Raw genomic sequence first — 71,111 nt, forward strand, 5'->3', positions numbered from 1 at the left:
TGTATCAAAATACAACTAGAAAGTTCTGGAAAGAAGTACCAATCAAGTTAATGTATGGTATTAGTTTTCCTATCTGAGAGGGAAGAGTCTGGGCAATAAAGCGAAGGCTGCTCATTCGGAATGCAGTAGGAAACACTAGAGAGAACAACTCGGAGCCGCTTTCCTAATTGTCATCTTTGAGCTTCTCGAGTCCATCCCCTCCACACACCCTCCCTGTGTCCCGGCCCTGAATACTGTCTGTTCACTCTTTCTAAGCATCAGAGCTCAGGGGAGATGATTCTTTGAACTGCTTCTTCTGGAAGTCATGGTTCACTCTTTAGTGAGCATGTATTACTTTATCTGTCTAGCAGTCTCCCTCTCCACCTTTCTCTGGGAACTGTCCCCCTTCAAATTCAACTACTGTATTTTTCCATGTGTAAGAGGCCCCTATGTATAAGATACCCCCATTTTCCAATTCAAAATTAAGAAATCAATATCCTAATATATAAAAAGCTAGGTGCCGTCATGACCTAAACAACTGGATGACCAAACAGCAGGCTGGTGGAAGGAGGGGGCTGTGGGGACAGGCCATCGGGCACAGGACCAGGAGAATCAAGGCAGGGAGGTGCCAATGGCATGGCTGAGGGCCCTGTGTGCCCTGCCCCAGTCCTGGAGCACAGGGGGTGTCGGGGCGTGCCCATACCCCAGCTGGGAAGGGTCCCCTTTGTGCTTCCACCTCCTTGGGAAATTTTGCTTTTCCAGCTCTGTCCTCTTGGCAGAGCTGTAGGGGCGCCCTGAAAAGTGTGCCCCAGCTATGCGGGGAAGGGGTTGCTCAAGTTCAGCAAGAGTTTGCAATTTGCTGAAGGTATGTTGAACAGTTTTCTCTTACCCCATTTGTGGGAGTGTAATCTGATTTAAAACCAATGGACTGAACAAACAGAAGCACTTTCTAGAAAGTCAATTTGGAAATATGGATAAAAATTCAAGTGAATTAGCTTTGGGCCAGGAGTTCCATGTCTGTGAATGTGTTCAAAGTAAACAGTCAAATAAGCGATTATATTTACTGTGTTGTTGATGCCAGGGGAAACCTGAAACAACCTGCCCCACAAGAAAGGGTTAGTGAAGTAAAACATAGTAATGTCAAACAGTCAGGGACAACACTGTAACCATTAAATATTATGTCTGAACATCCAATTCGTTGACATGAAAAGAAGGCCATGTCAAATATTAAGTGGAGGGCAGGGGAAGCTCAGAAGAAGGCATTTATATGTATGCATATTTTATATGTCAGGGTAATAATCGTTTTGAAAACAGTGATTCTTTCTGAGCTCTGCAATTGTGTTAGCAAGTTGTGTTTCAGGTGTGACAGGTGTCCTTTGGTGTCCCCCACACACAGACAGCCTTGCCTGTGGAACAGCCTGATTCTTTGCTGCACCTACCCTTCTCTGCTGTGGCAACAGCCCAATTAGACATTCCCTTTTATAGGGCTGGTTTCCTTTTCCCTTTTGCCCAAACCACACCTTTCCAACAAAAAAATATTAACCAAGAAATCTTAACAACAACTTATACCCTTTTACACAAATGTTGTTGCTTTCAAGCCTATTAGATTGTATTTCAGAACTTTTATTTTTCTGCAACTTGACCATTTTTTATTTTCTTAAAATATTCTGGAGTATTTTAAATACATATAGAAAAGTAGAGAATAATATGACAAATACTTATCTATACTAATAAAAGGGTAGTATGTTAATAAGACCATATATCATCTAGACATCCTTCTGGATATCCTTCTGGAAAAAGCCACGGTGGCAGGGGCCAAGGCAGAGGTGGTTAGGAGTGACTAGGCCAAGCGGGGAGGGCAGTTAGGGGCTACCAGGCAGGCAGATAAGTGAGTGGTTAGAAGCCCGGATTATGAGAGGGATCCCAGAATGGAGAGGGTGTAGGCTGGGCTGAGGGACCCTGCCTCCCCCCACCCTCATGAATGAATTTTGTCCACCAGGCCTCTAGTTTTAAACATAAAGCAGAACACATTTTTATTTAGTAATTACCGCAGGTAATGTTTACATACTAGTACTATGATATGCAGCATATCACTTTATTCAGCTTCTGTTGCTTCACTGCTCTCTTCTTCATCACTATTAGTTCCAGACATATCAAGTTCTTCAACTTCTATTGTATCACTGCTGTCTTCTGAGTCACTGTCTATATATGTGAGATCATCCTCATAAACTGGTGGTATTTTCTGAGCTAACTTTGTTCATGTTCTCATGGCCAACCCTTCTTTCCTCGTGAAATTGAAGCACCATTTTGCCTTTCCTGTAAAATCAATAATGTTCATTTTGCTTGCAAACATTCTTGCCTGACATTGAATAAGCTTGGTTGACACACATCAACCACTCTGGCACTGCTCCATAACCCAAGACTTAAGCCTCTGCTCCAAGTTTGCCCATTTTGCTGGTTTTCCTCTTAAAGCCTTCTTCTTTTTTGGCATTTTAAGGAGTTGTTATTCCTGTTTTCTCCACTGTCTGATCATTCACTCAGTGGGAGGAGGTCCAAATTGTCTCTCTGTAGCTCTATTTCTATGCTTTTTTGCAGAGCTGATTACATTCAGTTTGAATTTTGCAGAGTAAGACAATCACTTACCAGTATTTATCTTTTAATTTTTTGACTTCTTTATGGGCTCAGAACACTCTGGTCCCTGTTGCATCTGTGCACTCTCCACCTCCACCTCCAACTAGGGCATCAGCTGACGTCAGTAACAATAAGGCCCGTGATTGGAGGAAGCCTGTTTAACAAGGTATGGGCAGCTACACACTAGTACAGCTCCCTCCTCTGCTGACATCTGGTATAAGATGCCCCTTGATTTTTAGTCTAACGATTTTAGAAAAAATTAGCATCTTACACATGGGAAAATATGGTATATAGGTTCCCATGAGAGCTGCCACTTTCTTAAAAGACTTCTCTCCCATGGGGCCGAGAACTAATTCCAGCATGTAATAATTACCAAAAGGTTGGTGAAGCTTGGGGGAGCTCAGCAGGATTGAGTCACATGTAGTTTACTTGTTGGAAACAGCTTAAAGGCACTTCCCCCAAACCTGAATGGGATTGTTAACTGCCAGACAGCTCAGGGCATTTTACTGCCTCCTGTTGGCCAAACACCCGAATGTCTGTAGGCTATTCCCCAAACTGATAATGCTTCTGTACCCTTTGATACCTTACCCTTCGAAGTGAATATTTCCACCTTGCCTTGGGACAAATTGTGTTTAATAAAAGCACAGGTCCTAGGTCAAGGAAGAGAGTCTTCTAGCTCCTTCAGCTGTAAGTTCCTCTAACCCCCAATGCCTCTCAAAAATATATTTTGTCCATGGACTCCTTCTTAATCATCTCCGTGCAGCCCTTTCTCCAGAATGCTGAACCCTTTGTAAGGCTGGGGGAAAGAACCCCGGCATCATTGTGGTTCAGTTGTCCAAGGGTGGCCTCCCGGGTCCAGGCTGGTTCAACAAAGGTTTTCCAGCTGCACCTTCTGCTGAGCTGTGACTGGCACTGTCAGTGGCTGAGCTTTTAGCCCTGTGGGAGAACCATCTGCCCGAGGGAGTGAACCTGACTCTCAAGGAGGAGCCACAGAGCCCCAGGGGTGGAAAGAGACCTTTGACTGATGGTCAGAGTTCCTGGCTTTTCCTGAGACCTGGGTTCTTGGCAGGAGACTGAATTACAAGGAGGTCTGGCTGCTGTGGCTATAGCTCAATGGCAAAAGTCCCCTCAGCTCCCAGTGCTTTGAGGAAGGAAGATGTCTCCATTCATCCTGAGCAGGCCCTGACTTGCTGACACACTGCCAGACCTGCCTTTGGAAAATATTACCTACAAAAGCACTGGCTCCATGCTTCCTTGGACAGGGGTCAAATCTCACACACACTGTCACTGTTCTGTGCAGACATTACCTTGAATGTTTTGCAATACCCTGGTTATCAACCTCCTGAGGCTTAGATTGTCTTTAGTTTTATTTATTTTCTGTTAATAATTTAACATTAGATATTTAAATATTTAACATGATATTTAATATTATAACAAATATATAATATTCAACATTTATATTATTAGTGTGTCCTAACATTTAAAATGTAGTTTTACTTATTTAAAACTCTCAATCTGTAAAGGCCGGTTGTGCTGTGTGTGGCTGTGCTGTAGGGTGGAGACAGGTCAGGGTCCATGCCCCGCGGGCTGGCCTTGCTGCCGGCTTTCCTGGGGAAGGAACTGTGTCTGCTCCAGTAGCCCCAGGTCTTGGTGACAGCTTTCTTCACCCTTTGTGAGACCCTCTCCCAAGTGCAATGTCTCCACTTGTCTCCAAACACCACCCCTGAAGAAAGAGCAGAGCCCTAAAGGATGGATTCTACACACTCAAATATCGCTTGAAAGTTGAGAGAAGTGAGATTTTCCCCCCCTTCTGGAAAATGCCAAAGTTCTGCAAATTATGGCTTTGAAACAGAGTTATTTTCTACCGCATAACAGAGGTGAGGCTTCTCCTAGTGAAAGGTGTAGTAGTCTGAATAGCTAGTGCTCTCTCAGTGAGTGGAAACGCAAGTACGCAAATATGTCCAGCGAGGGCCCTGGGCCCCAGGGATCCTGACAGGCTTCAACAGCCCTTCCCTCTACAGCCAGGACCAATATCAACCTCTTCACACTTCCCACCCTTCTGAGTACAGCAACTGGGTTTCTGCTTCTCATCATCTCTCACGGAAGTGAACTCAGAAGAGTGAGGCTCTCTCCAGTTTGGGCACATTCCACGTTGTCTGGGCTTGTTGGTTTTAGTGTTCTCTGTTTTCAGAGCTGTTTACGTGCATAAACAAATCCAAGCTGATGGGTAGGCATACGTCCAGAGACAAATGGTTCCTCCAGACCTCCTTCTCTCCAGCCTCTACCCACACAGAGCTCTGCCCTCACTCCTCCAGCCCCAGAGAACATGGCCCCCTCAGTCTTGGTCAGCAGCTTCTCCACTGAATGAAGCAGCCATTGCAAGGAAGATGTTGCATTTTGGAACATCCACACACTCTCACATGACAACACACATGTAGTGTGTCCTGACATAAAGCTTCTCACAATCCACTAACCCAATTTCATGGCCTACTAATGGGTCACAACCCACAATTTGAAAAACATGGTATTGGCCCTATCAGCATTATCAGATAAAATCGAACCTGAGCCATTCCTTCAAATCACAGCTCTAAAATGTCCTGGTCTCTACATACAAAATGTCTCTAACCCTGGCAGTCAGACTTCGCTCAATCTTGCCAAGAAGTTTACTCCTTTTTTGTTACTTGTAAATCTGCCGCTAATTAGCATATATATGGCTTCTTTGAAAGCCCTGGGCTCCGAGCTACCCACATGGCATCACCTGCTGTGGTCTGCCCTTTCTCTCACAGCTGCTTTCCTTTCTCTAGTCACCACCTCCCACTCAGGACACACCTCCACATGCTCTGACACCTGCACAGGATGGCTGCAAGTCACTCAGTCCCCATTTAAAATCTAAATTCCTAAAATTTTATATTTGGGTACAGAATTCTGCTTTTGCCACAATTAAACTTTAATACACATATGTCATTTTTTCACACCACTATAGAATTTACTGAAATTATATGTAGAACTTTAAAAAGTAATAATATCTAGGTCTCTGTTTTGTTCTTAAATGACTGACAAAGACTGTGATGATGACTTTAAAGATGGATGTTGTTGTTTTTTTAAATCTTCACTGAAGGGCCGAGACCGGTTTGGCTCAATGGATAGAGCGTCGGCTTGGGGACTGGGGGGTCCCGGGTTCGATTCCGGTCAAGGGCATGTACCTTGGTTGCGGGCATATCTCCGGTGGGGGGTGTGCAAGAGGCAGCTGATCGATGACTCTTTCTCATCGATGTTTCTGGCTCTCTGTCTCTCTCCCTCTCTGTACAAAATCAATAAAATATATTTTTAAAAAATAAATCTTCACTGAAGGATATTTTTTTCCATTGATTTTTGAGAGTGAGTGGAGGGGTGGGAGGAGGAGGGAGAGAAACATCAATTGGTTGCCTCCCGTTTGCACCCCAACTGAGGCCAGGGATGAATCCTACCCTTTGGTCCACAGGCCAATGCTCTAACCACTGAGCAAAACTGACCAGGATGGGTGTTCTATTTTAAAATTTTATTTTTATTAAATTTATTGGGGTGAGGTTGGTTAATAAGATTATATAGGTTTCAAGTGTACATTTCTATGATACATTATCTGCATATTGCTTGTGTGGCTACCACCTAAAGTCAAATCATCCTCCATCACCATATATTTGATCCCTCTTTACCCTTTACTATTCCTAATCCCCTTCCCTTTGGTAACCACCATACTATTTGTCTGATCTATGAGTTTTTTATTTGTTTTTCTTGTTCGTTCATTTGTTGCTTTCATTTTTTTTATATCTCACATATGAGTGAACTTCTATGGTTCTTAAATTTTTCTGTCTGATATTTTGCTTAGCATGTTTTCCCAAGGTTCATCCATGTTTTTGAAGATGACAGTATTTCACTTTTCTTATGGCTGAGTAATATTCCTTTTTATATATGTAGCACATTTCTTTATTCAATCACCTATTGAGGGACACTTCCATTGTTTCCATGTCTTGGCCACTATCAATAATGCTTCAATGAACATAGGAGTGCATATATCTTTGTGAATAAATGTTTTCAATTTTTTTTTCTTGTAGATACTCAGAAGACAGTTTGCTAGGTCATATGATAACTCTACTCTTGATTTTCTGAAGAACTTCTCTGTAATGTTTTCCATGAAGGGGGTGGGTGGTATTTGTTCCTACTACATTCAGTGATTTAGCCAAGACTTAAAATGGAATTTCAAAGTTGTATATGAACTTAAAGACTACATGTATTGTATTTATATTTTAAGATTCAGTTGAATTTCTACTACATTATAGTCCATAGTTCTGTATTATAATTTCTGTTAGAAGTATCCTCTATGATTCTCTACAACAGTTTAAAAAACACACACACTAGAACCAACATTTTATTAACTACCATAAGTGTTTTGATACATGAACAGTAGGAGAGTAGTATAAAAACATGCTCTGATTCTACAAGGACCCATTTTTTCTCCTGCAATAATGGCATGTCCCACGGTAACACCTGGAACATGCTGCTAGTCCATGTCAGCTCAGACAGCATGATGTGTGTGTGTGTGTGTGTGTGAATTATTACATCTGGGTGGTTTAACAATAAACTACACAATACAGGAAAATTGTTTCTTAGAGTATTGTCCTGATACACCAAGTTTGATCTCTGGTACGGGCACATACAAGAATCAACCAATGAATGCCTAATTAAATCAGACAACAAATCAATGTTTCTCTTTCTCGCTCTCTCTTCCCTTCCTCTCTCTCTATAAAAATAAGTGTAAAAAAGATAAAACTATTGATTCTTGCCATAATTTTAAGAGTTTAATGTATGCAGCAAGCTCAAGTGGATAATAAAATTGATATTATTCAGGTTGACATGTAATTCCCTTAAATATCCCAAAGAGTTACTTAGAAATAGCAGGTTTAGTCTTTTACTACATAGATGTCAGTTGGGATTACAAAACAGAGTAATAAAAAGAATGAAAAATATTGATCTTCCATCATTTTAAGAATTTCTAAAATTGTATTTTAATTTAATTTTATTTTAATGTAAGGAAATCTGCCAGATCCAAGTAAGGTCAGGATTTCATGCATGAAGAAATTCACACAAGTGTTGGAAGACAATGAGAAAATAAGAAGAGAAGTACAGTTAGTCCTTGCCCTTGTTCAGCAAGTGAGTGAATCAATAGCTGGAGCAACAGATGCTGAAGGGGCGAGTGCTCAGCTGGCACAGCCAATGAGGCAGGTTTTGATATGTTCCTCAGTGTCTAATGAGATCACTGTTCAACATGCATAATTTAATTTAATTTTTTTCTGGAGATTTGCTTCTTAAGCTTATAAAACCTAAAGCAAAACATTCTCAATCACTTTGGATAATTTAGAAATTGCACATTCTAATATGAAAGCTAAATATTTCCAGTTTTAAAAGAATATTATAGCATATTAGTTGTATTAAAATAGTGGGTTATGATTTGAAGGTTTAATGAGTAAGCAAATAAGATACTAGCTCTGTCCCAGAGACAAATTCTTCCTAAAACTTCATTTTACCTTTGATTTTGTTAATATACTACTGCCTTATAGTGATTACAAAAATATCAATTAAGTGTTGACAACTTAGAAAATAAGAAAATAAAGAGCAAAGCATTCACAAGGCTATCATGCATTCACATCTTTTCTTTTATTTCCTTTTAATTTTTAAAGCACATTTTATGTAGTTGAGATCAGACTAAATATAGGATTTTATATCTTGACTATTTTTTCTTACTAAATTATAAACATTTTCCTCAGTGTTTTTTAAGACTTTTTTAAGTGTCAGAAAACAGATCTGTTTTGTTTTTTTTGCTCTAATTGAGTAGACATATGCTTTTGGGCAAGTTAATTTGCCTTCACTCCTCATCTGTAATAGATTAAGATAATAATAGTACTCATTTCACAGAGGACTAAAATCATGTCCATAAATGTTTTAGTTCCATGTCTGATTCATAGTAAGAGTAATAACCATTTTTTGAAATGGTGATTGGTTCACTTTTAGAGTGTCATAGTGTTTCCAACTATTTCCCTTTGCAGGATATTAAGATATTTGAAATTTTATTCTTATTATCACTACTTAAGATAAGTATTTCTAAGGTCTTTTATTAATATTTTTAATATACTAGAAGGGCATTACTGGGTCAAAGAGAACATTTCCAAAATTCCTAGATAGTCAAATTTCTTCACAGAATGAAGTTTGAGTTCAAGGTGTGCTGCTTCATAATAGGAAGTCAGCACAATCCACTCTTAGAAAATCACCTAAAATATTGTCAGAGGGTCTTACCACACTGGGAAGTCCCCCTTCAGGATGGCATTGGGGGTCAAACAGCCCTTCCCGCTGGACACTGCAGCCACCTGGTGCTGGGCTGTCCCTCATGCTCCCAACAGTGTGACACAGAACTTGCTCAGGAAGCCTCGGCGGGGGAGAAGCAGCCAGGGACTTGTTCCCCTGAGACCAGAACAACGCCCATCCGCCCTCCAGTGGTCAAACCCCACTCACAGTGGTGGTGTCTACACGTGACAGCACAGAGCCTTGCCTGTAAGCTGGAGTGACCTGAATTTGTAGGAAGGATGTTGCTTGTTTCCTGGGGCCGGGGGTTGGGGGTGAGGGTGAGGTATCACACACTGTCAGCTGGAAAAAACAAACAAACAGAAATCCTCTCTCTAGTCTGGGCCAGATGTCCCGTCCCAAGTTAAGGTGGCAACAGGTGGCCCTCCCTGCAGAGACCCTGGGGGCACCTTCCTGCCTCTTCCAGCTCCCAGAGCTCCAGGTGTCCCTGGGCTATGACTGCCTCACTTTAAGCTCTACCTTAATCTTCTCGTCCCACCCATCCCATTTGTCTTCCCAGTGTCTCTTACAACACTCTCATTGGGTTCAGGGCCACCAGATAATGGAGGATGGGCTCAGGTTGAGGCCTAATTGTGTCTGCAGAGGCCCCGTCTCCACGTGAAGTCACGTTCTGAGGATCTGTGGGCTGTCCCAGTACAGGTGCCCCTCCTGGCCCTCCCGGAGGAGGTGGCCTTGGCCTGGCAGCCATGGCTATTCACCTGGAGAACCTCCAAGCCCCTGGTTGCTCTTCCCCCACCAGGCGCCCTGAGCAGGTTCTGTGCCCCCTGCTGGGAGCCTGAGGGACAGCCCAGCACCAGGAGGCTCCGGTACCTCAGGTGGCAGGGACATGAGAGGGGCCCCACCCAGCTCCCTGCCAGAGCGCCACTGAAACAAAGCCACCGAGAGCCAGTGTTAATATTTACCAAGACTGATTTTAAGTTGATTGCCATTAAAATTAATTTATCTTAAACTTCCTAAAGAATGCTAAAGAATTTTTTAAAAGCTATGTAAATGCATAAACTTTTCAGCATTACTAAACTGTAAGAGTAAAAACATTGTACCAAGCCCATTTTGAATTTTCTTTCTCTCTTGAATAACACAGACATTTAGAGAACTGAGTGTCTTTTAAAATATGGCTTCCAAACTGAGTGAGCCCAGCATTCTTTTATTTCGAACACCTGTTGGACAGTCTGCTCCCCAAGCTCCAGGTCCACCGGCATCATAGCCAGGGGACTCTGGGGGAGTATCTGCTACTGAGGAGCAGCTGAGCTCCCTGCTGGGACCAGATTCCTGGTCCATCCCCGAGGGATGCTGAGGCCCACAGGCTGGACCATGTGGCCCAGCACAGAGTCACCTCCTGTGCAGGATCTGCAATTTGGTTAAGCTGGAGAGGGCTTCATCCTGGGAGCCTGCCCTCCTCCGGCACCTTCGCGATGATGGGGGGCGAGGGGGGACGGCACACTCTGGGAGGGGTCCTGGGCTCCTGGGATGGCTCAGCCTGGCCGCTGTCACGAAGGGCGTTTAGGAGCGGCAAGTTCTGGGTCAGAATCTCAGAGAAGGGCTCCTGGGCGGGAGGCACTCGGCCATGCTGTCCTGGAGCTTCTGTAGAACAGTCACTGTAGGGCTCATGATGGAGGAGGCAGAGGGGTGCCCGAGCCCTTGGCAGTGGAGACCAAGGCAGGGTTCTCGGGACACCTTGCTGGGAGTTGCGGGCCTGCTCCTGAAGGACACACCTAGGTTTGCCCACGGAGCGTTCACCCTGCAAAACATCTCACCTGGAGCGAAGCCTGCCTTTCCTGTAATCCCCACGCTGAGTGGAAACAGGTCTGTCTGAGGCCAAAGTCCCTGTGCCCTGGATGGTGCCAGGCAGTGTCTCATCCCTCTGCTGAGAGCTGCTGGCTCAGAGCCCCCACAGGGAGGTGAGCCCGGGGCAGCCAGGCCGTCAGAGCAGCCGGATCCCACTAGGGCTCTGGGGTGAGCCTGCGCTGTCCTCGGTGTTAGTGACAGCAGTCAAGCCCTGCAGGCTCCCTGTCACTACCTCGGTCACTCTGGAAGGCACACCAGCAGGTGGGCAAGGCCCTGCTCCCTGCAGCCCCAGCAGCCCAGCCTCCTTTCCTCCACTGGTCTCTCCGCTCAGGCACAGCAACTCAGTCAGTATCAGTGACACCTGGCCTCGCAAAAGGAACGGGAAGTCTCCCTTCCTGCTCTGTGTCCTGAAAGAGTTTGTGCATAGTTGCTATTATTTGAAGAATTGGTAAATTCAGCAGAGCCTGCGATTTCCTTTATTATTTTTTTTATTATTTTTATTATTTTATTTATTTATTTATTCAGTTGTGGTAATTTGTATAAATTGGACTTGTAACTACTTTTAGAAGTGAGAAAGCATTTTCAGCACTGGAGGGCAGTATGAAGTGTAGAAATATTTAAGTGACCTAACCCCTGTTGTTCTGTTAGGAAGACATCTGAGCGGATTTGTTCTTCATTCTCTGGAGTCAAGAGGACTTGTCCTCCAGGGGGTGGGAGGGTTAGGGAACTGGGGCTCTTAAAGCTTTGCCCAAGTACAGGTGAGCCTGCCCTCATTACTATCCTCAAGCGGCGGGTGGGCATAATGAAGACAATCCACAGAGGCACTGAACGTGACTAGGGGACGACTGTCTGGCAGAGGGGCAGCAACATGGTCAGGGGCCAGGGTTCCTGGGACAGGAGGGTGACCATGGGCTTTATTTTTCCTTCCTTTCCCACCCACGTGGTTCTCTTTCAGCAGCATCCCTGGGGACACTGTACGTGCTTAAAACCAGGCAAACGGCCAAAGCCTGTTTGGCTCAGTGGTAGAGCATCAGTCTACAGACTGAAAGGTCTCAGGTTCGATTCCGGTCAAGGGCATGTACATTGGTTGCGGGCACATCCCCGGTAGGGGGTGTGCAAGAGGTAGCTGGTCGATGTTTCTCTCTCATCGACGTTTCTAGCTCTCTATCTCTCTTCCTTCCTCTCTGTAAAAAATCAATAATATACATATATATATATACACACATACATATACATACATATATATATATATATATATATATATATATATATATATAAAAACAAAACAACAACAACAACAAAAAACAGGCAAACACGCAGTTTGAATATTGTCCTAACCTCAGTTTCTGGGGGCCTTAGACCCTATGTGTGTTCCCAAGTGACTGAAGTTAGGACAATATTCCAGCGGCTTAGACCCTGCATTTACCTCCCAGCCCTGTCGCTGAGGCTCACGCACGCTGCTCTGAGTTATCCTTTGTAACACATGTGTCAAACACAAGGCCCGCGGGCCAAATTCGTCCCGCCAGGCCTTGCAATGTGGCCCGCACCGCGCTGTCATCACTGCACTCTGCTGCGTTTCCATCACAATGACAGTTTATGACTGTTCAGTAAACCATTCGGCCCCCGATTTAGGCTGGATTTTAGATTTTGGCCCCTTCTCTGATTGAGTTCGACACCCCTACTTTGTAAAGAGGAGCCTTAGGGGGCGCGATAAATGGCCAACGGCTACTCTCCAGCCGTGGCTCGGTGGCTCAGTTGGTTGGAGCATCATCCCTTGCACCAAAAGGTTGTGGGTTCAATTCCCAGTCAGGACACATACCCAGGTTTTGTGGGTTCGATCCCAGGTCAAGGCACGTGTGGAAAACAACCAATCTCTCTCTCCCTCTCTCTCAAAATCAATAAAATCTTTTTTTTTTAAAGGACTACACCCTGGGCAGAGGCGGGAGCCTGTCCTCTGCTCTGAGGGGTGTGGGGGGTGGAGGAAAGTGTAGGAAAGGCACCCCTAGGGAAGGACCTGGTTCCGCACGGATGGAGCAAAGCCTTGGAGCTGCACCACCAAAAGGTGGAGCCTGTTCTTGGCCTTCCTCCTGCAGAAGATGGGCAGCCGGCATCTGTGGTATCCTAGAGCCCCGAGCTTACTGCACAAGGAGAATCCCTGGGAAGGGAGCAGGGGTGAGGTCACCTGGGCAGAGGGTGACGGGGGTGACCAGGAAAGCATCCTGCTGGGCCCAGGGGGAAGCTGGTGGGGGACTAAGAGCATTACACGGTATCCTGGTTTTCCCAAAGCTCCCATTATCCTGCCTCATCTCCTCACTCACCTCTACTCACTCAACCCTCCTCACTCATCCCTCCTCACTCACCTCTCCTCACTCAACCCTCCTCACTCACCTCTCCTCACTCACCTCTCCTCACTCATCCCTCCTCACTCACCTCTCCTCCCTCATCCCTCCTCACTCATCCCTCCTCACTCACCTCTCCTCACTCACCTTTCCTCACTCATCCCTCCTCACTCACCTCTCCTCACTCACCCCTCCTCACTCACCTCTCCTCACTCATCCCTCCTCACTCACCTCTCCTCACTCACCTTTCCTCACTCATCCCTCCTCACTCACCTCTCCTCACTCACCCCTCCTCACTCACCTCTCCTTACTCATCCCTCCTCATTCTCCTCTCCTCACTCACCTCTCCTCACTCATGCCTCCTCACTCACTCACTCCTCATTCACCTGTCCTCACTGACCCCTCCTCACTCACTTCTCACTCATCCCTCCTCACTCACCCCTCCTCACTCACCCCTCCTCACCTCTCCTCACTCATCCCTCCTCATTCCTCCTCACTCATCCCTCCTCACTCACCTCTCCTCACTCACCTCTCCTCACTCATCCCTCCTCACTCACCCCTCCTCACTCACCCCTCCTCACCTCTCCTCACTCATCCCTCCTCACTCTGCTGCTTGGAGGGGAAGCCCTGTGGACAGCGGGGCCCTAAGAGCTGGGTGCCTATCTATGGGGTCACCCTGGGCCCACTTTACAGATTGCCAGACCCCAGGCTGAGCGGCTGCACTGCTTCTTGGCTGCAAAGTGGGACATGGAAGCGGGAGGTTCAGGCTGAGGAGCTGCTGTGCGGCACCGTCTCTCCTTGCACCTGGCCTTGCACCTTCAGGTGGTGGCCCGGCTGTCTTACAATTCACACGGCGGGCACTTCCCAATGGGCTTTATTCCTAACAGTTTCTTTGTTCATACTTGCTCCCTCACTGTCCATCTTCCCCACAGCAGCCAGGGGGATGGGTTTACAACACAAACTGGGCGGGGTCCTTCCCCTCCTCAGGGCTTCTCTTTGCTGAGAACAAATTCCAAACTCCTCGCAGAGACCCACAGGACCACACCCCAACCGGCCTCTGCCGACCCTCCCAGACTCACCGGCACCTTTTCCCGCGTTCTGCTGCACACTGAGCGAGGCGTGTTCCCCTGCCCTGGTTCCTCTCCGTCTCAGCCCTGTCCTCAGCTGGTCCCTCTGTCTGTCCCAGCTTCCCCAGGGCTTGGAGGCTCAGATGCCACTTCCTCAGTGGCCTTCCTCTGACCTTCCTGCACTTTCCCAGGCTTTTCTGTCTCCGATTTATTGTGGGCACTGTCCCGGGATTCAAAAGGCGACTGTAGGTCTGCTTGACAGCTGGACTCGGGCTCTGACTGGCAGGCCCCGTGATAGACAGGCTTAGTGACAACCCACGATAGGCCATTCTGAAATCCACTCCCATTTCCCCATTAGAAATCCCCGCAGCCTGGGGGAAGAGAAACGCCATCCGTAGGTCGGGGGACCAACCCTCCCCGTGTGCCTGGGACTGAGGGGTCTCACTGATGTGAGACCTTTATAACTAAAACCGGGAAAGACCCAGGAAAACTGAGACAAGTTGGTTACCCTATGACCCCAGATATCTTGAGAAGATGCATCAGTTGGCCTGAAATCAACTAAATTACTTTTGCCCAGGTTTGTTTTGTTTTAGCTTTGCTCAGGTCATATGAGTAGATACCAAAGAAGAACAAATACTTTTTTGCAGTACCTTGTATAAATGCATATAGGAGGATTTTATAGGAAAACACCTTGCAATAAACACACACACACACACACACACATACACACACACACACACACACGCTAGGTTCTAGGACCTAGAAGCAAATGTGCCATCCATCCTCAACACTTAATGTGGCTTGGTCCCCAGCCCTTTGCACAGTGTCTGTCATCTGAGCTTGATAAATATTTGATAAACTCTTGAACCAAGTTTAACTGAGTACATTATTGGATCACATCCAAAACCTCAGGGCCAGCCAATCTGGAGAAACTGAGCTGTTCCAGAAATTCCTCACAGCAGGAAACAGAGAAAGACTTTATAATCTAAATATAGCTGGTTACCATTCTTTCCACGTCCAAATTGATCCTTCAATGTTGAATCAACAGGAAGTTAATACTGATGCAGTGTAAATACTTAACACATTGTAAATTAATGTAACTGCTACAAGGACTTAAGTATTCTACGGCCACAATAGAGAAGTGGCCTGCCACCTGGTGGTAACTGTTAGCATTGCTCCCTGGTAAACCATAATTCCTGAGTTGAATGAATTTATTGGGCCATAGAATCATAAAGCTAAGAGCTGGAAGAGTCTCATGCTATAATTATATTTCCAACCACTAGTATAGAGAAAACTGACAAAGAAATTTTTAAATAATTTGTGAAATATTTTATAAGAGAAATCTCATAATGGGGTAAGGAAAATCTGTGGAATGCTTACTTGAATTAGGTATTCTATATAGATTATTTCAACCCTGTAATATGGATGGTTAATTTGTATATTACTCTTTTATTAGGTATTATACCATCCATATTACAGGATTGAAATAATCTACATATTCTCTTGGGGTGTGAGGCGGCCTGTTGATTCAACACTGAAGGATCAATTTAGACACAGATAATAAAATAGATATCAGAGAGGTTATGACTTTTCTCTGACATTAAATAAGAAAATAAAAAGGTCTAATGCAATTCTTTCTGGCTCCAAAGCATAAATTCAGGCTGTTCTACTACATTTTGCCCAACATTTAAAAAAACACTTTAAAATTTTAACTTTATTGCACTATAGTTTACATATAATATAACTGTATGCGTTTAAACATTTTAACAGGAAATTATAGATATTTTACCTCTTTCCCAACTATGCTACAACTAGAGGCCTGGTGCACCTCAGCCCAGCCTGCACTCTCTCCAATCAAGGAATGGAGGGCAAGGGATGTCCGGATTCCTGGTCCATCCCCGAGGGATGTCCGACTGTCCTCTTACAATCCAGGACTGCTGGCTCCCAACTGCTCGCCTGCCTGCCTTCCTGATCACCCCTAACCACTTCTGCCTGCCAACCTGATCAATCCCTAACTACTCCCCTGCCAGCCTGATTGATGCCTAACTGCTCTCCTGCCAGCCTGTTTGCCCCCAACTTCCCTTCTCTGCTGGCCTGGTCACCCCTACGTGCCCTCCCTGCAGGGTTGATCACCTCCAACTGCCCTCCCTTTCAGACTTGGTCCCTCTAAACTGCCCTCCCTTGCAGGCCTATTCTCCACAACTGCCCTCCCCTGCTGGACATCTTGTGGTGGCCATCTTGTGTCTACATGGGGGTAGCTATCTTTGATCACATGGGGGCAGCTATTGTATATTGGAGTGATGGTCAATCTGCATATTACTCTTTTATTAGATAGACTAGAGGCCTGTTGCATGGGTGGGGGATGTCTTGTTTGCCCTGAAGGGTGTCCCGGATCAGGGTGGGGATTCCTTTGGGGTGGGGGTGGCTGAGCAAGGGGCCTGTGGTGGTTTGCAGGCCAGACACACCCCCTGGTGACCCAAGAGGAGGCCCTGGTATCTGGAATTTATTTACCTTCTACAATTGAAACTTTGTAGCCTGGAGCAGAGCCAAGCCTCCTGCTTGCTCCATGGCAGCAGCCATTTCTGTTGGAATTTATATATCTTCCATAATTGAAACTTTGTAGCCTGGAGTGGAGGCCTGGGCTGGCCAGGGTGTGCAGAAAGCTTTGCTTTCTCTGTTGCCAGAGGCAACCCTAGCCTTCCACTCTTTCCTGCTCCATGGCTGCTGCCATTTCTGTTTGGATTTGTTTACCTTCTATAATTGAAACTTTGTAGTTTTGAGTGGAGGCTTAGGCCGGCAAGGGTAGGCGGAAAGCTTGGCTTCCTCCATTGCCTGGAAAATCCAAGCCTCCCTCCTGCTCTCTGTGGCTGTAGCCAACTTGGTTGGGTTTATTTGCATACTCGCTCTGATTGGCTGGTGGGCATGGCTTGTGTGTGTAGCAGAGTGATGGTTAATTTGTATATTACTCTTTTATTAGGTAGGATATAAAAACCAGGGAATTAATATTGGTACAGTATAGACACTTATACATTGTAAATTCATGTAACCACTACTACAATCAAGAGGCATTGAAGTGGTCCATCACAACAAAGATCTCACTGCTCTGTGTTGGTCTCAGCTTAAGGCCAGTGATGTTGTGAGCTGGAAATGCCTGAGGCACTCCCTGGGGCCTGTACTACTAGTGTGAACCCCAGACATTTCTCTTCTCAGAACCAGTGTTGTGGCTGAACTGGCCCCATGGTTATTATCCTATACTAGAGGCCTGGTGCACAAAATTCATGCACTCATGCACAGGTGAGGGGTTGTCTCCTCAGCCCAGCCTGCACCCTTTCCAATCTGGAACCCCTCATATGATCAGACCTAAACCGGCAGTCAGACATCCCTCTCATAATCCAGGATCACTGGCTCCTAACTATTCACCTGCCTATCTTCCTGATCATCCCTAACTGCCTCTCCTGATGGCCTGGTCACCCCCAACTGCCTCCCCCCTCAGCCTGGTTGCCCCCCCAACTGCCCTTCCCCACCAGTCTGATTGCCCCTAACTCCCCTTTCCACTAGCCTGGTTGCTCCTCGCTGTACCTACCTCCGCACTTCCTCCCCTCCCCCCCTGTGCCAGCCTGGTCACCCATAACTGCCCCCCCTGCCAGCCTGGTCACCCCATACAGCCTGCTGTTCAGTCATTTGGTCATCCTGTATTAACCCCCTTGCAGGCCTGGTCCCCCCAAACAGCCCTTCCCTGCAGGCTTGGTTGCTCCCAACTGTCCTCCCCTGAAGGCCTGGTCATCCCCAACTGCCCTCCCCTTCTGGCCTTGTCCCTCCCAACTACCCTCCCCTGCAGGCCTGATCATCCACAACTGCCCTCCCCTGCAGGCCATCTTGTGTCCGCCATCTTGTGTCCACATGGGTGGCCATCTTGTGTGTTGGAGTAATGGTCAACTTGCATATTATCTCTTTATTGCATAGGATTTGTTTAGGATAATTACTTAGAATTTTTAAGACAGAAAACATATGGCTCACAAAGACACCTCTGTGATGGCTTTGAGTACAGCTTCATGCCAGGCCAGGTCAGGGAGGGGCCTCTGGCTGGACCAAATATCTCCCCCTGAGAAGACCCTTCCTCTGGCTCTGGGGTGCTCTGGAGCCCTAGAGTTGGACCTGGAGCAGGAGAGAGAAACAGATTCATGCACACACCTGCTTTCCCAGGCCTTTCCAAAGACAGAAAAGATGCCACTGCCTTTAAGAGAATTCTGACCTGAGAATCTCCCCTCCCCATATCACCTTCCCAGCTTGCAGGCCCCTCACCTTCTGACATGGCCTTGTAGATTCTCCAGCTCAATCCAAACAAGGTGGGTGCAGGCCACACAATGAGAGGCTAGGAAGTGGACCTGCACTGAGGCCTGCTTCAGCTGGAACCAGGGGAAGTGGAGAGCCTGGCCAAAACCCCACACCTGGTCGGGCCAGGTTCCCATCATAGAAGCAATGGCCCCGGTTAGAGGTAGGTTGCCTTCCTATGGCACCCTGGTTTGGCACTGAGCCTCTGTGCCTGCCCTGACCATCTGGGGGAGCCCCATGCCATCCCTGACCTTTGTGTGGCTGTGCTGAGATTAGCAGGCCTGGCAGTTTAGCTTTCACATGGAGTCTATGTGAGTCTCTTCTTCCTAATGACATTTGTCCTGAAGGTTCTGTCCCCTGCCCAGCCCAACCAACCATGCACCTGGCATCTACACTGAGGATTGAGACAGATTTGGGAGCAGGTTGCTCACTACATGACCTGTGCTGAGCCTGGTGGCTGGTCAGGAGAGATGACTGTAAATAGGGGCAGGCAGAGCAGGATGGGATCGGGGTGGGTTTGGGACTCTGGGGGACTCCTCATCTCCTCTCTGCTTCAGTTCTATGAGGCTGGGAGCACCATCCACAGTCCTCTCTGACTCCTCCCAGAATAGAAGCCACTGGGGCTCAGGCCTCCCTTGGGAATGAAAAGTATCTGCCAGGCCCTCTTCACCCACAGCCTCCATCCTGTAGACACAGAGACCCTTCTTCTGGACCCAAAGACCACACTCACTTTTTGATTTGGTCCTGTGATGTGTCTCTCTGGTCATTATAAGGAGGTAGCCTCCTGAAGTGGAAAACATCAGCTCTGATGGATAAGGGACAGGACCTGTTAAAGATGGACAGTGTGACTCTGACTCACTGAGTAGAACTGAGGCCCAAGGATTGTGTCTGCTTCATTGGCCAAGTTATGCTAAGTGTCTTCAAAAGTGATGACTTATAGTAGGTGCTTAATACAGTTGTCGAATAAATGAACACCAACCAAAACTGTTCCAGATAGCTGAGTGGGCCTAGGAGCCCTTTATCCCCAGGAATCCCTAATCTGCCAATACCAAAGACAATAACCAGGATCAGCAAAGCTGATTCTCAAACCTGTTGGCTGGTTGTTTTCCATTTGCTTTTGCAAACTCAGAAATGCCACAGGCCAATAAAAATATAAAAACTTTTTTTTTTAAAGTGAAAGATGAAACCCCACCAATGACACAGGCCACTGATGGGTGAGTTTTCCTGGGGGTAGAGAGAAATAATTGCCATAAATTACCACTGCACATCCAGTAACTCTTTCTGCAGAGCCAGGCAGCATTTAAGCACTTGCCCTGGCTTGTCCCCACAGTCTCTACCACCCCACTTTTCAGAGGGCAAACTGAGGCTCAGAGAGAAAGCACACAGCTAGCAGTGGGCAGAGTTACCCTTTGTGCAGAGGAAGGGGGCACGTGCTCACCTCGTAAACAGCTGGTCCAGGAACTGTTGAGCTCTAGAGAAGGCTGGGTGACTGGGCATAAAGGTGGTGATGTGGGAGATGTTTCCAGCCAGGAAAGCTGGTACCAACGATGCTGCCACTCTCCACAGTGTGCCTGCCTGAAGGGCTCGCATCCTGCGGGCCTCGTGTAGGTTAAGTGTTAACTCAGCTGCACACTGGGTGGCACGAGGTGAGATCCTATCAGTGGCATCCCCGTGAACCACCTGGAGGACTGATCTGGAGCTCAGCCAGAGACTCCTAGCCCCTCAGGGGTGTGTGCAAGAGGAGGGACAGGAGGATCCACGCTGAACAAAGTTCTGGGTTTTAAAGGTGTGCCTTAAATTTGGTAGGTGAGAGGATGTGTATACAATTATTAACCTTGTAGGTATGTTTCTTTAGCTGAGGAACAACAGTATTAATAGGCTGTATAAAGAGCATTGTCCCCATTAGTCCTCAAGAAACATCCCCATTATAGAGATGAGAACACAGAGGCTTAGGGATATCACATGGCTGCTCAAGGTCCTGCAGGTCAGAACTGAGAGCTATCCTAAGCTAGGGCTGCATGACATCCCCTCTTAGCTACTTAACACTTCTCTGTTACTGGCATGGATGGATAGGATCTATGAACCTTGTTCCTACACAGTTTTGGGAACAGTGGACAGGATAGACAGGGGCTATGAAAACCAGTGACTTCCAATTGACACTTAAGGTTTCTTCCTTTTACATTAAAAGGTGTTTTGAGACCCTCATGCTGGGGATTCCAGATGCAGACAGGAACAAGTGTCTGGAGACTCCAGACTGAAGAAAGACTATTATCAGGCAGGTGTCTGAGCAGATGACTCATGAAGGAACCAGTCCATGTGGCTGATGAAAAGCTGACAGGTGAGTCAAAGTACCCATGAGGCAATTGACAATCAAAGAACACTGTGATTGCCTCGGACAACCTGGCATTGGATTGGTCAAACTTGAAATGAGTGAGAGATCCCTGGGCCAGATTGGGTGTGAGGCAGCAGCCATCATCACAAAACTGATGTTAGCAATATCACTGCTACAGCCTTTTCAATTTGGAATTTGGCTGCAGCTGTTATAATTTGACATGTGTGTCCTCCCACCAGTGGGCGTATGTCTCCTGCTGGGAGTCATATATACATTGTTGTCTAAATTGTATCATCCAAATGCCATGACTTTAAAACCCTACAACTTTAGAATGTGCCTGTTTATTTAAAACCCTACAACTTTAGAATGTGCCTGATTATTTAAGCAACTCATTATGGTTAAAGGAATTCAGTGGAGTGGGTTCAATATGACCAGTGTCCTTAGACGAAGAGGAGAGGGCACATGGAAGCATAGAGGGAACTCGATATGACACAGAGATAGAAGACGTCCATCTACAAGCCAACAAGAAACCCCTCAGAAGAACCAACCCTGCTGAAACCCACCTCTCTAACTTGTAGCCTCCAGAATTGTGAGAAAATAAAATAAACCTGCTGCTTACAACAGCCAGTATGTAACAATCAATGATGTTATAGCAGCATAAGGAAACTTATACAGTCCTTTCAGATACACTTAAGTGTTCCTGGCAACCCTGCTGATGTGGTACCTGAATGGAGTTACGGCAATGTCCAGCTGCATGGAAAGGCTGCATCCGTGGTAGACAACCTCCATTGGTGGAGATGGTCTGCAAGGAAGTAGAGCTGACTGCTCCACAGGATACCTGGAGCAGGTAGTTTAGAGAACATAAATAGGAAAATGTAAATGTACTCGTGTCCTACTGTGAAATGAAAGATGTATTTTTTATTTCTAATATTCCTACAAATGTGCGGAGTGTCTTTCTAGCCTCCCATATAGCTGGCAGGAGAAAGGGCAGTCCAGATTCCTTTGTGCATGGGACTGTGGGACACTAGTGGAAACACCCTGAGAGGACCCTGGAGCAGTCCCAAGATTTGAGTCTGGGTTCTTGGCCTGCCCTGGTCATCTTGGGGTTCTGGGTGTGAGTCAGCTCTCACCTCAGCCTGATGCACCTGCACCCTGACCTGGCAGATGGTGTAGTGGGGTCCGTGAACCAGCTCCTCAAAGATGTCCTCATTGGAGCTCTGCAAAGACAGAGCTGGGGACTGAGCCAATAGGCATTGGGAACCTTCTATCCAATCTATGGTCCTGTGTTATGGCAGACCTAGCAGACTGAGACAGAACCTAGCAGACTGAGACAGGACCTAGCAGACTGTGTTAGGAACATCCCCACAGAATTGAATCATGCCAAGGTCCTACAGCCCTGAAAGGCTGAATCACTGAGGAAAACTACCTCCTTTACAGGATGATATGGAGATGAGTAAGGCCACAGCTGCTGCCCTGGTCAGCCTGCAATGGTTTGTCATGCTCTGTGAGATGACAAGTTGCAGAGAAATGTGGCCAATATCTTAATCCTTGCAGAGATATGCAAGGACTGGGCAGGTAGTTAAACAATAAAAACTAGCTAAATATAAAGACAGTTGAAAAACATGTTTTCTCTACTATTCTAACAAATATTGTATATGAAGACTGTATACCTACCCTACCAGGAACCCGGACGGGAGTATTGGAGGTACAGCTGTCTTTGGAAGTGGGCCCCAGATTTGAGTCTGGGTTCTGGTCCCAACCCAGTCATCTCAGGTCATGGGGGTGGGACAGTTCTCACCTCAGACCTGCACTGGAAGCTGTTCCTGGCCTGGTGCTCTAGTCCCTTATTCCAGTTGATAGTGTAAGTAAACCCATCAGCCAGCTCCTCAATGACATCCTCCTCGGAGCTCTACAAAGACAGAGCCCGGTGCCGGGCCAGGAGGCATCGTGGCCAGCCTGGGCATTGCCAGCTGGGGGAAATGCCCACCACAAATTCCACTCCCCAGATCAGGCACAGAGGGGCATCTGCAAAGACCTCCAACCACAGAAAGCACGAGATGACACCTTGAAGGCTCAAGGTTAGCAAGTGTGTAGAGGAGCTTGGTCCCCAGCACTCATGTTTCCATCCCGCCAGTCATGTCCTGGGGTATGAACATCACAGACTCACCAGACCAACAACCAGCTCCTGCCCAGGATGAGTGCCCCTCACCCTCCACTTTCCATCACCAGCCCCAACACACACACACACACACACACACACACACACACACACACACACGATAAGGGGTAAAAGGTGTTTGGGGCTGGCCAAATGGGGACCCAGTTGGGGTATGGCCTGGATGGGCCTGCTCTGGGCTGCCCTCAGTTACCTGAGGCTGCCTCTTGTCAGAGGGCAAGAGGCATCCATGGTGGCGATTGCGCCAAAGTAGACACCTACAGCAACAGAAACATCTCTCACTCTGGGCTTTCTTCTGCCCAGAGCCTTGGAAAGTTGGGAAGCAACAGAGAAACATCCTACTCTCCTGACTGTCTCCAGTCCAGTGAGCTAGAATGTGGGTCCCTGGTTACCAGATTTCTCATCTCTGTTGGGCAGTCTGTCACCAAGGAAGTGAGGTTACCTCTAAGATTCCATGACTTGGGCCCCTTCCTCCAATCAAAGCCCCCAAAACCCCCTCTGGTTGTTAATCATTCACCCTCCTCACCCATGCCATCTCCATACCTGTACACCGATACCTAACAGCCCTCCACCAGCTCTCTGGGAATGTCCCAGGTCTGCAGCTTGGAGGAGAAAGCTGAGTCCACACTTCCTTTTTCTTATCATTTCTGTGCCCTGGAAAGCCTTTGTGCCTCTCTGGGCCTCTCCAGTTTCCCAAACTGCACAATGAGAGTGATGCTAGACACCATTTCCTAAGGACCTCATCAGGTGTGGTCTCTGTGTGTCTCCATCAGGAATCACCTGATGAGTACTAGCTAGGTATTCTGACTGATAGACTTTACCATCCCTTAGAGCAATGATTCTCAACCTTCCTAATGCCGAGACCCTTTATTATAGTTCCTCATGTTATGGTGACCCCCAACCATAAAACCTATGGGTTGTGAACCACTGCTGTAGAGCCTAAGACCATTAAAAAACACAGATATTTACACTACAATTCAGAACAGTATCAAAATTACAGTTATGAAGTAGCAACAAAAATAATTTTATGGTTGGGGGGTCACCACAACATAAGGAACTGTATTAAAGGGTCTCTGCATTAGAAAGGTTGAGAACCACTGCCTTAGAGGGAAGTCTATGAAAGTCTTTCATTTTGGACAGTTCCGTGGAGCTCCTCTCTGTCTGCTAGTTTGGATGCTGCCCAATTTGAACCAGATTTTGCTCAAATAAGCTCCTAACATTTGTAATCTTGCCCAGTGTGTCTCAACAGGAGGAGATGGTGATGTCAGTGTCAGATGAAAGGAGAAGGGCTCGGCTGATGAACTGCCTGTGGGCACTGTAATAAAGACCCTCTTTGAGGGTCGCTGGTTATGTTCCTATAAAATGGGCACAGTGCTTGCCTTCACCCTGCTGGTGAACTACTGTCATAATAGTCTTGTAGCTCTGGGAGTCAGCTGAAAAGGAAATAAAAGATGGTGTTAATAAGTTTTTATCTTTATTTTAAAAATTTAAAAAAACTTTATTTTTCCTCCCTTTTTCAGACAGAATGGCCAAGTGCTGGGAATGGGAAGTAGTTCTACAAAAGTGGACATGCAGTGAGTGGGCATGTTCTTGAGCTGTCTCTGGGGTGTTTGTGTGGTGGGTGGGTGTGGAGAGGTAAAAAGGTGGGGGGCAGAGGTTTTGCAAGTGCTGGATTGGTCTCCAGCCACAAGGAGCTGGGAAGAGGACTGCTTGCCTGAGGTCATTGGAGTGTTTCTGTTCTTCCCTTAGAGAGGGACCCTTCTATCTCTTCAGCCACCTTTAGGGGTTGCCCTAGTTTTGTTTACTCTGCTCAACTGGAGGGAGGAGCTAACTTAGGTGAGGTTTCTACAGAATTTTAATCCTCGTGTGTGTGTGTGTGTGTGTGTGTGTGTGTGTGTGTGTGTGTGTGTCTAGGACCCTGAGGCGCAAGCTTTCTGACCCTCAGGCAAACAAATTCAGGTCAGTGCAGGCTTGACCTGAAGTGAATTTGAGGTCCCTGTACTTGCTGCCTGGTTCCTGCCGGAGCTGGCTTTTCTAATTAGGGTGTCTCTGTGCTTAGGAAGGCGCAGGAATTCCCAGCCCCTGTGGCTACTCCACAGGCTTTACTGCCTGCTTTTGTTTGTAAGAACAAAGCCCAGAGGAGAGGTTTGCTAGAGTGCTGGCCTCTTCTAGTTCCAGGGCAAAGTGCTCAGGAGACAAAGTCCAGCACCACCCAGTCTTTAAGGAGTGGCCGTGGTGCTGGTGTGTTGGCTTCTGGAAGCTCCTCATGGGCCGAACAGGGGCTGTAACTGTACATCCTTGGGCCTTAGCACTGAGTGAGGGGAGAATTTTAAGTTCAAGAATTAGCTGTGGGTTTTGTAATAGTGACATCTCAACCTCACAAGATTCAACCCAGTGATGAAAAAAACTTAAATTTATCCCAGCAGGTGAGGCACCGTGGTGGAGTATTGACCTGTGAACCAGGAAATCATGGTTCAATTCCTGGTCTGGGCACATCCCCAGGTTGCAGGCTCAATCCCCAGTTGAGGGATGCAGGAGGCAGCTGGTCAATGATTCTCATCATTGATGTTTCTCTCTCTCCCTTTCTCTCTGGAATCAATATGTATATATACATATATACATATATACATATATACATATAGAATCAATATGTATACACACATATATATGTGTATGTATATGTATATATATGTATATATAAAGTCATATATATTATATTATATAATATATATTATATATTATATATTATATATTATATATTATTATATATTATATATTATATATTATATATTATATGTTATATGTTATTATATATTATATATTATATATTATATATTATATATTATATATTATATATTATATATTATATATTATATTATATATTATATATTATATATATATATAACTTAAAGTTCAACAAGACAGTGTTTTTTTGTTTTGTTTTGTTTTGTTTGTTTTGTTTGTTTTGTTTTGTGTGTATGTGTATTTTAATATTTTTAAAAATCAAGTTTTCCTGAAAGGTGCAATCCCCAAATGCATGAATAAACCCACTCTAACAACCCGCTGGGGTCTGCAAATGATTGTATTTTTTGTATTAAATGTGAAAATTGACTTCTAGCTTTTCCCTGTAAAAGGCAGTATAGAGAAGTATTTAAGACTGAAGCTAGACCGCCAGGGGTCATATTCCAGTTTGCCCCTTGTTAGCTGTGTAACTACCCACATACTCTACCTCTCTGCTTTAGTTTCCTCTTCTGTAAAATGGAGGTAATAATTGTACCTTTTCCTTTGGGTTATAACTGACCTTCAGGATTAAAAGAGTTCACAGGCACACACAGTTCCTTGACTATTGCCAGGCACATAATAGCAGACACTGGCGTTGCTCTTCCATAGTTAGTACTTACTACTGCCTTAGGCTTTCTACTGTCCTGTCTTGTGATATGTGAGGTATGTTCACCAACTTTGTCAAAAAGGGGGGTATGGTATGAAAGGCAGACTTTACTTTTCTGTTGGATTTGAGCAAACGTGTCCAAGACAAGAAAAGTGAAGTGAGAGAGTGAAGACCCACCGCCATGGTTTCTCTCTCCACAGCTGAACGAGTGAAGCAGGAGAACCTGAACCTCATCTGTGTTCCCACGTCCTTCCAGGTGGGCCTGCTTTCCATTCTGCTGAATCTTCTGGGTCCCTGAGCACAGGGCGGTGTGGCTGTGGGGTGTGCACCAGGCTGTTCCCTGTGAGAGGGCCGGGAGCAGTAGGGTGTATTTACTGAGGTTTGCTCCTTGGAAGTGGGCTTTCAGATGCATTCATTCACTCACTCTGATTGTCAGTGTGTCTGGCCGTAGGCATGTTGGAGTCTGTAGACATGACCTCTTGGTCTCTATCCTTAGGAACATTATTTCCATTTACAGATGAAAAAAGTGAGGCAAAGGGTGTTAAGTGGTATTAGCAATGTAACTGCAGTATTTGCAGTTTATGACTCTAATGCTCTTCGCTGGTGGAGGAAAGCTGTGGAGCCAGTTAAATGCAGGAAAGGTCAGGTGAGAGTAGGCTTCGGAAGGGAAGGAGGGGTGGTGCCCAGGTAGAGCCGTCCCTGCCCCGCACCTGGCTCCTGTGGGGAGGGTCTGTGTCTCATCTCTCATTGGGTTTACCAGGTGACACTGCACTGAGGTAGAGGTTGCAGTCGCCGGTGGTTGGTGCTTCTGTGACTTTGTGGTCTTAGTTTTGGACAGCGGGTCTTAGGAAGGAGCTTCTCCCAATCCTGGAGGCTCAGCACCACAGCCTGTGGGTAGCCTGTGGGTAAGGCCCTGATTAAGGAGCGGAGGAGGGACTCCAGGTGGGCGGGACAGGAAGTTAGATAGCATCTGCCAGAGCTTCCTTGGAGTGAAAGCTCTGAGGATGCTCATCAAGGTGGGTGGGGCCCCAAGGGACTGAAGACAGTACCATAATTCCTGCTAGAAAACAAGTGGTTTCACATCTTATCTTTGCCTTGGAAATCCTGCTTTTACAACCAGTGGTTGAATGGATTTTCTTGGCGTTTTAAAAAGCTAAGTGTCTAATTTTCCCAAGTGACTTGACTGTCTAGTATTTTTCTTTCATATTTAACAAATTACTTATATTATTTATTGACTAAAGGAACAGAATGTGTTTTTTTTTTTAAATATATTTTATTGATTTCAGAGAGGAAAGGAGAGGGAGAGATAGAAACATCAATGATGAGAGAGAATTATTGATTGACTGCCTCCTGCACGCCCTCTACTGGGGATTGAGCCAGCAACCCAGGCATGTGCCCTTTGCAGGAATTGAACCCAGGATCCTTCAGTCTGCAGACCGACGCTCTATCCATTGAGCCAAATCAGCTAGGGCCAGAATGCTGTTTTAAAGTTCTGGGGAACCCCAGAATGTGGCCCCCAGTAGCTCCCTTGCAGCCAGCCTCAGAGCCTGTCCGAAGAATCACTCTTCCATCCCCAGGCAGTCGTCCTTCTCCCCCCCCACCACCACCACCACCACCAGGGTGCAACCCTAGTCCCTTCTGTCTCCAGGTGGCTCCGAGGTGGGAATCCAATGGGGGTGTTTCCTTGCTTTACCAAGATAGCCCCCAAAGATAGCTTTGTTGAGACTCTGTCTTAGTTTTGAGGCATTTAAAATTTTTTGTTGCCAGCCCTTGGGTGGGTTTGGGGGAAGACAGCCATTATCCCATTGTGTTAGTAAGACTTCCAGGTCCACGGCTGCCCTTTTCCATATTTGGAGGCTGCCTGTGCTTGTCATAAGATTGGTTGCCTCATTTCTACCACTCACTGGCAGCTGTCTGATGTATATTGATTGCAAAAACATATTGGTGCTACTTCATCTTAGTTTACATTAGCTTATTTTATTTGTAGGGACATGGTTTTATTTTGTGTGCATATGTCTGAATATACAGGAACATACTTTAGATCTTATTGAATCATATAAACGGTTTATTTTCTGAGTCTGAAAGTGAATTGATTTTGTTTTAAAAAAAAAAAAAGGAATTCTAAGAAAAACTGGAAATCTTTAGAATGTAGTAAAACACATCAACATCAAGTAGTCATTCCTGTTTTAGGAAATTGTGTTCTGACTGGGGCTGTGCCCTGAATGCTCTCCATGCCCAGAGTTTGGACAATGTTACTGGAAAGCATGAGATATTGCTCTGTGATGTGGCTGTGATGCCCTCTCCTCTGTTTATCTTTCAGCTGTGCTCATTCCCCGGACTTAGCAGTACACCTTTTCTCAGGAGTGCAAAGGTCATCCTTGCAAGCCGTAATCAAGCTCCAAGGAGATACAGTTTTTCTCATTCTCCAAATATAATTGAAATGCTCTTTTCTTGCACCAGACAGTTGTCTCTGAACTTTTATTGACCATTTATGGACAGAAGTGATTACTAATATAAGGTTTGGAGTATATGTATTGTTTTGTTTGTTTGTTTGTTTGTTTGTTTAATGTTGCTAAAAGTCTTAGAAAAGATTTGGTATTTTGCTTCAACTTCCTTTTAGTGTACTTGGTTATTAATACTTATAAAAATATATGGAGATAGGTATTCAGGCCACCTCTGTTTCAGTAAAGATCATTAATGAATGGTATTAAAGTGACCATAAAAAATATGTTTTTGGCATTTGTTATTTCTTCCTTAACTTAGGAATAATCTCTCTGATTTGAGTGTTTGATGCTATTGGGAGAAACAACTCATTTCTGTAGATTAAGAAATTTGGGATATTGGATGGTATAACTTTTGTTTTGTTTTGTTTTGTTTTGTTTTGTCTTGTTTTTGTTAATCCTCACCCAAGAAATTTTTTCCATTGACTTTTTTTTTTTTTTTTTTTTTTTTTTGTGTGGAAGGGAGAGATGGAGGAGGAGGGGGAGAGAAAGAGATAGAGGGGAGAGAAAGAGAGAGAGAGAGAGAGAGAGAGAGAGAGAGAGAGAGAGAGAGAGAGAGAGAAACATTTATGTGACAGAGGCACATCAATTGGGTGCCTCTTACACATACCCAGACCAAGGGTGAAGATCTTACTTGCAATCCAGGTACCTGCCCTTGACCAGAAATCGAACCTAAGAATCTCCACTGTGTAGGTGGATGACCTAATCATTGAGCAACATGGGCCAGGACATAACATTTTTAAAAGTATTATGTTAGTTTAATGTTGGCTGTTCTTTTTGGGAAACACAGTTTAGAACTTGGTTCTATGTGACTTTTCTCCTTTCACGTTCTCTTTAATTACCCATTCATTAATTCAGCCAATCCCAGTGGCTATGGGATAATAGGCAAATTAGTCACGCTTCCTGTCCTCAGAGAGACATGGAAGGATGGTGACATGGGAGACACTGCCTGTGCTGCTACAGGGCTTGTAGAGTGAAGGCACAGTGGGCAGAGGGCATCAGAACAGAAGTCAAGGGACTACAGGTGTGCTCACTCTGCTTGTGCCCGGGGAGAGAAAAGGCTGAGAAAGAGGAGGCCTGAGAGAGAGATCACCCTGTGAGGCTGTTTCCTTTGCTGACCTTTGCCTTCATGTTAGTGATGGAGCCAAAGATAAGCTGGAGCCTGTCATTACTTTCTTGGACTTTACACAGCTAAATACTAAATAAAGTTTAAAAAACACAACTACTGATACATGCAACAACTTGTACTGACCTCAAGGGTATTACGCTGACTGGAAAAAGCCCATTTCAAAAGGATATATACATAGGATCCCATTTATTTCACCTTTCAAAGATGAAATTATAGAGATGGAGAACAGATTAGTGGTTGTCAGGGCTTAGTGACGGGTGGGTAGGGGTGGTGCATTTCAGTATAAAGGAGTAGCATGAGGGAGATCTTTGAGGTAATAACAAGTTTCATACTTTGACTGTGGTGGCTGCACAAATCTATACATGTGAGAAAACGTCCTGGACACACACACACACACACACACACACACACACACACACGTCTGTGTAAAACAGATTAAAAACCCTAATTAAGTCTATGGACTGTACTGATGTCAATTTCCTTCTTTTGACCATATAATAAAATATGTAAGATGTTACCTCTGGGACAAAAAGAGTGTAGGGTACACATGACTTCTCTATTATTCTGCAACTTTGTGTGATTTATAATTATTTCAAAATAAAATAAAATGGGCAAAGATATGACTGCACATTCCATCTAAGATTAATGAATGGCCAGTCAATAAGCACAGGAGAAGGTGCTCAACATCAGAAGGCATGAGGGAAATGCAAATCAAATCCATTTCACAGCCACTGGAATGGCTACAATCAGAGATAATGACAATACCCAGTCTTATCAGGAGAAAGAAACGAACCTTCAAACAGGCTGGAGAGAATATACATATAAAACACCAATTTGAAAAACAGACTGACAATTCCTTAAAAAGTTAATAAATGTACCATTTGACCCAAAGATTCCACTCATAGATATGTACCCAAGAAAAAAGAATCATGGATACCCACACAAAGACTTTAGCTCCAGTGTTCACAGCCCCATAACTCACAATGTCAAAAAGTGTCAACAGACCAAGTGTCTACCAGCTGATGATTGATAAACCACGTGTGGTGCAGTAATACAATGGACTATTGCACACAACAGGAATAAAGCACTCACACCTGCTATGACATGGGCATCCTAGCAACATTTACAGTGAAAGAAGCTAGACAAAAAACAAACAAACAAACAAACAAAAAACTGCATTCTATGTGATCTATAGAATGTCCAGGAAAAGCAAACCCACGAAGGCCGAAAGCCTGCACCATGGTTGCCTGATTTTGGGAATGGGAATAAGACTGACTGAAATCAAGCACAAGGCATCTTTTGAAGGGGAGAGGAAAATTTAAAACTGGATTGTAGTGATGACTCCATTAACTGTAAATTTACTAAAAATCATGGAATTGTAATCCTTGTCCAGAAAAAAAGGAATAGGTGTGACCTCTGCAAGGGTGTGAAGTCCGAGATACATGAGCTCCTGAACAAGGGAGTTCCCTCTCTTGCTGCTTGCACCTGACTCCTGGCTTGTGGGCTGTCACACTCCACTCGCCCACACAATGGACAGGTGGGCTGGAATCAGTCTGGTGCTGTACCCGACTCGGCCCCACCATGGAAGGGAAACTCTGGACACTGGCTTTGCTTCTAGCTCTGCTGAACCCCTAGCTGAGCTTCTTCCAGGACTGGTTTAAGGGAAATGCAACTTTGCAACCCAGGGGATGTAATTCAACACAAATAAAGCTTTCTACCTCTTATCCTCCCGTGGGGGCCTCTGGAATGCTTATTCCAGTGGCACCCCTAGAACTCCACTCCCACTAGCAGTAGAGAAGGGCAATCCACGCAATTCTCCACTAACAGAAAGGCAACCACGGAGGGAGAAAGGCAAGCCACGCAATCTCTGGTAACACTAGGATGCTACTGTGTTCACAGAGGAGAAAGCACAGAGCCAGATGTAAACATGGAGGCAATCTTTTCAGCAGTATGTTGCTGTTACAAATACTCTTTTTCTCTTTTTTCCAGAAGATTAAACCCTCGCAGTTCGGCCTGTCAGCTGGCTTGCAGCTCTGGGAGTCCCTACAATGTGTGCATTTGAGGGCCAGAGCTCTGCGGCGGCTTCCTGTGGACACCACCGCCTGCTCCACAGCGGAGCCTTTTCATATACGGCTTTAGCTTTGCTGCTCCTGAGAGTGTAAGGTGCCTCTCACAGCTCACTGGGAGTGATTCAGAGCATGGACTCACACCTCCCCACCCTGTTCGCCAGGCAGCCTAGGTTTCCGGTGCGAGTAGTGTCCCCTCAGTGACACAGGCATTGTAGAAATACCCACTGGATGAATACATGAGCAAATTGGTTTTTTGAGTCTTTGTGTGGACATATGTTTTCACTTCTTTGGTGATAGATTCTAACCTTAACTGCTAAGCACCCAGCCCTATCCTTGGACAGAAGGGAATTTTATTCCTCAAGAGAAGGAAGGCAACTGATCAACCCCCATCAGCCACCTAACAGCCTCCCTGGAAGGAGGATGCAGCAAACTGAGCACAGCTGGAAGGCAGAAGGGAAATCCACATGTGCAGCTGGGACAGAGAACAGGTTTGCTGGGCCACAGAACGTGTTCCAGAGAGGAACATGGAGAAGAGGAAAACCCTACACAATTACCCAAACACCTGAGGGCAGGGTTAGGCTTCTACCCTCCCTGGAGGGAATAAAAGGAGGCAGACCTTTATACACAAACACTACGTCCATAAAAGGAGAGTAATATATTTTATTTCATTAAAATAGATTTAAAAACAGACTGTGTAAAATAATTAGGACTTCAATAATTTATTAATATTTACATTGTTACAAATGTTGGTCCTTAGTAGACACTGTGAAGAAATAAAGGAGATAAGCACACAGACCCCAGGCCCTCCCTGAGGGCAGAGGGAAATGGGCAAACTGTGTGGCTTTCCTCTCACTCTCTTCCTTCACGTTACTATGGCGGTTCCATGGTGGGGAGCTGGGAGCCAGGAGACAAACCTCGGGGGCCCAGGTGGCCACAGCACCATGGCCCTGAAGAGATGCTGGCCTGCCAGGCAAGGTTCTCTTCCTGTTGAGGAAAATCACTAGCTCAGCCCCGTTCCCGTCCCCATCCACAATCCCCTTCTGTAAACACCCACTGTGGCTGACACAAAGCCAGCCCTCAGTTTCCAGACAGAAGATGAAAACAAATGGAGGCCACACACCCTGCTTCTCAGGAAAAGGCTGGTTACTTAAGATGCCCTGCCTATGTCCCCCTGAACTTGGGGCTCAACAAGGGCTCAAGAAGATTGTTCCATGTGCTTGTGGTGCTGGGGGTGGCAGGGAGGGGCACCTGGCCCTGGCCCTGCACCAGGAGGAGGCTTCTCCCAGGAAGCGGTCACAGGCGAAAATGAACCCAGCAAGGCCCTGGGCGGTCCCCTTGCATCGTGATGTCCTGCAGGCACTTGTGGCTCCTCCACACGGTGGGGGAGTGGGGGGCGGGGGGAGTCCTAGGAATGCAGAAACGGGCCGGGTGTGCAGTGGGAGAGGCCCTTCCTCAGCAGCAGGTGTCGTGGACTCCCAGGCCTGATCCCTGGTTGTCAGAGATCGTGGGGTCGGTGCTAACCCCAGAAACCCCCCTGCCCCACTCCCAGACGACAGGCCTCGGGCGCAGGTTGCTGAGCGGGGCCTGGCAGCAGAGCCGTGCTCAGTCAGTGCAGGCACGGGTGGCCCCAGTGGGAAACAGAAGCAGAACCAGCAGCTGAAGGCTGAGGAGGTGGCCCCGTGAAGACTCAGTCCAAAATGTCCGTCTCAAAGGGGACCAGGTGGTAATAGGACAGGTTGGTGTCATAAGCTGCTGGGTCATCGCCATCCTCCGGCTCAGAGGTGAACTCACTGCCGTTCTCAAACCTGAAATGGGAAAGACAAAGGTGAGGGCTGCGGCTGGCTCGTTGGCCCAGCGCCACCCAGATGGAGAGAGCACAGCAGGTCACTGCAAGAGCGCACTTGGGATCCATGTCAAACTGTAGGGCTTTCCCCTACGCCAGCCCTGCGTGACGTCAGGAACTACTGCGCTCTCCACACACATAGGAGGGCCCCTCGGCCTCGCCAGCATTCCATGACACCTGAGAGACATCTGGACACTAAGAAAGAGCCCGTTCTTGGGGCTGACAGGGTTTCCGACCCGGGGCTGTCACATCCTGGGGTCACACTGCGTCCTGCAGTCCTAGCCTGGGAGTCTCAGCATGAGTCTGTCCCAGCCCAGGTTTGTTTTCTGTGGAGTGGATGGGCCGGGGCCTGGGGAGCTGAGCAGCCCCTCTGCCCTCGGTGTGCTTCTCCTGCCACAGGGGGACTCACTCCCAGCGCTGCCTCCGGGCTCCTGGGCCAGCTGTGCGCCCTGTGACCTGAGGTCTGCACAGCGGGCGCTGGAGACACAGTGGTCCTGCTTTAAAGATTCAGAGGAGCCAGGGGAGGCTTCTTCACTTCCGGACACTCACACAACCCCGGTTGTGTTGACAGTCGACAGAAGCCATGCCATGACCCCCTGAAGCTGCTGTCTGATAATTCCCGAGAAGGCGGCTGTGCCTCAAGGGGCCCCGTGCCGACTTCCCCAGAGCACTCGTGGCCAAAGTTCTGCTAAAAGAGAGGAAGAGCGGAGAAGGCTGTCCCACCTTCGCTAGTTACTCATCCTCCCCTCCTCAGCGCGGGGCCCTGGGCCAGGCCCCTGCACCGGGCGCCTGGAGAACGTCTAGCCCTGTGATGTGAGGCCGAAGTGCAGGTGCCGTTTCTCCCCACCCCAGGAGACCAGCCTGGGACCAAGGAGGCTGTGGGCCTGGTACCCCCTCAGGGCCCAGCACAGACCACCCCTGAAGCTTGGCCACTTAGCCAGCCATTGGGCGAAGGAACTGTGTTCTCACTGGTTTATGAACCACGGTCTTATGTCCTCTAGAAAAGCCAAGCTCTCCAAATAAGTGTCCAAATGCAGGCAGGATGGCGTGGTGTTTGTGGGCACAGGTAGTTCCTGCCTACAGAGCTCCACACGGGGTGAACTAGCCGACCGCTCCAGGATCCCATCTGTAAAACGACATTCAGACCAGTGTACTCACAAATGCTCCGTCGGATCCACACCCAGGTGCTGCTCTTTTCCGTTTGGTACACTGTGGTCGATAACGATAGTTTCTGTATTTGCTAAACAAAATCCGTTGGACCTCATGATCTCTGAAAATGAAGGAAAAAGGTAAATATTCAGGATGGGTCGGGTTTTTAAGTTTTAAAATTTGGAGCTTACACCAATCTGCAGACTCCCCCCTCCATCTGCCGCCCTGTCTCCCCCACTTTAGAGGAACACTCTGCACCCACAGGTGCAGCTGGATCCAACCCTAGAGTCCTGCACACGATTCCAAGGCTGGCGCAGCCTCACAAGAGCCATACCTGCCAGCCTGTGCAAGTGGAGGCACCTCTCTCCCCAGGCATGTCTGAGCTCTCTCCCACACACCCTCCCCATGCGTTTGAGGCTGGAGCATTGAGCCCACATCTGTCCGTCTGGTTTGAGACCCGGTCTGGTCCATGGCTCACTGCAGGGCTCTGAGCTCCCATCTGTCAGGCAGGGCAGCACCTTCAGGCGTACCGTCCGCCCCCCCCCCCCCCACAGCCCCCCTCCCAGGGATGCTGCATGGATCCAATGAGATCAGTGTGCATTTTAAACCAAATGGGCAACTTCACTTTTCACTCTCTCTCATTCTGCCATGTAAATTGACTTGTTACCAACAAGCACAAACTTTGATGATGTAAAAGGCCCACAAAGAAAATATGTCTTGTTGGCTGTGTGGTGTTAGCTTTCCGAGGGCACAGGCCTTGGGCTGTTGGGCGCTGGAAGTGGTGGAAGGCGGTGCCTGAGGGCGTGGTAGCTGTTACCAAAGGGCTGGGGCTCAGCCCAGCACGGCTCTATGATCTGGGGACTCAGTACCCTCAAATGGAAAGTTTCTGGTGCATTCTCAAATTCAAAGGGTTTTCCAAAGGATTACCCTCTTCCCAGTCAGGGCCTAACACACAGACACGCAGCTCCAAACGGCCCTCCTCCCCCGAATGGCACAGGCAGCGAGGGCACCCAGCTCACTGGGCACCTGGCACATTGTTGTTTGGGAGATTTACTTTTTCTTACATCTGACCATAACTTATTGATTGTTTTATTCCCATGCATAGATTTGCTTTTATAAGTGGAATTGTAACTCCAAGCTTATTTTTAATCTTTCCAGGTATTTGGTTCTCAGTTTGTTAAATTTCTCTCCATAAGAGAATTAGGGAAACTATACAAAAATGAAGAAAGAAAAGCTTAAGATTTCCTCCTCATCCCTACAGAATTAAAATGACAAGTCATTGTTCAGATTTGCCAAGTAATTAGTTGCTAAAATTTCCACATGGCTTTCTGGAGAGGCGACAGCTTGCATTTCCCGGGTGGGATTTCTCGGCACCAGCTCAGCCTGTCCCATTCCTGGTGATGTTAGGCGGGCCCAGCAGAGCCGCCACCTCCCTGCATGACCAGCGAGAGAGCCTGCAAGTCCCCAGAAGGAGCAAAGACCAACAACATGGGCACTGGGAACCTCCAGGGCCAATTACTTCCCAGCTGTGAGAAGGCGCAAGAAGATGTTTACTGGAACCCGAGTGGCTCTGAAGGTGACTAACTTAAGCAGAAAGACTAAGATTCCCTCCCCCTGCATTTCAAACATAGGGGAGCCCTAATGAAAACAATAAAAAACACTTTCTTTAGCTACTTTCATTAAGAAGACCTCAAAGTGAGGTCAGCACAGTCAGCAGATGGCCCCCGCACCTTTCTCCACCCCACCCGCAACCAAGGGGATGGGGAACCTTACAGTAAAAACAAATGTCAGTGCTTCAAACACTTCTGAACCTTCCGAAGAAATACCTTGTAAAGGAACTCCCTAATCTTTCTTGCTCTTGTGTTTTTTGCTGTGTTATTAATCCTCACCCAAGGATATTTTTCCATTGATTTTTTTAGGGAGAGTGGTAGAGAGAGGGAGAGACAGAGAGAAATATCGATGTGAGAAAAAAACATTGGGTTGCCTCCTACACGAGTCCCAACCAGGGCCCAGGCTGGGGAGGAGCCTGCAACTGAGGACATGCCCTTGAGTGGAATCAAACCCGGGACTCTTTTGTCCGCAGGTCGACGCTCTATCCACTGAGCCAAACCGGCTAGAGCTTTCTCATTTTTCTTAAATGTGAAACTTGAAGCTCTAAAAATTGGAATCTTGACCAGTCCCCTCAAAATAGACATGAGGCAAACCATTCCTTAGCTCCCTGTGCTCAGCCTTTGTGCACAGAAATGTGGTTTAATTGTTCGCAAGGCCATCTGGGCTCTTGAGGAAACACCAGTTCTGCTACTTTTGCCTGGGGAGCAGGTTACTTCTTGCTCAGTCAGTTTCTTCTTCTGTAAAATGGGAACAACAGTATCCACTCCAAAAGGCACAGTACAAATTAAACGAGGTGGTATTTGTAAAGACCGAATAAGCACCTGGTACTTGAGAAATGATAGTTATTACTGTGGTTGCTAATGTCTTCATATCTGCTGTGTCATGCAAATAAAAATTAAAAAAAAAAACACGAAAGCAGTATTGTGATGACAGAAAAATTACAACATTTTAATTTCTTAAAAGTCAGCTTAATACCTACAGTAAAAAAAAAAATCACTGGCCAACTTAATCACATGCATGACTGATTCTATGAAATGGTGCATTCTCAAGCTACATTTTTTCACATTAAGTAGAGTCCTGCTTTTCCATTTCTCATTTTTGAGCTAATTTTAGTATTATAAAAAAGTTGTGAGACCAGTACAGAGTCCTCACATATCCCTCCCCAGCTTCTCCTGATGTGGACCCTGTAGGTAACTGTGGTAGGATTACCAACCGAAGGAAATTACATGGCACAGGTCTGTTACCTGAGCATCTCTCTCCCTTGAGTTTCACCAGCTTTTTTGGTTTCAGACCCAACGCAGGACTCCTTGTGCATTAAGCTGTTGTGTCCTAGTCTCCTATGACCTCTGACACTTCCTCAGTCTATTCTCATTTCTGATGACCGTGACACTTTTGAAGAGGCTGGTAAGTTATTTTCCCTCGATGTCCCTGATACTTGCGTGAGCTCTGACCACAGTGGTTAGTCTAGCAGGAGCCCGTGTGTGATGTCACTGACCTCACTCCTGCGATGTGGGCCTGGATCACCTGCATAAGGAGGTTCTGCCAGTCTCCCCAAAGGTTTCTGCATTTCTCTTGATGGTTAAGGAATGCCTTTAGGGAGGTGCGTCGAGATTCTGCAAATCCTATTTCTCCTAAAACGGTTCCCACCAGTCTTAGCAGCTATTGATAGATCTTTTCTGCAATAATTACTACTGTGTTAATGCTTTTCTTTTTTTAACTGCAGCCATGGTTTCCAGTGCTCCATATGTTATCAGTCCTTCAGTTCATTAATTCATATATTCTACATTTCTTATGTTTGACAGTAGTTAGATTAACATGGGATGAGGACTGTTTGAGGTTGTACTGACCCAAAGCATCACCAGAGAATCCACTGCCCTTGTAGGCCCAGGACCTGGCATGGTTCTCGCACCACCAGGGCCTGGCGCCACCTAGTGGAGCCCGTGGCCACAGCACAGTCTGAAGATTAGAGAGGAGGCTGTGCCTGCAGAGGCCTGATGCACCTGTCACCAGTGTGAAGAGCAGCCTCTAAGAGCAAGGGGGTCCGTTCCCATGGCACCTACCCCCTAAATACCATGTCAGTGGCATGAGAAGGCACTAGGAAATCTCCGGAGAGAGGAGGAGGAGGGGCTGGGTGAGTCGCAGCAAGCGAGGTCATTTTCACGAATGGATGGAATTTAGCAGGACAGCAGTGGATGTGGAGGGGCAGACACAGCATGAGCCAAGCCCAGCCAGGAAGTGGTGGAGGGTCTGCAGCAGAGGGTGCTGTGGTGACAAAATCAGAAAGCTGGAGCCAGCCAGACTCAGAAATGCCTAGAATGATGGGGGCCTTGTGTTTTATTGTGGATGCCAAGTTGCGAGAAATTACTGAGCTCAGGAAGCCAGAGTTGTGGGATGACCAGTCAGTATTCAGGCTACCAACCAGGGACAAGTGAGGCTGATAGAGACACTGTGGATGTTCAGGCCTGAGGGACCCCTGAATGCAGCAACCTTAGAATATGGGATGGAGACCGAAAGGCCCCACTGGCAAACGTGTACACTCATTCTTCAAAGGGATGTCGGTGCCACCACAAACCGCAGTTTCACTGGGAAGTGTCTCCTAATTTGCCACGGTGCATTGTCTTTGTCCATATATCTCCTCGAGCAGTGAGCAATGAGCGTGCACCCCACTCCGTGGAACACCCCCAACCCCTCCCGCACCTACACACTAGTCTGCGCTGGGAAGCTTCAAAGGGAGACTCCTAGACTTCGGGCTCCATTGATGAGAGCAGAAGAAGAGGAGGACACCCCTTATGTCAGAGACTCAGCTCAGAAAGGGTTCGATTGATGCTCCCCGAGCCTGCCACCCCGCACACAGGTTCCTAGGATGGGCCGCTGGCTGGAGGATTTCGGAGACCGACTTGCAGTAGAAGTTTACAAACTCCATTTTCTGGCAGCCCATTTATTACAAAGTGTTTTGTGCAGAGCCAACACTGGGGGCAGTGACTGCTATGTCCCAAGGCAGAGCATGCCCCCCCACCACCACCACCTGGGCTCCCACTGGCACGAGGTCAGCACCCTACCTCCCTAGACCGGACACTGTGTCCCTGGTCAGCCAGGCAAGGCCTCATGAGGCTCACATACAGTGCAAACCAAAGCCTCTGTCCTCAGTCCTCTTGAGAAAACATGGAGAACATACTTAACACGTCAGCATGGGACTCTACCGCCATCCCTTCCTCTCAGCCCTCTCAGCTCCTTAAGGCAGATGTGGCCTTGCATTTACCCGTCACCGTCACTGATAAGACAGGCCGCTAAGAGGGCTGGGATGTTCCACGCGGTCGCACTCTGGGAGGTACTCAGAGGCCACGCCACCCAGCCCGAGTCTGGCCTTCTCCACGTGGGGCCAACCTGAAGCACACCAGCTCCTGTGCCTACCCCGGTCCTGAGAGGACTGTGCTGCTCTTTGCTCTCCCACTTGCTCAACATAGAGAGAACTGAAGCAGAGCAGGGACACCAGTGCTGGGACCCTTCCACCGCGTTCTGAGGACAGAGCTTGCCCCACTCCATCTGGCAGCATGCAAACTGGCAATCAGGCCCATCAGGTCCCAGAGCCCTCCGAGCCTCCGAGCTGGAGCCCACAGACACCTGCCAGGATAAATGGCAGCTACCCTCACTCCGCCATGAAGGAGGAGAGCTCTGACTGCTGCTCCTCTTGCCAGGAATACACAGGAAGCTGCATAGACAGCAAAAGCAGCAGACACACAACCCAGGCTTCCCCCCATCCTCACACAGTCATACCTGGAGTATCTTCTTTATCCCGGTCCCCAGACCTGGCCCACCTGCCCACCTCACCAACACACAATGAGGACTCTCGTCCCCACTGTGGCACAGAACTCAGTAAGGACACTTTTCCACCAACGCCACCCTCCAGGTTGGCTTCACCATGTCCCCTTCACCATGACCATCAATTTCTTCTTAGGAGCCGGCTCTGGGCTCTTCCTCCAGGGGCCTGCTCCTCCACTCCGCCTCTTTCTTTCCTCCTCCAGAATGCCTCCTCTCCTTCCTACAGACCAGGATGCTCTGCAGGCCCTCACAGTTAGCCTACAGCCCTCCCTTCCCACCTGGCAAACCCTGCCACACTCCACTCAAATGCTACTTCTTAGGCCAAAACAAGCGGACTGCCTGCGGCCTGGGGGAGCCCGGTGCCTGCCTGAGACCCTGGGCGGAGCTCTTTCCCTCAGCGGCCTTCGCAGACAGCATTGCAGAAAGCAACCGTGTTCTAATGACAGGACAACCAGCCTTAGAAAGCCACCACAAAGGGTGACGTCCAGGGCCCCTTCCGTTCACCTGACCCCACAGGCGAGCTGTCCAGCGCTCCACTCAGTGCACGATTGCTTACTGCTGCTGACCTTGCCTCTCCCATGAATGTTTTGGTGAATTTATCAACACTAGTAATACCTAGACTGTGTGCTCCCCTTTGGCCACGGCTGCCCTAGACTAAGAACAACTCAATGCCACATTATGCGAACTATCGTTTTCAGCAGGCTAGACTACGGACTTTAGAAGTTTGCTTCAGAAATGTCTCATTAATGTTTTCATCATTATACTGCTTCTTAAGCTCCAATTTATATGCCAAGTAACTCCTTTAGGATGGAGGGGGAGTGTGAACTCCAGGTCAGAAAACACTGTTCATAGGGATCTGGTAGTAGCCTCTTACTCACAATGCTCACCGTCTGTTGGGCTGTCTTTCTGTAGCCCGGGGGGGGGGGGGGGGGGGAGACACACGACACACGCACGCAGGCGGGGTACAGCCACGCAGGCACCACACTGAAAAGGCTCCCAGAAAGCCCAGCGGCATTTCCCCCAGGCCTTCCCTGTAGCTCTTACCTGATATTTTCACTGGACTTTGAAAGCTGGGTTGAATTTTATGTACACTGTCATTTTTTAGCACCTGATCCAGAGGAGATCTTTCAAAGAAGGTGAGCACGACTTCTGACCTAGAATACTGGGGAGAAATTGGATAATTACTAAAATCTGTCCTCTACAAGATGGCCCATCTAGTGCTACCCAGAGCTGTTCACAGGACCAACCATGCGGAAGAGGCTGCAATCGCTGACCTCGTTTATTTATGAACATGTGGCTGGAACGTAAGGCCTCTAGGACTTGCAGGACGGGGTGCCAGAAGTTGGCTAGCTTCTCTCAGTGCTGCATGGCCAGCGTTTCCCACAGCTCCCTTCACTTCACAGTAAACTGAGCGCCCTGACTCTCCCACCCACAGATGAGGCAGGCAACAGCCTGCAGGAGTAAGGTGGTCGCCTGACGCAGCCAGTTCCTCATCACCACTGCACCCAGGCCTGCAAGCTGTTTATCCTCCTGCCACTGCTGAGGCCAACACTCCCTCGGACTCCTCAGGCCTCTCCTCAGACACCCTCAGCAAGGCCTTTTGCATGGAAGCAGGAAAGCCAAGACCACTGTAGCGGAGGCCCCCTTCCCTCCCTACTCAACACCTTTTTGCCCACCCCCCCACTTCCACTTGCCCAGGGAAGAAACTATGGAGGTACTGGAGCTCATCCAAGTCTTTCTTTCCTGGGTCTATCCACCCACCTCCCTATGGCCTTCCAGGGAGGGGCAGATGGCCAAGGGAGCCAGCAGGACAGCTACGTGGATGCTGGTGGGATGTGTCACCGTCCCACCCAGCTGGACCCGACCCACTCACCTTACATGGCATGCTTATGATGGTCTTCAGCAACTTCTCCACCTCGTTGAGCCTGGTCTCTATATCATGGGCATCCTTTATGGCTACCAATCCTATAATGGAGACAGACATGCCTACGGTCAGAAAAACAGACCAGGAAATATGCTCCCACATTAAATACAGACAACAGGCCTCCCACGATGAGGGTGCCACCCCTGTGTCACCTGTGTGAGGGTGGGTGCATCTGCCCAGCCTCATTCATGTATGTACAGCCCTACTCTGAAGCCCTGTTCTACACCTCCTTGAAGGCTCAAAGACCCAGTGAATGATCTGCGTGTATTTGGGGTGACACTACCATCTAAAAGCAAGAGGTCTGGCAGCCAGGGACAGCAAGTGAAGGGGGTAGGCAGGCATAAGCCACAGGCAGAACCTCCAAGTGGCCTCTGAGGGGGCAGCAGGGATGGCTCCATAACACCCTGGGCTCCACCCAAGCTTGGCGCGGCCCGCTCACCACCGCCTATGGTGGCTGCACCAGGGGAGGGGCCTTGGCAGCACCCACTCCCACAACGCGGCAGCAGGGGGCTCACTCTGTGCTGCTGGCCTGACCACAGGGCCCATCTGAACAGAGCCCATGGTTAGATACGTCATTTAAATGCTGGTGTTGGGAGGAAAAAAATCAGATTTCTACTCAGAGAAAACCAGTGTGGCATGACTCACAGCACTTTCCAGGAATCAGCGTCTGACTTGTTAGTTACCAAAAGTCCCAAGCGGCTATTAGGAGATGCAGGCTATGGCTTTGTAAATGCCATAGGTTACAGCATGGAGAATCTGGGTACGTTTCTGTGTCCCCGTGAACAGTGAGGAACACAAACTTGGCCGTTACAGTTTCTGTACATCCGCTTCCTGGAGATGGGGAATATTTGGTTCCCAAGGAAACTTGCCTCTTCCTGTGACCGAGGATGACTGCCCTGTGGCTCTCACCAAAACTCACAGCTGAAATCCTAGAACTGTTATCAGTAATGAGTCTGAGTTCTTTAGAAGTTCTGGCTTCATTTTGTTTTACAGGAAAAAGGGTGCTTGTTGTTTTTAGGCAAGTCGTTGACTGAGTCTACATAAGTGATAGTTAATGTCTTACACCATATGACTGAAAGGAAGAGAGTCCCTGGAAAGCCAGGAGCACCCACACATGGGCGAGGGCGATTCTGAAAGCCTGGCTACCGCAGGGGGATGCTCCACAGCGTCAGCTCACATGGAGGCCAGGAATCACCCTCTCAACTTCCTGAAGCATGAGCCCCTTGGGTATAGGTGTCCCTGCTTGGTCCAGCCCTCCCCCCGCCCAGCCTGACAGGCCCAAGCAGCTAGATAGCAGCAGTCCAGGGAGCAGGAGTCCCAGAGGCAGGCTGGTGAGTCATGGCTGGACCACTGGGAAACCCCAGGCCCCGACCCACACAGCCCGGCACATCCGGCACCGCGCCCCAGCCATCCCCAGCGACAAGGACTGGGCCACCATCTCCGCTCTTCCCCAGCACACCATCCAGCACGCTGCGGGAAGCAGGGACAATAGGGGAGAAAATACCAAAGAGACAGACTCTCAGGATGCTTGTTCTCCAGACCCTAAATTCCTGGGAATAAAATTTCAAACACACATGCACACGCTTGCACCAAAGTACTTTCATCTTCTGCCTGCCTCAGGGGAGTCTCAGGAGGAAAGGGACCAAGGCAAAACCCTCTGAAAGTTTTTTTAAAAATATATTTTATTGATTTCTTACAGAGAGGAAGGGAGAGAGAGAGAGAGCCAGAAACGTCGATGAGAGAGAAACATCGACCAGCTGCCTCTTGCACACCCCCTACCAGGGATGTGCCCGCAACCGATGTATTGAATACATGCCCTTGAGGGCAAACAGCATTTTACACCCGCTTTACAAGTTAAAAGCATAACTTAATCTTAGCCAGTACAGAGGTTTACAATTCTTGTATCTTTGCTTTAACAACATAATTTTGGTTACATCTTTGCTTTAATTAATTTCAAGCTATGATTGGGTTAATATCCAAGGATAAGAGTTCATCCGATAATACATTCTGCTCTATGATGATCTTTTAAGGTGGCCAGATGTAGCAAATAAAACACAGAATGCCTACTTAAATTTGAACTGCAGATAAACACTGAATAATGTAATCATATGGATAGACTTCTACTAAAAAATTGTTCATTATTTATCTTAAATTCAACCTTAACTGTATTTATGTGGAAGCCTGTCTTCATGGTGACCCATTTTCCAGAGAAAAGCAAGAAGCATGTGCTCAGGCCTCTGGAGACGTCTCAGCGTCTTACCCCAATGCACAGACCCTTCTCGACCTGACCCAGTCACCCTTAGTGAGTCCCCAGCCCTGTGAGTCCCCAACCCTCACACCAACCCAAGAAACAGGCCCCCACCCTCGTGCAGTGCTGCCTGCTGATCTGCTCTCCCTCACACAGCGCTGCCTGTTGCTGGGACAACCTTTCTGCTGACCTTCCCCCACCTCCAGGTTCGTGTACGAGAAAGTCTCATCCAGCCCTCAAGAGGGGGCATATGCCCTCTGTTCTGCACAGCCTTCCCCACATCACAGGCTGGGAGACCTGGTCTCCCAGAGAATTCTCTCCTGACATCTGCAGAATCACCACTCTGCACTGTACCTGCCCCTCCACCTGTGGTCTCCCCATACATCTGGGTTATGAGACTGTGGTTCCAGGACTGGCCAGCAGGGGGTGACAGTACTCTGGAAGCCAAGGAATTGAGTCCAGTGAGGACAGGAAGGGATAATCCACTCCAGGCCACATTCAGATACTTCTATCAGGAAGCTGACTTAGTAGACTTCACAGCACCTGGGAGTTTTTCTAATTTCTGATAAAAACATAAACACTAATATAAACTCAACTATTAAGATGTCACTTTTCACAATTTGTGATGTGAAAATTTTATCCAGATTTAGCCCTGACCTGACCAATTAAAAAATTGAAGCCAAAAGATTGAAAGCACAATTATATATCAATTTCAGTGTGCCAGTTTTACATACATTTGAGGGTTAAAGTCAGCCTACAGCACCGGAGTGCCTTTTGCTTGTGAACTAGTTTAGCCTTGGACTGAAACACAGATTGTTTCACAATCAGCTTCTTCATGCAAACATCAGATTTATTCTTGAAACCCAGACTGAACACGCTGACATCAGCACAATGACCCATCAGTGACAGCAAACACGAACAACCTTGTTTCCTAATCTCAGGAGCCTGGGTCCAAAGTCCCATGTTTTTCAGGAAGTGGAAGCTTTTGCAGAACACCTCAGACAGTTCCAGGCTTCCTCCACGGACTGACTCGGGAGACCCGAACCTAACCTGAGCCTTCTGCTGCTAAACATCTGGAAATAAAGACAGGAGCCTTCTCGGCCAGTTCGGAAGGAAGACTGTCTTTCTGAAGCACATGAAGGAGTGGCCAAAGGGCATAGTCTCAGAGGAGACTCCACAATAGAGCCCTAGGAAGATTTCCTGTAACGTGACCTTTCAACCAAGTCACATAATAAATTACATTTCCAGAGTTCCTCCTCCAGTGCACAAACGTGTCCATCAACACCCCGTACTGAGAGCATGGTGGGGATGACACCGGGAACGCAGGATATACATGTTCTTTAAAGGTTGAGCATAACACACAGTTTGGAAACAAAACATTTAAAAATTTTTAGAAAACCTTATAGGCTTACTTCCTACATTACCTGTTTTCTAAAGAGACAGCCAACATTCAAGAAATGGAGGCAGCCGAAACTAGTTTGGCTCAGTGGCTTGGGGACTAAAGAGTCCCGGGTTCGATTACGGTCAAGGGCATGCATGTACCTTGGTTGCGGGATATCTCCAGTAGGGGGTGTGCAAGAGGCAGCTGATTGATGACTCTCTCTCATCGATGTTTCTAACTTGCTATCTCTCTCCCTTCCTCTCTGTACAAAATCAATAATATATATATATAAAAGAAATGGAAGCAAAGAAACGAGCTAGAGACGTAGCCCGTGGCTATATTTGCACAGTGAGGGCCTTTCTCCCGGGACCCGCAGCGCTCCCCTCGACGCCATCTCAGTGTCCTGTGCTCCCTCTGCGGGGTGTCATGCAGCATTCACAAAAGGACTATCTGGCCCTGCTGACACCTGCTGCACACCGGGGTGCTGCTGGCTCACCCTCCCTGCCGGCCTCCCGGGCTCAGTGGTACAGAGGAGGAGGCCGAAGCGACAGCGGCAAAGTTACACTTTCTGAGGATCCAAGAAGGACTGAGAGGAGATGCTCTTCCCTCCTCTGTGTCTTCCTACAACTGGCAGATGCTCCCTTGAGTGAATGTGGTTTTGTCATATGAGAAAGCAAGTGTTTCACTTAAAAGTACTGACCTTTTCTGTGTCCTTCCCTTAACCCCTCCTTCTCTAGGCCTCTTCATTGCTCTCCCACAGAAAGCACAATTCCCTTCCCAAGCGTGTTTCAGAAGCCGTTCACTTAGCCAGTCGGCCTTAAAACATCAACGGCACTGAGGGAACACCACCCCACTCTCAGCGCTCACAACAGGAAGCACCTCTCATCCGCTCATCGCCCAGCGCTGCCTGCCCTCCTGCTGCAGCCAGGCAGCCCCCCCAGGTGTGGAGGTGCCCTGGCCAACAAGCTAGCAGGACCCCTGGCTCCCCAGAGCTTCCTGCTGCCAGGAGGACGGAAGTGAGATGCACACTGGCCACAGGGAGTGGGTCGTCACCTGGGAGCTAGGAAGACTCATAGCAAGGCACCCACCCTCTCAGACCAGGAGGCCTGAAGGAAGGGGCGAGGGAGGGAGGAGATCAGGGCGTGGGATCTGGAGTGTGGCTGGGGCAGGGGTAGGGAAGGCTGAGACAGCGGGGCCTCACACGCCACATGAAGGGGTTCACCGTGGGAACCGTGGCCCCCTTGCAGGCTCTGCCCTCGAGAACTCTGCCCACCTGGTAACTCTAGTCCCTATGGTAATACACACACCAGCCCCAGGTATCCACAGTCACCTGCCCTCATAAGACTGCCCCCTGGAGCACAGTCCCTGACCCACACCAGGCACCCAATTCTAGTCTCTGCCCAGCAGAGCCACAGGCCTGGTCCTCGGAGCTCACTAAGATGATGGAGGGAACCCTTTGTGGGCCTCTCTGTAGCCGGGCAGGGACGGGAGCAGGGGGCCACCCTCCGGCTCTCGGAATCTGAATGACTTCCCTTATCGTGACTGTCCACAATGCGGAAGTGCCACCCACCTTTGGGAAAGGTGTTAATAAAAAGAGTTGCAAAGAAAAGAGCCAAAGCCCCAGGGTCACGTGGTCCTGAGTCCAAAGCCAACCATTCAAGTGCCCAGCGTGGAGATCGCCGCTTCAAGCTCATGACGGCCCCGCTGCACAAACATCGCGGCTGCCATCACGTGCCGGGCCTCTAGGAACTAAGCCACTTGCCTGAAGTCACCGGAAAGACAGAGCCAGAATCTGAGTCCTTCCCTGTCTGGTTCCAAGGCCAGTGCTTTCCCCCACGTCCCCGGAGCCCGCCCACTGCGACCTGTGCTCCAGCTGTCAGGGCCTCCGTGTTCTCACGGGGGGGCAGGACGGCTGCCTGGTGGAGTGAAGGTGCTGTGTAAGAGTTGTAATTACACATCCACGCCTGCGCTCCGTTCTGCCCAGCTGATGCTCAGTGTGTTTCCCCACTGGTTACAAGTTACCTATCAGCAACGGACAGCTGATGTGTTTTGTTCTGAAAACAAAAATTAAGTAAAACTTGCAGGGTAAGTTGTCAAAGGAGCTACGTGGTTGTGTCCACAGTGTGACTCAGTCTAGGGTGCGGGGTCAGAGGAAGATGGACCGAAGGTATGTGCTTGGAGAGCGACATCTCAGCACAGAGTGAGCTCCAAGGGGACACGTGGGCTGCCATCATGTCATTGCAGGGAGGCCACAGCAGGCTCAGATGGAATGAGAGCAGACTCTAACCCTCAGGCTCCCTGGCCTTCTCACCAAAGAAAGGTTTCTGATCAAGGGGCTCTGGGGCTTCTAGGCTCCGGGACAAGGGGACCATTTTTTTAGTGGTGACACCAGCAGTGACCAGTGGATGCCAACTGTCACTCAAGAAAGTAAAAGTGAACAAAAATACCAATAAAATCTGTATTTCAGTGGGCGGGCAATGCCAACCACCGTTAACAACACACTGTCCTATTTACCATCCAGAGCCCAGAGTTCCCACAAGACACCTGCCCGGAGGACTGTGCCACGTGGGTCAAATGCACGTCGGGGTCATAACTCACCACCAGTCTCTCTGTCTCCTGAATCCCATGAGCATGACACAACTCCAAGCTGGGCTTCAGCCAGAAGAGGCAAATGCATGGGGTGGGAGCTGAGGCACAGACGAGGGGCAGGCTCATGAGCACACATCTGGCCTTTGTACCCTTGCTCTGCTGCCCAGGGCCCAGGTGGCTCCAACTTTCCTCAGCCTCTTAGAATGTAAACTCAGAGACTCTGCGGTCCGACCCATCCAGCAGTGCACACCGTTATTAGCTTGCCTGGTACTCTGAATCTTCCCAGATTGCCACTGTCCACATGCAGGAGTATCTCTCACCTTTTGGAAAAGGGTTGATTAAAAGAGACAGCAGAGAAAGGTGAGGCCTAGACGTGTTTTAAGAAGGAAAGGGGATCCATGTCCCAGGGGGCCATCCTGAGGGCAGCCAGGATGCCACAGTGGGTTCTGTCCTGAGAAGCAGAACTGAGTTTCTCCTCTGATATTTAGTGGAAAGCATCACATCAGCTCCTTCTCTAGCTGAGAGTTAGCTCGGGTCACCTGTGCCCACAGCACAGTGAGCTCTCTTGGGATGAGATCACAGGATCATGAACCAAACTCAGCCATGTGGCCACTTGCAGAGACCGGACTGGACACTAGGAAATCAGAGGAAGTCTGGGCAGTGGCGGGTGTGGGCCTGGGAAAGATAGGTAAAACGGGAGGAAGAGCAGGCGACATAGAGGGGGACAATTCCAGCCAGGACGGGTGGCAGAGCATGTGGCCACGCTGCCGGGGCCCTGGGAAAGCACCCAGCCCAGGCGCACTACCCATGGAAGAATCTCAAAATTGGCCTGTGAATCTGAAAGAATACCCCGAACCCCCAGAGGTGAAAACCGCCTGTTAGGAGGGGCAGGACACCCTGAGGTGGGGCTATGCATGGGGGTGGGAGCTGAGGCACAGGTGAGGGGCAGGCTCACTGAGCACACATCTGGCCGCGCAAAGAAGGCCTTTGTGCCCTGCTCTGCTGCCCAGGGCCCAGGTGGCTGGAACTTCTCTCAGCCTCTTAGAATGTAAACTCAGAGACTCTGCGGTCCGTCCCATCCAGCAGGTGGCATTCTCCCAGCTAGTCTGGGGCAGCACTGAGCTTCTTCCCTCTCTGCCCACAGGACAGGCTCAGGCCTGGGAGCAGAGAACACATTTTACTCGAGCTATCAGGGTGGTGAGGCTGGCAGGTGTCTCCTGATAATATGCTAGATACCTTAGCTTCCATCCCTCAGACCTCACATCTAAGCACAGACAGTCCATGAGGTTGCAGGTCGGTTAAAATCTTCAGTGATAAAGGTGACCAGACTTGTGCACCCCACAGGCTCCCATTGAGGGGCCTTATCTGGAGAAAACGCCGAAATACACTCAGAGCTGGAGCCCTAACCTGGCTCCTGCTGGTTTCCCGTCCCAGTGAGTGGCAATGCCGTTTCTCAGGCTGAAAGCTTGGCTGCGAGCTTGACGCTCCTTCACACCCACATTTGGTCTCCCCGTCAGTGCTGTGCTCTTCCCTTCCAGGCATATCAGTGCTTGGCCATGTCTCACATCTGCTACACCTGCCACGATGTCCCGGCAGCTCGAGCCAGCCTCCCTTTCTTCCCGGGTCATTCTCAGCACAGCAGCCGGAGTGTGTGTTAGATTAAGTCACTTGCTCAAAGCTCTCCATCTCTGAGTAAGAACCCAAATCTGAATGTGACCTGCCCACTCCCTACCTCCCCAATCATCTCCGACTACCCTCTCCACTCCAGGCACAATGGCCTCTCACTACTAAGTCACCAGGCACGGGCAGGCCTCAGGACCTTTGCACTGGCTCCTCTTTCTTCCACAGGCAGTGATGTGGCCTGGCTCCATCTCTTCCTTCAGGTTTCTGCTCAAAGGTCACTTCCTTTCAGACCATTCAGACCACCCTACCTTCCCTGCCCCCATAAGCAATAGCTCCTTTCCTTGCTTACTTATTTCTTATCTTCTGAACATTTATCACTAACATATTTGTTTATTACTAGGTTTCTTCCAACCAGAATATAAGAATCATGAGGACAGGGATTTTTTTTTTTTTTTGGGGGGGGGGTGTCTTTTTTGGTCACTACCATGTCCCTAGCACCTAGAATGATACCTGGCACATAGATATGAGGTGGACTTTTCTTTTATATTACTGGAATGTATTTTACTATGAAAATGATTTCCCTGGACTTAAACAGTTCTGAAAAGGAAACGGACTTCCCTTAGGATTGTACAAAACTCAGATGGTGCTTGGGGAGGGACCAGCTTGCCTCCCTTTAGAGAATCAAGGACTAGATGGGGAATTAAGGTTGCTGAGCCAGGGATCCAGCCAAAGGTTCCCACAGTTCCACCCCAGGCTGCTATGAAGTCCTTTCACCCAGTCGCTGGACCTCATCCTCACCACCCCCACTGCCTCTACCACCATGGCTGATACCTCATTTGAATTTCTCCCCGTCAGATAATTGAAAGTACCCATCATACCCTTTCTTTTCTCTTTCATTAATCCTCATCCAAGGTTATTTTTCCATCAATTTTTAGAAAGTAGAAGGAGGAAAGAGAAACATTGATGTGAGAGAGACATCTATTGGATACCTCCTGCATATGCCCTGACCGGGTCAGGAATTGAAGCTGCAACCCAGGTACGTGCCCTTGACTGGGAATCAACCCATGACCCTTTGGTGCCTGGGCTGACACTAACCACTGAGCACACCAGCAACTACCTATCATATCCTTTTCAAGTCTACTTCCCCCCGCCCCCCATCATCCTAAACCTTTCTTCACTTGTAAGTGGCTCACTCTTCAGAGGTACTCTCTGTGTGTCTACACCTCAGAAACCTAAACTGACCCAGCACAACTCAAATGCACACACAAGGCACAGCACCAGGGCATGTGCAGGGCGGGGCAAGGCCTCACACTCACCTCCCTTTTGCAGGTAAGACTTTTCATTATCACGCCCCAGGGCGGCCAGAGCCACGCTCTCCTTCCCGCCACCATCTACCAGTCCCACCAGAAGCAGGGCGGCTGAGGGGAGCTAGCATTAAAGTAGGGCTTAGCATGATGTTCTCCAATTCCATCCAGGTTGCTGCAAATGATGAGAATTCCTTCTTTTTTATGGCAGCATAGTATTCCATTGTGTAGATGTACCATAGTTTTTTGATCCAATCATCTGCTGACGGGCACCTAGGCTGTTTCCAAATTCTGGCTATTGTAGATTGTGCTGCTATGAACATAGGGGTGCATATATCCTTTCTGATTGGTGTTTCTAGTTTCTTGGGATATATTCCTAGAAGTGGGATTACTGGGTCAAATGGGAGTTCCATTTTCAGTTTTTTGAGGAAACTCCACACTGTTCTCCACAGTGGTTGAACATCATGCTGAGTGAATAAGCCAATCAATGAAAGAGAAACACCACATGACCTCACTCATTTGTGGATGATAAAGAACATTATAAATTGATGAACCAAGAGACAAATATAGAGACAGTAAAGCAACAGGCAGACTGTCAAATTACAGTGGGGAGGGGAGGAAGATCTGGGGGAGATAATAGATCAACCGAAGGACTTGTGTACATGCATATAAGTACAACCAATGGACATAAAACTCTGGGGAGGGAGGGTATGTATGGGAGGGAGGAAAGGAGGGGGGCAAAAAAATAAAAATAAAAAAATAAACTGAATTCTAGTCCATTGTGAACTCTCAAAAAATAAATAAATAAATAAATAAATAAATAAATAAATAAATAGGGCTTACTTCTGCTAGACACTCCACTCTGCATTTTAACCCTCACATACACAAAAGTGAGCAGCAGGCACTATGTTCCAGAGGAGGGACCAAACAGGGTGCCCAGGGTCACGGCTGAGCTGGGCCACCTGACCTAGTGAGACCCGGAGGGCAGGGGGAAGGCAGGCACTCTGAAGGCCTTAGGGGGCCCCATTCGTTCATGGTCCACCTAGTTCCAGAAAGGAGAAAACACAACTAAGCTTTCTTGATTTGGGCATTCATTTGAATTAAAAAAATACAATAACACACACCCAAATAGCAAGCCCAAGGAAACCTGTTGCCATGCTTAAAATAATCCTAAACTGACTCCAGAATGGCTATGCATGAGGGAATCTGGGGAGCAAAGAGAAGCCTGCAAGGCAAGCTGTCTCGCTCAGGGTCTCCAGACTCACCAGCTTTCCAAAATGACGTGTCAGCCAGCGGATGTGTCATGGGAACTGACATATAATTCACACTCTGGGGTGGGAGCTGGGATCGCCAGAGGGTAAGGAGAGGTTATCTTAAGACCTCAGGTGGACAGTAGCTAAGGAGACTTGTCCCGGCCACCCTCAGCTTCAATAACTGCCCCCAAAGTGCCACCCAGTCTCTACTTAGAGAACTGCAGACAAGAAGGTTTCTGGGTGTCACCTCACTGCAGGTGGTCATGGGGGGGTGGGGGAGGATATAAGGGAAGTGAGGTTGCTTAGAGCCCTGCAGACTTTCCTGGCCCCTTCTCCCCCACTGCAATCCTTCCCATCTCAATTTTAGTTTCTCTGGCCCTTCCTCCTTCTTCCCATCTCCGCCCTCCAAAGGGCAGCCTGTGGGACGGGCGACAGACAGGCAGAAGGAAATGTGAAGCCACAGCAGATCTCTGAAACTCCAGTCCTAGGAGCCAGGCTCGGTCACAAGGCGAGGGAGGAGGCCGCCACAGTTAATCAAAAGCAAATGTGGACCCACCCCGTGGGGCTGCCCCTCCCCAGCGGTGACAGAAGGCTGCGTGGCAACACGCACTCCAGCTCCTCTGTCAGCGAGGTCAACCCGGGGAGGAGTCTGGGGGGCGCAACCCCCAACCGGACACGGTCAGCTCTCCCCATAGGTCTCCCAGCACCCAACTGCCGCCCCCTGGGCGGGGCGGGGTCTCAGCTGGCCCTCCCGGGAGTGGGGACGGAGCGACCACTGGTCCGGGGCAGGCGCCCAGACTGAGAGGCCCGGGGCCACCCTACACCGGCCGCCGCACCGGCCCTGGTCAGTGACGGGCCCGAGGTGACAGTCAGGGCACCTCTTCTGGTGTCCAGGCCGGGGTTCCATGAGCGACTCCCTGTCCTCTTGCCACCGGCACTCCGGGCGCCCTTCCCCTGGGGCGGAGGGGCGAAGTGTCCCCAGTCCGCGGCGGGACGGAAGGAAAGCCGCAATCTTAGTTCAAGTAACTTCCCTCTCCCCTTCGTGCACTTTAAAACGACCTCACAACCGCACTCCCCCTTGGACCCCGCCCGCAGTCCGCAGCCCGCGCCCCGCGCCCCGCACCCCGCACCCCGCACCTTGGCGCAGCGGCGCGCGGGCCAGCTCCGGCCGGTCCTCGGGGAAGGCGTCCCGGAGGCGCTTGCACAGGCGGCCCAGGTCGGCGAGGCTGCGGTGCAGGTAGAGGACGCTGCGGTCCGACCACTCGGTGCGGATCTCGAAGAACTCCTCCTCGTCCCCGCGCCGGCTGACGATGAGCCTGCGGATGCCGTTCACCCAGCAGCCGCGCACGAACATGTTGACGAGCGAGGTGCCCTCAAACACCGCCGAGGCCATCCCGCGGGCTCACATGCCCCCGCCGCCGCGCCCTCGGCGCGCTGCCCGCCGGCAGGGGGCGCGTCCGGGCGGCCGGAGTGCCGGGGCCGAGCGGGGTCTGTCCGGGTCTCTCCCTCCAAAGCCGGGCCGGCCGGTCTGGGGGGGCTGCCCGGGATCGCGGTCCGTCGGAAGTCGGTCGGTCGGCGGCCAGTCCCCGGCCTCCGCGCACACTCCCGAGGAGCCCGGCGAGCACCGGGCGGCGGCGGAGCAGCGGCTTTTAAGGCGCTTCCCGCCGCGGGCGGCGACGTCGGGGCTGCGGCCCGTCCCTTCCCTCCGCCTCCGGGGAGGGGGCGCGGAGGGGCTGGCCCGACGCCCACGCCGGCGCCGCCAGCCCCGAGCCCGCGCCGCGGGGCCGGAGGACCCCTGCCCGCCGAATCGGGGCGACCCCAGCGCTCGGCCCGCCCCCTCGCCCCTCCCAAACCCGACCGCCCTCCGGCTTCCTGCCCCCTCTCCGTGACGCCTGGCTGCTGGAGGGAGGGCGTGGCGGGCCTGCGCTCGCGTTCTGGAGACTTTTTCCTCTTTCCTCCTCGGGATCCTGGGGTCGCTGAGGGCGGGGGTGGGGGTGGGGGGGCGGCGGCTGGGCCGAGCGCGGAGGGAGGCTGCGGTGCACACTCAGAACCCGAGATCCGAGTCGCGGGGCTTTGGGACTGTTTGCCTCTAGCCAGTCCCCGCACCGCCACCCGGGGAGCCGGCGGTCCCGCCCCGCGTCCTCCCGCCCCGCGGCCCCCGGTGCATTCCAGGCGTGCCACGGCCCGGAGCTGGCTGCAGACCGACCGGGACGCGCCGGAAAGACAGACCGGAGGGCAGGCCTCAGCAGGGAAGGGGCGTCTCCTAGGCCTGGGTCCGCAGCCAAGGAGTTGCCCCCTAAAAGGGAGTGGACCCCTGCCAAGACCCGTGACAAACTGGCGGGAAGATATCCAGCAGCCGTTTGTGAGTCGGAGGGATGGGGAGTCCAACTGGGGAAGCGTCCACGTTGAAAGAAGACGGGTTCACAGCAGCGGAGACTCAGCCTCCAGTTCCTCGGGCTGCTCCCAACAAACGATGATTTCAGCGATAGTTTAAGAATTGGAAGTTGGTTACAGAAGTGCCATCACTCGCTCTGGGCTGGGGTGGGGATGCCAGCGTGAGGCCCCCAGTGCTGCACCAAGTCATAGGAAATCTGAAAAGCCCAACCAGGGCTGAGGCCAGGTGGCCGGTCCTTTAACTCCATCCAGACAGAGTTGTTCCCTTGCCCCGCACACATCGCCGCTTCCGGGTTTTATCCGGACTTGCTGGATAGCACACCTTCAAAGTTCACCATCTTGGTCTATCTTCACCTCCTTGTGTTGGTCATGCTCCCCATTTGTCCTTTGAAAAACCCTCTGCCCTTGTAGGGGTGGGAGGTAGGGGAGGGGGGAGAATAAGTGTTGAGTGATGGGTAGACTGACCAAGAAAGTCCGCCCAGGAAAGGACCTAAGAGAGCAGAGCAGACAGAGTTCTTCCTCCCCAAACAAAGGCCCACCAAACACCATTCCCTCCCCCCCACCTCACCCTACCCCACCCCACTGGTCCTCTCTGGACACACTTCTTTTCCTCCACTGCCACTGGTGTGGGCAGCATCTTTAGCATTCTGAAGGCCAGAAGGAAGGTGCCTTTGTGCATTTAGTTTTTTAAAAAATATATTTTTATTGATTTTATTGATTTAAGAAAGGAAGAGAGAAATAGAAACATCAATGACTATATATAATCACTTATTGGCTGCCTCCTGCACACCCCTTCACACACCCCCACTGGCAACCCCGGCATATGCCTTGACTGGCAATCAACCGTGACCTCCTGGTTCAACCACTGAACCAGCCAGGCTATGCATCCAATTTTGAGGGCACACTTTGCTGTGTAAAATCTTTCCTAGGAAAAAGCAAGTCTTCATTCCTCCTGTCACCTAGGAGGCCTAACTTTGTGAAGCTTCTCTTCAGTTTGTGTAGGGCATTTCTGGTCACTAGAGAAAAAAGTATTTTCCTACCACTGATGTTTATTTAAAGAGACCTGGAAGTGCCCTAGCCCATTTGGCTCAGTGGCTAGAGCATTGTCTCTGGGACTTATGAGTCCTGGGAGGTCAAGGGCAAATACCACTGTTGTAGGCTCAACCCCTGGCCTTGGTCAGGGCAGATGTGGGAGGCAACCAATTGGTTGATGTTTCTCTCTGTGTCTCTTCCACTCTCTCTAAAAATCAATGGAAAATTGAGAGAGAGGGGTGGGGGGGGGGGAGACATGGAACTCGAGAGAACTGGTTGGCCAAATAAAAATAACAAATGCCTCAAAGTAACTACCAATTATAGAAATTCACAATGAACTGCCATTTTAAATTCATTGCATTGGTACAGATTTTTTTTAATATGTAAGAAAAATTATCCAAAACCTGGATATAAGGCCAAAGGGGTAGTCATCCATTCAATGTATGGCCTTTCAATGTCCTATTGAAGCATCATTCAAAGGCCCAAGGATTATTTAGTTTTCTGAGGGACTGTAACATTGTTTGATATTGCTATTTACTATTAATAAAACTCTGTAAGGTTATATATTAACTTGCAGATTTGTGCCTTGTAGAAATGCCAAAGAAAGATAACTTTAAGGTTATAATTTATTGGCCTGTAGGACATTAACCACTTTATATGTAGCCTAGTAATCTTTTAACATTTTATTAAGAACTATATTAATGCATTTTTCCAAATGGTTTTTGAAATAGCTTTTTCATATTACAAATTTTCTCATTAATTAATGAGCTGAATACATTTTTATACATGTGCACTCTGTATTTGTAAAATATATTTGAGAGTCATATTTAACTTTTAAAAGTTACACATGGACAAGTCTAAGAAGAACAAGGATTTTTGCAAAGTTATAGAGAGATACACCCCCATACACTGGTTTTGGGTGTACTAGTTGGAAAGGCTCTTTTTGAGATTTACTTTAGCAGTAGTTGTTCAAACTGAAATTATATAACTTGTGACCCAACAATTCCTCTTCTAGGATTCAATCTTAGAGAAACATTTCCACATAGGTCTAAAAGAAATGTACAAAAACATTCAGTGTTACAGTGTTTGCCAAAGCGAAAAATTGGAAATCACATAAATATTCATCAAAAGGAGAATGAATAAATTAGTGCCACATGAGTATGGTGGAATACTATACAGCCCCAAACATGAATCCTTTATAAAAATATAGCTACAGACACAATGTCAATGGAAATAACTGATATGTAGATATATATGACAGAACAAAACTAAATTTGGAAAGATTCTTGCCAAGCCCATAATGGTGCCTTGGGGTGATGAACAAGTCAAGATGGGAAGATGTCAAGAAAGATTTTCACTTTATAGATAATGTTCTTACATATATTTCAGAATTGAATGCAATAATTACTTGTGTAACTTTAAATATATCTGATGATGATGATGATGATGATGATAATGATGATGATGATAATGATGATAGAATCTCTGAAATAAGTGCTGGAACTTCTGACTCCTGGTCCTGCCCAGCCTCTGACTAACTCCAGGCATATCATCTCAAACTGCTGGCCCTGAACTTGTTTTGCCAGGATTTGCCTTTCCATGAATTAGGAATTTCAAATAAAAAAATGTTAAAGCCCATACTGTTGTGAGGATTAATAAAACGGTAGATGGCAGGAAGTGTGCTGTAAACACCTCTGAGGACCTGTGTTATATAAATGTTAGGAACCAATACAGAGGAGCTGGAGTGGTTTCAGGTTGTAAATCAAGCTGATTAGCCAGTTCAGTGCCTCAGGCTACATAATAGAATGTGAAACTGGAGGACAAAGAGGAGCTCTCTGGGTCACTGTCCCTCTTCCAAGCCGGGGTAGAATGGCACAGGTGTATCAGAGGAGGAGCCCTGCTTGTAGGTAAGAGCTTGGGTAACCAGATACTTCAATCTGATTAATAAGAGTAAATAACAGGAATAAAAGATTGCATGAAATTCAAGGCCTTAACTTTCAAGGGGATGTTTATTTTTCTGTTTATTTTCTTCTTCAGTTGTTTGATTTTGGCTTAGACTGGTTTTTTTGTTTTGTTTTGTTTTGTTTTGTTTTTTTTGGGGGGGGTTCATTCTTTCTAGCCTTCAAAATTAAAAGACAGACAGACCAAAGGGTGGTAATCAATCCTCCAAGGCACCCTCTTTGTCCTACTCCTGGGTCGGACAACACAATAGGAAGCAGGGGCTTCGAGAGTCTGACAAACAAGACCAGACACTCTGCCTGAACCTGGAAGGGGGGTTTGGGTGAAGAAGGTAATCCTGGACCTAGGGGGCCTTAAACCCCACAGATTCCACCATTTGTAACCAACCCCTCTAACTTCACCTCCCCCAGTATGTAAAGTTAGAGCTGAATAGTATTTTTTCATCACTAACTGCTTGGGTGAGTTTGATAAACTATTCATAGGAGCGCTATGATTGGCTTGTGTGTTCTGCCTCGAATTGTACTAGACACAATGAGGCAATCAGTGAGCTCCCAGCTACCACATCTCTTCTCTGTTTCTCTTCACAAGAGTCGCAGTGACAGTGTCTCCCAGCTGTGAACGTGTCTGGTCTTGGTCCCAGTGTATTGGTCTTCCTTCGCCAGCTCAAAGTGCCAAGTGCCTTCCCACTGAGAGCCTGCTTCAGGGCTTGGCAGGCCTTCCCCCTCCCTCCATTCTTGATTCCCACTTATCCTGTAGGCCAGTGCTTCTCAAACCATAATGTGCCCCATAAATCCCTGGGAACTTGCTAAAGAGCACATCCTGATTTGGAAGGTCTGGTTAGAGACTGACAAGTTCCCAGACCTCATTGTCTGCAGGCTGCTCTGAGTAGCAAGGCTGATTCTAGCATAAACTGGACAAAGTGAGTCTGGAAAGTTGTACAATTTCGTAGTGCCTGCATTGCTTTTTAACTGTAACCAAGCATCAATTATGTTTTCTTGGCTGGATAGTAATCTCCGCATGGACAGGGACTAGAATAGTCTTATTTTTGATGCCTGAAACAGTGCCTGGCACATGATAAACACTCACTAAATATCTGTTCAATTAGCAAGTGAGTGAGCCAGAGCTGGTACTGTTCTTTCCACCAAAATGATACCATCCCTTCATTTCCAACAATTAGACTTTCGGGAAGCTTTCATAATCTATCATTAAATCCAGATTTTCTTGCAGACCCAAATTGCAGGCATTGAGCCACCTTAAGAAGGACCCAAAATGCTCATGGCAATGATCTCTCAAAAATGAGATTTCAGACTTTTATTTTCTTTTGTGCAATTTTTGTTTTCCAAATTTGATGCAATAAGCAAGCATTGCTACAGTAATTCAAAGGCAATGTTAAAAGTTTGTTTAGCAGATTCTTTCTTGTACTATCTACAAGGTCATGTCTTTGTCACTGCAGATGCTGAGCTAGCTGTGGAGTCTGTCGCTTGTATTCCTAGTAAGTGTCTCAGTTTTCTGACTACAAAGTAAAGCTGGGCTCCAGCTGCCCACTGACTTTTTTGGACATGGATCCTCCTGGAATCTGTCTGTTCATCCAACTATTCTTTTTCATCCCTGTTACTCCCAAGAAATCCTAAGCCCATTTCTTGAGACTTGTTCTCTGCGTGTTCCCATCAACTTGAATATTGTTTCCAGTTGCCCCTTTCCTGAGGATGGGATTTTTTAATTTAAGGGCTAGTAACAGCAGACTCCACCTGTAGCATCAGTTGAGGCATTTGCATAAATTTCAATCATCACTTTTGATTGTGACACTAAAAAATCAATAAAAACTCAAGACTCTTTAAGACTATTAGTGTTAGTCACAGCACTAACTAATCCCATTTGGAAGGGCTGCTGGAGTTTTTTACACTTTTCAGTTACTGGAATTCAGAAAATATTCTTAAAATAAATACTGTGTAGCCTGTGTGAGGGTGTTTAGCAAATGATCTATGGACAAATAAAACATGTGTACCTTTTCCCATATCCACTCCATTGTTCCCAATGGTGTGAATGCATGAATAAATAGGATGATTTAACATGATTTTTTGTTTTGAAACTAAACAGTGTTTTTTATTAGATGCTTGAAACATTCACTCAAGCTTCTTTCTGTTGGCTGCCAGGAGATGAGCTAACTAGATTGTTTGTGGAAACTATATTTAAAAAAAAAATCAAGATTAAAAATAAAAACTGAAATAGTTAGGAATCAACATTGTAGCTTGAGACATAGTACCTGCCTATAATATTTATAGAGGACTACCTACCATATCAGCATAAACATCCGGCCTCTTTGTATGGTGTTATTACCTGTTCTGGGCTAGCATAGTTGCTCATATTAACCAGCAATGTTAGCCCAAAACAAGCAATAGAATTTTCAAACTTTACTGCATAGACACGGAGACATAAATATGTCTTGTTTGATTCCAAAAAAAATTTTAAGATGACTTGCCAAAATATTTACACAATAAAAATGCATAAATGAAAAATCAAAGCCCTAAGGAAATTTAGTAGAAGAGAAAAAGGAGCAGAGGAAAAGCAGCATAACCTTATGCAGTTACTAAGTGCGGATTGCACATGGCTTCCCTCCCATGGCTTCCCATCACAGAGTTAAACTCCAAAACCTCAGCCTGGCCTCCAAGACTTCTATGTGACTTGCCCATCACCCCATCACTCCCAGCCCCCTCTCATCCCCTACCACTCACCCACCCCCTGAATCTATCTTCTTCAGATACACAGGCAGGCCCCACCCCTGACTCTGCAGTTACCATCGCCTTAGCCTGAAGCTGCCCTGTGTCCTTCAACTGGCTCCTTACCTCTCTGGTCTGTGCTCAATTCATCACCTCATCAAAAAGGCCCTCCCCACCACCCTTTTTAAAAGAGCCTGCTCCTGCCCATCACTGTCTTCCTCACATGTTCTATTTGTCTTCACAGCATGCAACTTCATATATATATTCTTTTTTTTTTAAGTCTTTATTATTGAAAGTGTTAAATATGTTCCCTTTTTTCTCACATTGACCTCTTCTAGCCCTCCCTCACCCCACACCCCAGGCCTTCACCACCCTATTCTCTGTGTCCATGGGTTATGCATGTATGCATACAAGTTCTTTGGTTGATCTCTTCCTACCCATCCATCCTCCCCACGACTTTCCTCTGAGATTCCACAGTCTGTTCCACGCTTCCATGTCTCTGGATCTATTTTGTTCATCAGTTTATTTTATTCATCAGATTCCACATGTGAGTGAGATCATGTGATACTTACCTTTCTCTGACTGGCTTTTTCCACTTAGCATAATACATACTCTCCAGGTCCATCTATTTATAGCTATGTAGTATTCCGTTGTGTAGATGTACCACAGTTTTCTAATCCACTTATCTGCTGATGGGCACTTAGGCTGTTTCCAGATCTCAGCTATTGTAAATTGTGCTGCTATAAACATAGGGTGCATATCTTCTTTCTGACTTCTTAGGATATATTCCTAAAAGAGGGATCACCAGGTCAAAGGGAGTTCCATTTTTATTTTTTGAGGAAACTCCATACTGTTTTCCATAGTGGCTGCACCAGTCTGCATTTCCACAAGCAGTGCACAGGGGTTCTCTTTTCTCCACATCCTCGCCATATACTCTTGAATGATCTGCTGCCTCACTATCAGGAACACCCTGTGAGAGCCACCATGGCTAAGTTTCTAGACTCTGACCAGGGGCAGAATGAAGGCATTTTTACATAAAATATGTAAAATGCTCAGTTGGTATTTTTCTTTTTAAAGCACATGAATATTCCCTTAGTCAACAAAACAGAATTTTTGTCTGAGTCTGATCCATGCTCACCACAGCAATGTCTGAGAGCATTCAGTTCTCCATGGTGATGGGGCAGGTGAGCCTGCAACTGAAGTTTCCAAGCCCAGGAGCAGCTCTATTGCTGAGCAGAATAACAGGCAGGACCCCAGTGTGGTCCACCCAAAGTTGTCCACAGTGACTTGGGAAAATGTCCAAATAACATTTCCTTACTGTCCACTACAGGTCTATAGGTACAGTCAATCAAACAACAGAATCCTGGTGAGCCTACAAGGCTGCCTTTGTTATCAAATAAAACATTCCTTCAAGTATCTGAATTTGGGAGTACATTTACCCCAAATGAGAATTTTGGTAGTAGAAGTCTCTTAGGCCATGCTTTCTGACCGTAGGGTGACACCAAGTGCTGACAAGGTCACCCCACTACATAAAAATAAAACCATATAATAAGTATTTGTAGGTCATTGGGAAAAACTACCTATTATTTATTCTCTTAAATGTAATAATGGCATTCTGTAATGGAAGTGTCTTTGTTTCTTGCTGGAGGCTAATTCCAGCAGGTCATAAATGCAAGAAGTTCGTCAAAAGGTTGAACTGGAAATCAATAACATAAAAATCTGCATGTTATTACCTGCTGCTGAACAGCTGTAGGTATTTCCCCCAACCTGATAATCTTTTACTGTTTACCAAACCTTACCTTTAATATATATATCTGCTTTGCTATAGGGAAAAATGTGGAAATAAAAAGCCATGGGTCCAGAGATTCAGGGAACTTAGTTACTAGAACTAAGACTCCTCTGGCTCCCCCAAAATGCCTTCCAAATTCATATTTCTTCTCTGACCTCTTTGTTAATTTATGTACAACCCTCTTTCCAGATTCTTGAACCCTAGCAGATACTGAGAAAGAAGCCCAGTTTCTAGGCCTCACATACCAAAGTCCTGAGTAAGGAAGTGTCATATGTCAAAAACTGTCTTTCAATTGGTTCCATAATAAATAAATAAATAGATAAAGTAATACAGTAAAACGTTACTATTTTATTTGTACTCCCTTATGATAGTTTTATGTTTTTATTCCTACTCCTTTATATTATCCAGATAATCTAAATATGAATTCAAATCAATAAGCTACATATTAGCAAGAAGAGAGAAAAAAATACTGTTTTCTGTCTTGAGAAACACTATTTCTGTTGATATTGTCCCATATAAGCATCAGTGCCTAAGGACTTTTATCAAGCACATTAAAATTAGTCCCAAATGGTTACTATTCACTGAATTAAAGGCTAAGGAAAAACAAAATCAATCAGTACTGCATCTTGTGAGTAACTCCTGGCATTGGGTACAAGATGATAAAATACATAGTAACAACCACTCTAAGGGCTCCTTAGCCCTGAGCCCACTTTTACAATAGCTCATGAGCACCAGTAATTTAAGTCCAGACTATTACATTTTATCCCAATTTTCCAAGTTAGATATTCAATTAAGTTCTAATAGATTCAATTCACATGCTAGCTAAAAAGGACTCTAATGATCATTTAACTCTACTGAATGCTCTTGAGAATAGACCTGTTGTTCTGAAAGTACTTACATTAGTTGTACCACATAACATAGAGTGAATGAGACCGAGGTACTTCAGAGTCATTCAAAAATTTGTGGGGGAAGATTTGGGTCAGTGTTTATTTTATTTGATACCTGTTCATATCTATATGCCCAACATCTTGTCCATTTAGTGTAGTTTAAATCTAATCACATCATTGGCTACTTAGTATGAGGTGAACAAGAACTTTTGACTAAAAAGACCAACGTTGAGTTCTACTGCTTTTCATCTTATGGAGTAGTTATGTTTCTGGAAAGATGTAGATTGACTTCCTTCATGTAAGTTTGATTAGAAGTAACAGAAATTTGAAATGGAGAGAAACCAAGATGGTGGCATAGGGTAGTCACCGGAATGCAGCCTACCACAACAAATTTGAATTTAGAACTGGAAAACAGGGGAAACATCGCCCTGAAGTGCTGGATGGCTGGCTGAGGCTCTACCATCTGGGAAGGAGAGAGAAGGCACGCTGAACCTCAGGAACTGAAGGTGCGGAGAACTGTGTGCGTGAAAAGGCTACTGCTGGCTTGCTTGCAGAGTGCGGAGAGGGCAGGCCGAGTTTGCTGCCATCTTACTCCCTGTGCGGAGAGGGCGGACAGCTAACGCACGGCTGGCTTTCTTGTGCGGGAGGAAAACAGAACCACCCTATTGTGCTGATAGATGGCCCCAGACAGGGAGAGGCCAGACTGTCAGGCAGTGGGCAGAGATCTCTCGGAGGTAAAGCCAGCGGCCATTACTGTGGGACTCAGAAACCAGACCCTCATAGGGAGAGGCTGACTAAAGTTTGTCTGCACCACCCCGAGACTCCACCCCATCCAAGTGGAGCACAGAAGCCCCTCCAGTGGCTAGCTTTCTCGTTCGCTGTGAATAGGACTCTCCTAGGGAGGGGCAGACAGGAATCTAAAGCTTGTCTGCACCTATAGCAAAGAGGTGTGCATGCCTGCAAACAATCTTCGGGATTCACCAAAGCTTGGCTGTGCCACCCCAAGACTCCACCCCATCCAAGTGGAATACAGAAACCCTCCTAGCTGAGACACTTCTAATCCTCATAGCCAATTGGCTTGGAGATCAATGCTTCCCAGTGATACCAACAATAAGCAAGGCTTAACAACAAGACTGCACACACAACCCACAAAGGGCTATACCAAGACTGTCCATCTCAGGTAACTGGGAGGCTGACCCACTGAACCATATAGGGCACCTTAGCACACAAAGCCACCCTACCAACTCAGGGAAGCTGTGAAAGTGCCGAGAAAAGGAAACAGATCACAAACAAAAGAAATGGAGGACAAGAAGCGACTGGATATAGAGTTCAAAATCACACTTATAAGGTTTTTCAAGAGTTTCCTAGAAAAGGCCAATAAAATAAATGAGACCTATGAGGATATGAAAAGGGATCAACTAGAAATAAAGAATACATTGTCTGAAATAAAAAAATATTATTAAACAGAATGGAAGATAGTAAGAATCAAGTCAAAGATTTGGACACAAAGAGCCAGAGGACACTCCTCCACAGAAGCAAGAAGATAAGAGAATCCAGAAGTTGAAGATAGTGTAAGAAACCTCTGGGACAATTTCAAACGAACCAACATCAGAATTATGGGGGTCCCAGAAGAAGAGAGAGAGCAAGATACTGAAAACATACTGAAAGAAATAGTGACAGAAAACTTCCCCCACCTGGACTTACAAGTCCAGGAAGCATACAGAACCCCAAACAAAAGGAATCCAAAGAGGAACACACCAAGAAACATCATAATTAAAATTCCAAGAGCAAAAGACAAAGAGAGAATATTAAAAGCAGCAAGAGAAAAGCAGGTAGTTACCTATAAAGGAGCACCCATATGATTGTCAGCTGATTTCTCAACAGAAACCATGCAGGCCAGACAGGAATGGCAAGAAATATTCAAGGTGATGAATAACAAGAACTTACAGCCAAAAATACTCTACCCAGCAAAGTTATCACTCAGAATTGAAGGCCAGATAAAGAGCTTCACAAATAAAAAAAAAGCTAAAGGAGTTCATCACTGCCAAACCAGAATTATATGAATTGCTGAAAGGGGTTCTTTAGGAAGAGGAAGAAGATATAGATAAAAATTATGATAAGCAAATACATAACTATCAACAAGTGAAACTAAAAGCCAAGGGAATTAAAAAAACCTGATGAACAATATTAACTAGTGAATATAATAGAGTCAGAGGTATGGAAGGGGAGTAAACTGACGATTCCCAGGGAAAAAGGGAGTGGGAGTGTGGGAAGAGTCTGAACAAAAACTGCACCTATGGATGAGGACAATGGGGTTGTGGAAAGGGAAGAGGGTGGGGTGGGAACCTGGTGGAGGGGAGCAATGGAAGGGGAAATAAAATGAGGAACATTTGTAATAATATAAACAATAAAGATTTACTAAAATAAAAAAAGTAAAGAAAAAAAGAAATTTGAAATGAGAGGTGTATTTTATCATTCAACTTCACCCACATACAGGGACTTGAATTGGTTTCTAATAGTATTGCTGAATAGTGAAAAGCCACTCTGTGTTGGGGAGAATTACATAGTTCGGCCATTCAGAGGAGGAAATATGAGGCATTTCTGGGGCTCAGCAGGTTTTTGAAAAGATGGGCACCTTGTGTGTAAGCAGTGGGCAGGCAGGGGTCAATGAGGATGCTATCCAATGAGAACAGAAACAGCAACTGCCCACCACCTGCAATGCCAGGACCTATGGGCATGGCTTGGCTTCCACACAGTGTGTGTTCTGGCCACCTGCCTGTCCTCTCCATTCCCAGTATCCTTCCTATGAGCCTCCAAGAGTAACCATATACTCAGGTGACTTCATTCCTCCTTTCCCCTCCTTCCAAGGCATAAACTCTTGCCTTGCCTCCAATGTGGCCGTATTTTTGTTTTGTTTTTTAATCCTCACCTGAGAATATTTTTCCATTGATTTTAGAGAAAGTGGAAGAGAGAACAAGACAGAGAGAAATATCAATGTGAGAGAAACACATTGATTGGTTGCCTCCTACACTAGCCCTGACCAGGCCTGGGCCGGGGAGGAGCTTGCAGTCTGTGTCCTTGACTGGAACAGAGCCTTTGGTCCACAGACTGATGCTCTATCCACTGAGCCAAACCTACTAGAGCTATGGCTTCCTTCTTGGAAACTTAAGAACATCATTTTGGGATGGGAAACCCTTATTTATTTCTCTTTGCTTTCTTAACACAATTCTGGTTAATATATATTAATATATATATTATTGATTGGAGAGAGAGAGGGGAAGGGAGAGAAAGACAGAAACATCAATGATGAGAGAGAAACCCACTGGGGATCAAGCATACAACCAGGGCCTGTGCCCTGACTTGGAATCAAACCATGATCTCCTGGTTCATAGGTTGATGTCCAACCACTGAGCCATGCCAGTTGGGCAGAAATGGGGAAATTTTTATTTCAAGATAATGTTTAAAAATATCTTACTATAAGTCAAGAGAACTTCAAAGAGTCCCAGGTGACTCTCCTTTTTAAACGAATAATCACACCTTGATTCCTTTTTGGCTTTTGGATATATTTATCGATATATTTTCATCCCCAGATTGCACAGTGCATGTTAATGAATGAAGCCTCCATTTTTACCCATCTCTCTTTCTCTCTGGTTGGTTTGCATATTTACCTCCAAGTAGTAACCCAAATTACTGAACTTATTCATCTGAACATCAAGTATTTCAGCTAATTGTCAGATCTCTGCTCTATGTTGTCACATGACTCTGACTCCCTCACCAATGGGCTTAAATTCTGCCCAGATATACTAGTAAAGGGCTCAGTGAACCAAAACCAGGAAAAAGCTGAGGCGACAGCACAAATGCCAGCATTGTGCTTGGTTCAAAGGGCTGATGTTTAGAGAAGTAAGTACGTTTGTATTAGTTGTTATGATGAATTGTTCTGTCACTCACCCAGACAGAAAAGTAATTGAATTTTCTTTTCCTGGGGCTCTTTAACTCAAACGTTCAAAATGACCTGACCTCAGGTAGCCCAGAGTGGAAGTCCTAAGACTGAAAAATAAATAAATACATTTTTAAAGAGATAGAGAAAGCAGTGCTTTCCAAAAACATTCCATTCATGCCAATAATCAAACAGGAGCTAATAATAATTGAAATGTTTGCTCTCTCCTTACTTACATTTTTTAAAAAGTGCTTAGAGTGTTTACATTGAGCCTCTGAGTGAGGAGAGAGTCCCTGAGTAGGAAGTTTATGCCTGAGGGACGTTCTTTGGTAGAAGAGTATATATATTCACCACAGAGTATATATATTCTAGAAAACCAGTGCCAGTCTGATTGACTCAGGGCTATAGGTATAGTTCAGAAGCTGGGCAATTGCAGACTACTGGCAGGTTTTGCTTTTGTTAATAACCCATTTTTAAGTTCAGCAGACTGGTATCTCCTGTGATTCTGATTATACTTCTAAAACTCTACTCCAAGTTCATTGTCAGCAGATCCCAATCTGACAGTGAGATTGTTTCCTTGGTTTGCTGGAGCACTACTTTTAAAAGACATACTCAACACAAAAGTGGCTGCTGTGAGGGAGCCACACAGCCCACATTGTTACACGGTTTCACTTAAAGGCAACCTCTCTCAGATGGCTGGTGTGCCCGGCATGGCTGTGTGAGCATGCTTTGGGCAAACAGCCAAGGCTCCAATGATATCCACATGGTCCACACCACAACCACACCCTCTTGTGGTTTAAGCACTGTCTACTAATCCTTGGGGGACTTTATGTAATTTAATATTCAATGATAAGAGCTCTTGGCGATTAATTTTGATGATTTTGGTCACTTTCAAGGAAATAGGTTTTGACACATCGTCAAGTTGACAGAAAATGGAGGTGAGTGTTTTCAAATAAATTCCAATGATGTGAAGTATCATGTTAGAAGAAACGTAATGTCTCCTAGAATACAACTACACACATACTGCTTAATGATTTATGATAATGATTTCATTCCTAAAAGTGGTTGAGCCCTGGCCAAGTGGCTCAGTTGGTTGATCCCATATACCAAAAAGTTGCAGGTTCAATTCCTGGCCAGGGCATATACCTAGGTTGTGGGTTCGATATACGGTCAAGGCTCATAGGGGAGGCAACCAATCCATGTTTCTCTATCACATCAATGTTCTCTCTCTCTCAAACCAATAGAACATATAGTTGGGTGTCCATTGAAGAAGTAGAAGAAGAAGGAAGAGGAGGAGGAGAAGGAGGAGAAGGAGGAGGAGGAGGAGAAAAAAATATATATATATATATACACTAGAGGCCTGGTGCATGGATTTGTGCACCGATGGGGTCCCTCAGCAGGGCCTGCAGGGATCAGGCCAAAATGAGCTCTTCAACATCTTCCCTCCCCTCCTCTCCCCTCCCCAGGGGTCCTGGATTGTGAGAAGGTGGTTGTGACACACCTCAGAATCAGGCTCCCTCCTCTCTGGTTCCAGGTGTGTCACTTGAGTACCATAGCTGTCAAATCATTATAGCTCACAGCTCCTGCATTGAATGTCTGCCCTCTGATAGTCAGTGCACATCATAGCTACCAGTCAGGTGGTCAAATGGTCAGATGTTCACTTAGGCTTTTTTACATATATATAAAAGGGTTTGAGTGGCTTCCAAAACAATGAATAAAAAATGAAATGAATAGCTAAAGATATTGGACATATCTGAGTGATTCTACTTCCCCATTTCTCTGGCTGTCATTTGACCATGGGCTATGAGAAATGAGGAAGGGTAACTGGCCAGGGGAAATGACACTGAACCTGGGAATACCCTGCTCAAATTAGAAGCTTCCAAGAAAACAGATAGGCCTAAGAATATTACTTAGGCATTTTTCACATTGTTTCACTGTTACCTACAAATAATGACCCAAAACGCATTTTAATAAGGTGGGTAAAAGTATTTATACACATCTCAAATTATAGTTCCATTTTCCCAGGGAACTGTACCCTAGCTGATTTGGTGCAGTGGATAGAGTGTCAGCTTGTGGACTGAAGGGTCCCACGTTTGATTCCGGTCAAGGGCACATGCCAGGGTTTTGGGCTCAATACCCAGTGGGGGGTATGCAGGAGACAGCCAATCAATGATTCTCTCATCATTGATGTTTCTATCTCTCTCTCCCTCTCCCTTCCTCTCTGAAATCAATAATATATATATATATATATATATATATATATATATATATATATACTGCAGATAGCACTGAACCCCATGTGTGCACTCAGTCCTCCCCTAATATTGCCCAGAGATTCTTAGAAACTGCAGATTTAACAAAATGACATATAATGAAACCAGTCTTACCACAGGTTAATTATACCAGCAAGAGCTAAATTCCTACAGCATATTTCTAATTATAAAAATATTGCCAAACTTTTAAATAAAGACCCAAAACACTTCATTTATATATATATGGGTAATATGCAAATTCGACCAGGATACCTTCAGGACAAAGCCATGGTGGTGGGGTGGTTTCGGCAGTGGTAGTGGGGGTGATCAGGCCAGTGAGAGGGCAGTTGGGGCAATCACGCTGGCTTGGTGGGGCAATTGGGGGCAAGCAGTCTGGCAAGGGGGGGCAGTTACCGGTGAGAAAGCCAGTGCCTGGGGGCAGTTGGGGGCGAGCAGGCTGGCAGGCAGAATGGTTAGGGGTGATCAGGCAGGCAGGCAGGTGAGCAGTTAGAAGCCAGTGGTCCCAGATTGTGAGAGGATGTCTGACTGCCAATTTAGGCCCGATCCCTAAACTTGCAGTCGAACATCCCCCAAGGGGTCCCAGATTGAAGAGGATGCAGGCTGGGCTGAGGGACACTACCCCCCCCCCTCCTTGTGCACAAATTTCATGCACGGGGCCACTAATATATATATATATATATATATATATATATATATATATATATATATATATATATATATATATTAGAAAACAAAGTTTTCTTTATTTTGGGGCGAAAGGATGCCACACTTCTACTCAATTAAGAGAAACATTTTTATCAATACAGGTTTTGTGTGTTTTTGTGGTTTTTTTTTTTTTACACTTATCATGCCATGAATTCATGGCTTCCAGCAGCTCAGGCTCCTTCCCATTGGCTCTCACAAAGTGTGCTTCTCTGGGTGAAGCAGGCTGGTGCTTCAGGTGAACCCAGGTACCTTTCTCTTTGGCTTCTTTTTCTGATAATTTTCCTTCATACGTTTCAGGAAGCTATCTCGGCGCTTAGAGTGCTTAATATGCTCAATATGAACATTAATTTTCTTGGCAAGAATCTTGCCTTTAACTTGCTTGTTCACAATAATGCCCACTGCATGCGGGTGACATTGTAGACTCCTCCAGTTTTGTCTTGGTAACATTTGTGCGGCCTTACGTTGTGAAAAGCCCATTCCCTGGATGTCCACAATATCACCTTCCTGTAGATTCGCATGTATGTGGCCAAAGGAACAGCTCCATGTTTTCTAA

The 71,111-nt window shown here is 47.2% G+C and overlaps 2 protein-coding genes and 1 pseudogene across 4 annotated transcripts; all 3 read right to left on the minus strand.

Moving 5' to 3' along the window:
- Nucleotides 1-18,492: 18,492 nt before the first annotated feature.
- LOC118723030 (ral guanine nucleotide dissociation stimulator-like) lies at nt 18,493-23,371 on the minus strand. Its single transcript, XM_036445134.1, has 8 exons — nt 23,228-23,371; nt 22,657-22,767; nt 21,989-22,075; nt 21,583-21,696; nt 19,965-20,158; nt 19,257-19,352; nt 18,902-18,920; nt 18,493-18,702 (listed from the first exon to the last, which is right to left on the minus strand). The coding sequence occupies exons 1-8, from the start codon at nt 23,369-23,371 to the stop codon at nt 18,493-18,495; spliced, it is 975 nt and encodes a 324-aa protein (XP_036301027.1).
- A 9,393-nt stretch (nt 23,372-32,764) lies between these two features.
- On the minus strand, nt 32,765-54,560 carry PXDC1 (PX domain containing 1). 3 transcript variants are annotated; one of them, XM_036445417.2, is made up of 6 exons: nt 54,003-54,560; nt 42,417-42,508; nt 41,588-41,705; nt 37,546-37,599; nt 35,123-35,234; nt 32,765-33,926 (listed from the first exon to the last, which is right to left on the minus strand). In XM_036445417.2, exons 1-6 carry the CDS (start codon nt 54,256-54,258, stop codon nt 33,809-33,811), a joined length of 750 nt encoding a protein of 249 aa, XP_036301310.1. In that variant the 5' UTR covers nt 54,259-54,560; the 3' UTR covers nt 32,765-33,808. The 3 variants fall into 3 exon arrangements, with proteins under 3 accessions (XP_036301310.1, XP_045440173.1, XP_036301311.1); XM_045584217.1 differs by having other exon boundaries at nt 37,546-37,596; nt 54,003-54,559; XM_036445418.2 differs by lacking the exon at nt 37,546-37,599 and having other exon boundaries at nt 54,003-54,545.
- A 16,032-nt stretch (nt 54,561-70,592) lies between these two features.
- LOC118723255 overlaps nt 70,593-71,111 on the minus strand; it is a 3,029-nt pseudogene continuing 2,510 nt past the window's right edge.

Source organism: Pipistrellus kuhlii, unplaced genomic scaffold (assembly GCF_014108245.1).
Source record: "Pipistrellus kuhlii isolate mPipKuh1 unplaced genomic scaffold, mPipKuh1.p scaffold_m20_p_2, whole genome shotgun sequence".
NCBI classification, from domain to species: domain Eukaryota; kingdom Metazoa; phylum Chordata; class Mammalia; order Chiroptera; family Vespertilionidae; genus Pipistrellus; species Pipistrellus kuhlii.

What these genes read in the sequence shown, in the direction of transcription:
- LOC118723030 (XM_036445134.1), bottom strand. Translation starts at nt 23,371, where the DNA reads ATGTTTCTCTGTTGCTTCCCAACTTTCCAAGGCTCTGGGCAGAAGAAA. An exon ending in CTGACAAGAGGCAGCCTCAG is followed by an intron (nt 22,768 to 23,227) that starts GTAACTGAGGGC and finishes CTGTCTTTGTAG; the next exon opens with AGCTCCGAGGAGGATGTCAT. An exon ending in CTGGACCAGCTGTTTACGAG is followed by an intron (nt 19,353 to 19,964) that starts GTGAGCACGTGC and finishes CATCTTTAACAG; the next exon opens with GTCCTGTCCCTTATCCATCA.
- PXDC1 (XM_036445417.2), bottom strand. Translation starts at nt 54,258, where the DNA reads ATGGCCTCGGCGGTGTTTGAGGGCACCTCGCTCGTCAACATGTTCGTG. An exon ending in AAGTCCAGTGAAAATATCAG is followed by an intron (nt 37,600 to 41,587) that starts GTAAGAGCTACA and finishes TGCATGACACAG; the next exon opens with CAGATATGAAGACATTAGCA. An exon ending in TATCATTTCTCAAGTACCAG is followed by an intron (nt 35,235 to 37,545) that starts GTGCTTATTCGG and finishes CTTCATTTTCAG; the next exon opens with AGATCATGAGGTCCAACGGA.